This window comes from Globicephala melas, chromosome 10 (assembly GCF_963455315.2).
Source record: "Globicephala melas chromosome 10, mGloMel1.2, whole genome shotgun sequence".
Taxonomy (NCBI): domain Eukaryota; kingdom Metazoa; phylum Chordata; class Mammalia; order Artiodactyla; family Delphinidae; genus Globicephala; species Globicephala melas.
The window spans coordinates 101,659,813-101,729,413 of record NC_083323.1 but is presented as its reverse complement, the minus strand read 5'-3'; the positions used below and the strand labels follow the sequence as shown (position 1 = coordinate 101,729,413).

The 69,601-nt window shown below is 52.6% G+C and overlaps 2 protein-coding genes and 1 long non-coding RNA gene across 5 annotated transcripts in view; 2 read left to right on the top strand and 1 right to left on the bottom strand.

Annotated features, from left to right (window-relative positions):
- The first annotated feature begins 18,940 nt into the window (after positions 1 to 18,940).
- On the top strand, positions 18,941 to 45,494 carry ADA2 (adenosine deaminase 2). Of its 3 annotated transcripts, XM_060306645.2 has the most exons (11): positions 18,972 to 19,014; positions 19,585 to 19,755; positions 21,463 to 21,783; positions 23,525 to 23,750; positions 24,868 to 25,078; positions 37,724 to 37,851; positions 39,221 to 39,311; positions 40,567 to 40,675; positions 42,942 to 43,099; positions 43,604 to 43,806; positions 44,006 to 45,494. In XM_060306645.2, the coding sequence occupies exons 2-11, from the start codon at positions 19,674 to 19,676 to the stop codon at positions 44,103 to 44,105; spliced, it is 1,629 nt and encodes a 542-aa protein (XP_060162628.1). In that variant the 5' UTR covers positions 18,972 to 19,014; positions 19,585 to 19,673; the 3' UTR covers positions 44,106 to 45,494. The 3 variants fall into 3 exon arrangements, with proteins under 3 accessions (XP_030690697.2, XP_060162628.1, XP_030690696.2); XM_030834837.3 differs by lacking the exon at positions 19,585 to 19,755 and having other exon boundaries at positions 18,941 to 19,014; XM_030834836.3 differs by lacking the exons at positions 43,604 to 43,806; positions 44,006 to 45,494 and adding an exon at positions 43,397 to 43,566.
- LOC132597987 (uncharacterized) lies at positions 41,956 to 51,007 on the bottom strand. The gene is made up of 3 exons (XR_009565571.1): positions 50,236 to 51,007; positions 42,401 to 42,490; positions 41,956 to 41,984 (listed from the first exon to the last, which is right to left on the bottom strand). It is a non-coding gene; the product is annotated as an uncharacterized lncRNA (long non-coding RNA).
- Positions 51,008 to 59,824: 8,817 nt separating this feature from the next.
- Positions 59,825 to 69,601, top strand: part of HDHD5 (haloacid dehalogenase like hydrolase domain containing 5) — a 12,616-nt gene continuing 2,839 nt past the window's right edge. Inside the window, exons 1-6 of the mRNA XM_030834833.2 lie at positions 59,825 to 59,941; positions 64,356 to 64,559; positions 65,410 to 65,522; positions 66,807 to 66,900; positions 68,061 to 68,094; positions 69,465 to 69,601. The exon at positions 69,465 to 69,601 is cut by the window's right edge and continues 38 nt beyond it. Coding sequence (XP_030690693.1) covers positions 59,834 to 59,941; positions 64,356 to 64,559; positions 65,410 to 65,522; positions 66,807 to 66,900; positions 68,061 to 68,094; positions 69,465 to 69,601 — 690 coding nt within the window. The 5' untranslated portion in view covers positions 59,825 to 59,833. The remainder of the gene's footprint in view (positions 59,942 to 64,355; positions 64,560 to 65,409; positions 65,523 to 66,806; positions 66,901 to 68,060; positions 68,095 to 69,464) is intronic.

Here is a 69,601-nt window from a genome sequence, read left to right as displayed (position 1 = left end):
CCTTCCCCTCTGCCCACATCCTGTTGCCCGAGGCCAGAGCGGCCAGGAAGGAGCCCCTAAGCGAGCTGGCTTTACCACCGGCTGTCGCGCTCCCGGGGGCTAGGCTGCGGTGGGCAGCAGGGGTGAGCTCAGGGGTGCCTGCAGACTGCGGGGGGAGGTTTCCTTACCCACCCTCGGGGGTGGAACGTGTCAGTTCACACCTGGTGTGTCGGGTAGGGGGCCTTAGGGAGCAGAGCAAACCCCACAGTCGTCTGGAGGTTTTAGAAAGTTGAAACGAAACTCTGAGAGCTTGAGCGTCCGCGTGACTGAGGCTTTCTGACTGGCTTTCACTGTTTCGGACAGAAAGATCTGTAGCAGGAGCAGGGGCTCAAGACCCCTGGGTACTCGAGCCCCAGCCTCGTGGCCCTCCTCCTTCTGAAATCCAGCTGCAATAGAAGCCCCTGCACAGGGCCTGCAGGCTCCTGCTGTCTCGTAGGGCTTTGTCCAGCCCCCCAGCAAGAATTACGAGCTCCCTCAGGCCTGGGGTCCAGGGTGTCTGACCCTCCACCGCCAGGAACCTTTTCCTGCTCAGACCAGCCGCCTCTGCCCTGCTGCGGGGCCCTGGCTTCACCACGTGGAGGGGGGCCCTTTTCTGTTAACAGAGGACAAGACAGCCCTTCCCAAAAGCCTCGGGGGTGCTTCACTCCACACTCGATTGACACACCTCTGCCTTCTCGTCCCAGTCACCTCCTTCAGCTAGTGAAACGGTTTGGTGTTAGAATTCCAGACAGTGTTATAGGCTGAATCGTGTCCCCAGATTCATAGGTTGAAGCTCTAACCTCAGGACCTGAGAATGAGACTGTACTTGGAGACTTTACAGAGGGGATTAAGGGTAAATGAGGCTGTCAGGGTGGGTCCTGATCCAATCTGACTGGTGCCCTTACAAGAAGAGGAAATTTGGACACACAGAGAGACCAGAGGCCATGTGAGGACACAGCAACAAGGCCGTCTCCACGCCAAGGAGGGAGGCCTCAGAAGGAACCAAGCTGCGGACACGTTGATCTTGGACTCTGAGCCTCCAGAACTGGGAGAGAACACATGTGTGTTGTTTAAGCCCCTGTCCGTGGCATCCCTTATGGCAGTGCCAGCAAGCTCGTACAGAGCGAGAAGCTGAGGCCCAGGAGCAAGTGTCTCCTACCACAGATTCAGCGGCCCAGCTTCTGGAAGTGCCCTGTGGGCGTCGTGTGCCCGCCGGTGCAGTGCCCTGAGGGGCTGTAGTCCCGCTGTGCCTTGGGTTTACTCCTTCTCATGCTCCCTGCAGACAGAAAAAGGGTGTGTGTCTCAATCAGGAGCACCCCCCCTCCCCGTCCGGGCCTCCCACGCCCCTCCCACTCCATCATGCTCTGCCCCCAGATCACACCAAAGTGCCACTGAGTGTCACCTCACGTCGTGCGCAGGTGCAAGGCCCACTCTGCACTGTGGCTGAGGGGGCTCCTAGGAACGCCCTCCCAGGGCCCAGGTCTCCGGACAGGTGGACGGCACCAGGCAGCCACCCACGCCGTCTAGCTAAGCTGTCACCACCCTCAGCCAGGCCAGCTGCTGGACACCAGCCAGGAAGCTGTGCCACGGAGATGGGGGGCGGGCCATGGAGATGGGGGGGCGGGCCACGGAGACGGGGGCGGGCCACGGAGACAGGGGGCAGGCCACGGAGACGTGAGTCTGAACAATTCCTGGGGAAAGACAGGGAGACACAACCAGGAGAGACCAAAAGGCAACTAACAACAGAGGCTGGTCAGGCCATTTGGGCAGGCGTCTGTTTGTTTATGAGACCAGCAGAGGCCTGGGCCGTGGGCCCTGGGTGCGCAGGCTCCCCGATTTAACCCCAGAGCGCTGTCCCGTGTGTCTGTGACTGTTCTTCGTTTCCTCCTCCAGGCACCTGGGAAGGCCGTTTGTGCACGTGAGTTCCTACTTCCCAGGGTCAGCTGTGAGTCACACTTGCCCAACTTTGCCCACCCCCATAGGATCTGGACGGAGCACAAAAGTCTGCCCCCATGCCCCGTCCTTCGCACCCAATCCCATGCCATCCTGTCGCTAATCACAGCCACCAGCTTCGCTGGCATGCTCCCAGGGGTGCTTTTTGTAAACAGTCACGAGTATATACTGTTCTTTCTTCTTCCTTTCTTATATTGGGGTGGCCCAGTACATACCTCTGCACCCTGTTTTTTCTTTTAACTTGAATGAAGTTTGCACAGAGAAAGGTCTTCCTGTCTCGGTAAAGCACAGCCTACCATTCACCTGTCTCTGTTGATGACCTGCTGGGTCTTTTCCAATATTCGGCCGCGTGACCATGGCCATCAGTGACCAGCTTCACATGGTGTCACTTCCTGCCTGTGGCCACTGCGTCCTTTCCAGGTGTAACGTCCCTAAGGCTATTGACCAGCGGGCTCAGTGACAGTCTCTTCCAGGAACGGAGGCTTCAGCTGGAATTTGTGAAGCTGAGTCATGGCTGGACCGGGACATGGTCTCAACGTCCCCGAAAGCGTTCTTGGCTTTTCTACAGGACCTCGACCTCCTGCCCAGCCCCTGGCCCGCCAGGCCGTGCACCCTGTGGTGGTGTGAGCCTGGTCCCCAGCCCCAGAAGGAAACCCCAGCTCAGTCGCAGTCCCAACTGTCCCCTGGCCCGGGGATGTCCCTGCTCTCACCGTAAGGGTCACTTCCTCACACTGCTTCTGCCCAGTCCCCCCTCTTCTCGCGCTCCCTCCGGGTTTTCTTCAGCTGTCCGGAGAGGGCGCACACGTGATTCCTCGGCACCTAAAGTGGCCCACTCAGCCCCCAGCAGGGAGCCCACATTGGCCTCTGGTCTAAGGCCCTTCCTGCTCACCCCACCCGGCCCTCGGGCATTGGCCTCATTACACAGAAAGACCCAAGTCCCTTGCAGGCTCCAGGCTCTGCCCCTTCCTCCAGACCCTCTGGTGACACAACTCTACTGTCACCACTGGGGACGCCCAGGGTCGGGGGGCACCGCGCTTCACGCAGAAGGTGTCCTCGGGGAGGCCGAGAGCTGCTCCCAGCTGGTGCGGGGCAGGGACGACGACAGGGCCGGGCCCCCGGGACGAGCAATCCCATCTCAGCTCCACGGACTGAGCGCCTGCGGCCCTAGCGCCTGGGCAGGGCCACGTCCAGTCTCGGGCCACGCTCCCTCTATTCCACCTCCATCCTTCCCTCCCTTCCTCACTCTCCGTCCAGGCCCTCCGCGCGCATCCCCACCTGGGTGGATGCTTCTCCTCCCTCTGCCACGTCTGCCCACCCCCCGAGGTCTCATTTAAAACGTCACTTCCGGGGGCTTCCCTGGTGGCGCAGTGGTGGAGAGTCCGCCTGCCGATACAGGGGACACGGGTTCGTGCCCCGGTCCGGGAAGATCCCACATGCCGCGGAGCAGCTGGGCCCGTGAGCCACGGCCGCTGAGCCTGCGCGTCCGGAGCCTGTGCTCCGCGACGGGAGAGGCCACAACAGTGAGAGACCCGCGTACTGCAAAAAAAAAAAAAAAAAGTCACTTCCGGTAGACACTGCCTTGCTCCCCCGCCCTGGGTTGGGTCTCCCCCCGCCCCCCGACACTGTCCCATCTCTCCAGACCCTAAATGCGTCCACGCCTGTGTCTCCCTACGGATGGCAAACTTCCTGAGGGCAGGACCGCCCCCAGCACAGAGCTGGGCACCGAGCAGATCTTGGTAAGAGTTTGGTGAGTGAACGGATGAGCAGAAGGAAATCAGAGGCAAAGGATCAGTCGTCGCTTTGTCAGCGGGCGCTCAGGCGGCCGGACACTGGGAACCTCAAAACAAATCCCACACATCGAGCACATCCGTTTACCAAGGAGGGGATGTGGGCAGGAGTCTGTGGCGGGGAGGGCGCCCGCGGTGCCCCCGCTTGATTTCAGTTCCCGTACTCGGTCGAGCTAGCAATTCTGGGCCCGTTTCTGTCCCAGAAGACCCCGGGTTTTCTGGTGGAATAAAAGTCCTCCTTGTCACCCTGAGTCACTGACCCCAGGAATCCGGACCTCGGTCAACACCCTGGCTTCCCCCGGGAAATTTTTTTCACCTCTCCTGGGCTCTTGCGTCCCCTTTCGGTCTTTTACTTGTTGTTGTTGTTTTAATAAAACGCTGGCCCACCCAGTCAGTCCCTTCCCTCCAGCCCTCAGCTCATCACCGTGACAATAACTGCACTTAAAGATTCATTATTTTCATTTGCATTTAAAAGGTAATCCTTGTGGCCCCAGGACAATCTGTTTCTGGTATTCCAACCTTAAAAATATTTAAGACCCCTGCATTTGCATTTTAACACAGACCTCGCCAGGTTCCGTGTTGGGGGGTAGAGTCACCCCAAATCTCTCCATTTGCGTTGGGGGAAAAGAAGCGTTGCCCGGGCGCTGGCTCTGGCATACCTATAGAGCGATTCCAGGTGCTAATGCAGCTGCGGCCGGGCGGGGCACGCAGGCCGCACAAGCCCCACGCCCTGATCCGGAGCCCACCTAGTCCCCAGGCTGACCGAGAGGCTGGCCGACATTCCGGGCTCTTTGGTAGGTCTGGGAAGTAAGGCATCCTTGTGGATTTGTCCTAAGCCCTGTTTGCGTTTTGTTCTGAGGCAGAGACAGCCATGTTCCCCTTCTCTGCCCTCCTGCACTTGAACCGGCCTCGAGCAATCTCGTCTCAGCTGGGAACTTCCCCTGTGCCACTGCCCAACAGATGGTTTTCCTGCTGCAGACCTCAGGTTCTGTCTTTGAAGCTTTGGGGCGGAGTCAGGAGTGGGTGTCGGTGTCAGGACAAGAGGCCCCGCACACAGCGTGGGCCAGCCAGGCCTGGCCGATGCCTCCGCTTAGGGGGAGCTGCAGAGGAGCTCCTCTGGGAGCAAAGGAGCCGGCACTGCTCTCTGAGTGCAGGTCCCCTCGGCAGCACCGTGTCCCCAAGGCCGGGGTGAAAGCGCCGGGTCTGGAGATGCGGGGGGAGGATGGAGCGATGGGGGCGGAGGAGGGGGACTCCCATCCTCTCCCCACTGCTGTCACTTCTTTCTGCTTCAACAACCACCAGGCGCCTTTTAAATAGGCCCTGAAGTCAACGTTTCTGCTGGATGGCCTGACTCCCCACTGACCTCCAGCCCGGGACCACCGCCTGGACTTGAAGTCTGGGGCCCAGGGCCCCAGGGCTGCGCAGGCCCCTCCTCTGACGCCCAATCTCACTTCCTTTACGAGGCAGCCGCCAGCTCCCCTCCCTGAGTCCCCAAGAATTTGAGCCTTTTTAATCTGTGCCCATAATGCCATGAGCTACTATTTAACTTTTCCACGTGGACCCATCTTCCGAAATGCAGTGGTTCTCAGCCTTGGCTGTGCTAGAGAACCCCCAGCAAAGCTTAAAAAAAATACCTGCACCCAAGTCCCAAGGCCGGGGGAGCAGATTTAAGTGGTCTGGGGTGGGGCTTAGAGGACCCCACGTGCTGTCAAGGCTCTGAACCGGAAGGCAGGGCTGGCCTCAGCAGGGCTGTCTGAGGTCTGTATGGACGGGAGGGCTGGACACGTCCGGGAAGGAGGAGGTGAGGCCCGGCCGCTCCGTGGAATAATGAGGGAGCCTAAGAGGTGTGTGATGCGCTCGTGGCCTCCTGGTGAGTAGGTAGTCCTTGCCCAGAGCCTCCGCCCCGCTGGTCATCCTTCCGGTGCTTTGCTGTGTCCACACACCTGCGGGCTCCCCAAGGGGCTTCAGCGAAGGGCAGGAGGACGGTACCTCCAGGCTCAGCCGCTTGCTGCGTGACCTGTACAGAGTTTATGAACGTCTCTGAATTCCAGGTTTCTCATCTGTCAAACAGGGTGAAAGGCGGCTCGCCCACCTCCTAAAGCCACCGTGCGGACTACAGAGCGAGGGCTACAGGACACAGTTCGCCTCGCAAGCCGAGCTCACGGTAAAGGCCACCGCAGCTGTTTCCACCTGGTCCCGCCTCTTGGAGGCTGCAGAACGGACCACCTGGGCTGGGTGTGGAGCCCTGAGGCCTCTGTTGCAGCATCTTAGACAACAGGGGCAACAACAGGTCTTGCGCATGTTGGCGGCCTTTGTGGGTAAAGGGCAGCGCGCAGAGGGCTCCCCTGCCCCCTCCTCCCGCCCTAGGTCTCCTCTGTCCGGGCTCAGACTCTCCCCTGACCCTCCTGAAGAGTCAGAGACTGGGAGGCTGTGGACGGAGCTTGGGAATCAAAGAGGAGGTAGGGACAGAGGACGGGGCGAGGAGATGCACTTCAGGGATAGAAGACCTGGTGAAGTCAGCGAAACAAAGCCCGTCAGCGCAGGGCCTGAGTCTCCCGGAAGAGCTGAGGAAACCCCACGCTTCCTTCACCCACTCACCGCTGGACAGGTGTCGACGGGGGTTCAGTGCGAGGGGCACAGGGCTCTGTGGACGGTCTCTGCCCATAAAGGAGATGCATCCTTCTTGCAGACAAAGCCCCGGGACGTTTCAGTGTAGTGAGCGAGCCCTAAAACAGCACCGGAGGGGCCCCTGACCTGGTCTCTGTCCTGGGGCGGGAGTCATGACCTCTGAGAGTAAAAGGCGCCCTCGCTGAGATAAGAAAGTGGGAGTTGGCCTGAAGGGGAGGGGAAACCTCTCAGGCCCAGGGAATGTGCGCCAAGGTCTGAGGTCGGGGCGAGCCTGGCTCGACAGGGGCACAGCCTGGAATTCAGGAAGTCTCTCTGGAGACCGGGGGTGACTGGTAAGGCTGGTGAGGCCCCACGAGGACTTCGGAGGGTTTTTAGAAGAAAAGTGACGGGATCTGCCTTGCTTCATGAAAGTCTCTCCCCCAGAGAGGAGAAAATGCTGGAAGAGCTTCACGGGCCAAAGTGGAATCCTCGGTGAGAGGTGCTCAGCCAGGGAGGCCTCGGCGTCCAGGGAGCTGCCCTTTCCCTCTCCCGCTGCTGGGGGACACCCAGGGGAGCGGCGGATCCCCGACGCCCTGTCGGCAGACGGTGATGGGTCCTCCACCCCCGGGAGGCTCAGGTCCCCACGTCTGCAGAGACCACGCCACCCAAAATGTGCACCGTCTCACCAGAGGCCGCTTCTTGTCTTTGGACTTGGAACCCACACTGAAGGTGGCATGATTGCTGATGAACCCCTGTACCAGCCAGAGCGAGGGACCACAGGGCAGCCTTGCAGGTAGGACAGGTGTAATGAGGGAAAAGCTCCCCCCAGCAAAAAAAATAGGAAAAGAAAAATAAGACTGGAACAAAAACATTACAGAGAGCGTAAAGGTCAAACGTGGGGCTTGCCAAGAGTGAGCCGGCACCTGCGGGCAGGAGGACAGGCCGAGGGACACTCAGTGTTCACGGAAGGTGGATGGGAGCGGGATCCAGCCCCGGTCCTCAGGCTGGTGCCCGCAGGGGCAGGTTGCTGTTCACACCCGCTGCTGTGCAGCTGTCTGTCAAACCGCTGTCGGGATCTTGGGGCTTTGATTTTCTAGGCTGAGGGCATGAGCTGGTTACTGATGTCTGGGAGACAAACAGGGGAAAAGCTCGGAAGACTCAGAGCTCAGCATGCAAAATGTCAACAATGCCCTCACTTGTAGTGGGGAACCCCCATCCTCAACGAGGCCAGAATCCGCTGCCTTCTCCGAAAGCAAACCTGTAGTGCTCTGCGGGACGGAGAGCGAGCGGGAAGGATGTCCATGGCTCTCGATTCTTCGGTTTGTTTTTGTTTTTAAACGGTCCAGCCTGCCCGGCTGCTTTTCTCTGAAAAGCTTGGGATCCTTCCCGCGTTCCTCCTGTCTGGGACCCACCTCCACTCCCGCTCTCAGCAGCGAGGTCGTTAGCCCTCCTCACTGCTGGTTGAAGATTCCACCTTTTTGAGACTTCCAAATTATTAGCACTTGTTCCAAAAATATTTTGCTCTTTTCTCCACTCCTGTTTTCTTCATCCTTGTGGATCTGTGCTTTCAAAAACAAAACACCTCTTCTGCTGTCATTTAATGGGGTTTTGAGGGGAGCTGAGGTTAATTCCTGGGCTCAGTCTGCCTTCGTTACTGGGAATCAGTCCGTGCAGTCAGGAAGGTGCCCAGCTTGGAGGACTCTCCAGGCTCTCGCTGGGGACCCACATGCCTTGTAGTTTTGGTCATCTGGTCCCTCAGTCCACAGCCAACAAGAAGGGACCCTTCAGAGGGGAGAGTTTAGAGAAAAGACCCTCCAGAAGGAGCAGGTGGGAGAGTTACCTGATGGTGGTAGGATTCAGCGTTTTCACTGCTCTGGCCTGGGTTCAGTCCTTGGTCAAGGAACTGAGATTCTGCAAGCCGTGTGACACAGCCAAAAAGAAAAAGAAAAAAGGAGCAGGTTGACTGCATGGGGAGGGACAGAGAGTCATATTGATATAAAGCGTGTGTAGGGACAGAGCCACTGAGAACAGAGCTGAGCGTGGACACACCGCGGTGTGATGGCCCAGCAGCTACCCGAGGATAAAATAAAGGCTCCTGAGCGTGACCCTGACACAGCGTAAAAGGTCAAATTATGTTCGGTACATTCTACAAAGCCAGAAAAAAACATACTTTAGAAAGACTTGTGCAAGGAACATTACTTCCCCTGCATAACTGCATAGTTACTTGACAGTTTTAAAAATATTTCCACCTGTGTCGTTTCACAAACACACAAACTGATTTGGGAAAAGGCTTAGTGGGAGGCACCTGTCACTCCCCCCTCTTTGCAGATAAAGTCGTTAAGGCTGAGGAATGTTCAGATTTTCTTCAATGCCACACAGCAGTTCTGTGGAAGCACTGACTTTTCTGCTTCCTAAGAATACTTTAGTTGTTAAAAACACAAGCTCCTGTATCTGGAAAATTCGTCTTATGCCTGGTCTTTTCTGTCTGATGTCCCACCTGTGCTGGGGAAGCTGCCCTGACGCCTGCAGACCTGCGGCCTTGCTGCCAGGGATGCGACAGGCGACCCTGCCTGGGCCATGTCCGTGTGACTGGGCAGGTTACCCAGCCTCCAGGTGCTCTGTGTGCTCACCCACCTGTCAAGGGGCCTGCAAGGGTTCAGTGAGTGAATATATATAATTCTCAATAAGTTTTACCTATTATTATATCCATTTTCTTAACTCTGGTGGTCAGAGACCTTATTATCATCTATAAAAATGGTATATCCGTCACATTAAAACCTCAACCTATATACTGCTGTGGGTTGAATATAGCAGCAGCATATAACTCACTGTACAGGGAAAAAGAAGGTTTTTTTTAGAGGCATCTTTTTTTAAAACAAATTTTATTTATTTATTTATTTTTGGCTGTGTTGGGTCTTCGTTTCTGTGCGAGGGCTTTCTCTAGTTGCAGCGAGCGGGGGCCACTCTTGATCGCAGTGCGCGGGCCTCTCACTATCACGGCCTCACGTTGCAGAGCACAGGCTCCAGACGCGCAGGCTCAGTAGTTGTGGCGCACGGGCCCAGCCGTTCCGCGGCATGTGGGATCCTCCCGGACCGGGGCTCGAACCCGTGCCCCCTGCATCGGCAGGCGGACTCGCAACCACTGCGCCCCCAGGGGAGCCCCCAGACGCCACCTCTTGCTCTCTTCCACCTCCTGCTGCCCCCTCTTCCCCAGTAAAGGAAAAAAAATCCAAAGTGACTATAGCTCCCTTGAAGGAGAAACCTATTACAGGGAGAAATGAACCATCCTTGGTGCTTACGTGCACACCCTGGACCCGAGCAGAACTCAGAGCCTTGGTTAAGGAATTTCCTGATCCGAGTCAGGATTCATTGGGATTTGCTAGGGAATCTGATTTAACCATCCGGACCTATGAGCCCGGGTTTTCAGATCTATATCAATAAATACAGCTGTTAGTTTCTGAAGGCAAAGCAAGGGAATGGATAAAGAAAGCAGAATGGAAACACCCCTTAATGGATTTTGAACCACAGGCTCTCACTGCATGCAAGGAATTAGCTCAGAAATTACTCGAAATGATCCCATAGCTTTTTCCCAAAAACTGTAGATGTGACAGAGATTCGACAGTGCAAGCAAAGATCGGATGAATCCTTCTGGACTATCATGGAAGGGTTAAAAAAACTTCTGAGCCCTATTCCAGCTTGACGCCGGAATCATTCTCTAACCACGAAAATGATGCTTTGCTTCACTCGGCCTTTTTAGAGGGCTTAGATGAGGACTTGGCTACCCTAGTCAAAAGATGCAACCTAGGCTGGTCCACGTTATATACAAACACCCTCGTTATGTTGACTGACCAACTTTTCAAGACCATAAAAAAGAAAGAGAAGGGGATGTTTACAAAAATTATGAACCTTCAATTGCGCCAGATAAGTACACAATGCTTGTCGAAGTTTAACCAACCCCCATTTAATTCCCTATCAGTAGACAAAGCTAGCTTGAAGAAGAAAAAAAAACCTCTCTTCAGAATTCTGACCCTAAAGGAGTAAGTCCTAGGAGGTGAGCCTGATTTTCTTTCCCTGTGCCTCCCAGAGCTCTCAGGATCACTTATCTAGATCATCTCTAATTCCTGAGACTGAGGGGAAAAAAAGGACGGGGTGGGGGGGGGATTCTTTTTAAATTTAACTTATTCCAACAGTTATTTACAACTAGTGAGTTTTATATTGTGATACCTGATTCATGACTAAATTTAGAAAACGAAGCTGCGAGATCTCTCGCTGTGTCTGTCTATACGTTCATGTGTGCATCATCTTTGTTTTTACCTTTGGGTAAGTGAGCTCTACCTAACTGGATAGAAGGAAATTAAGCACTTATATAAATTCTCAAAAAATACAGAAGGTAACTGGCCAGAATTAATTTCAGATTCACATGAACTGGGAAATATTCAGTACTAAATTAATACCTGGTGTGAATGTTTGTTTGTTGGTCTAATTAATATAGACATGTCTTTAGACTCATCAAGTATAATACTTTTACTGTGCCTAGGTTTAATATAAGTTAGGTAAAATTTTGTTATATCTGTTGCAGATTTGTCAGCAAGGAAAGTAACCTGATGTGAAGAAACTTTTAAGGAAAGAACATGTAAATGAGATAAGAGCTTTTAGATAAACTCTATTAAGAATAATTATGCTTTAGGAATGCTTATCTAAAATAGTGTCTCCAGATTCTGGTAACTTGAAATTCTAGAGTTGCTGCTGGATTAAGTGATGGAAGTTTATCGAATAGCTCGGTCATTCCCAAATAAAACAAGATGCTGGAACGTAATTACTGAACATTGGCTTCCTCCTTCAGAGAAACTAAAGATTCTTAGGGCCGGTAATGAATACGTTCGGTGCCATCCTGAGATGTTCTCTATAAGAAGCAAGTGGTTTCTGAAATCGTCCCTGGTATTTATGCCCACCAGTCTACAGACTGCTAGTGTAAAGGACGGCTCATAATTAATTACTTCTTAGTTTTCACAAGAAATTAAGGTTTTAAGAGCTGAGGGTTCTAATTTAAACATGTAATTAAAGCTACTGGAAATAATAAAGGAAACATTTCAGTCTACAGCAGGAAAGTAGGATGTGTGTTGTCAGTAAAGAAGGTATAAGGAATGGAATTGCATTTTATTAGGAAAAGGAAGGAAGTCTGCTTAAAGAGCTGGTTACTTCTGGATGGAAAAAAATACAGTGATGGATACAGAAAATGATGAAACTTTTGTGGAAAGTAGACCCCGAGAAAAGAAGTTTGTGCAAGGTCAGGACTGACTAAGTTTAGAGTAAGTTTAACTCAGTAAATGAATTTTAAAAGTAAGCTGGTGCAAAACCTGAATTTGGCTTTTCTCTCTGTTAAAAAGACAGGTTTTCTTAGAGTGTTGCACTGTCTTTGGTAACAGGCTTTAAGTTCTCTACCTTTCGCGCGATCTGTTCTTTATTTGTCTGAGATCTTTCATTGTCACTTTGGCGAAGTGAACACCTGTTGTTTCACAGTGACCTATGACCCTATCTGACTGAGTGTTCTAACCCCTGTTGATATTTTTTTTGACAAAACTTCCTAAATCAAATTCTAATGAAGTCCTTTTGACCTCTAGCTAACTTTGGGATGCTTCAAAGGGCCCCTGAAGTATCCCAAAGAGATATTAAACTAATTAGGTTCACTTGGTATGTTAAATTGCATGGGAAGTATTGTCAAATGAGTAATGAATCTTCTTAGGTTATACTGTATGGTAAATGTAATTAATATGGATATTCTAGAAATTATATGGAATTCCTCAAATTCTGATATGTCCTGGTAAAACATTATCAGTCATAATTCCTGTTATTATCTTAAAGTGTTGTGTGTCACAGCAGTAACCGAGTTACTTTGTTAATTGCATTGCATTGTAATCAGATTTTAAGCATGCTTTCTTTTTTTTTTTTTTTTTTTGCGGTACGTGGGCCTCTCACTGCTGTGGCCTCTCCCGTTGCGGAGCACAGGCTGTGGACACGCAGGCTCAGCGGCCATGGCTCACAGACCCAGCCGCTCCGCGGCACGTGGGATCTTCCCGGACCGGGGCACGAACCCGCGTCCCCTGCATCGGCAGGCGGACTCTCAACCACTGCACCACCAGGGAAGCCCCAAGCATGCTTTCTTTTTTAATTTTTTTGTTCTTGTAGTTGTGGCACACAGGCTTAGTTGCTCTGCGGCAGGTGGGATCTTCCCGGACCAGGGCTCAAACTCGTGGCCCCTGCATTGGCAGGCGGATTCTTAACCACTGTGCCACCGGGGGAGTCCCTTAAACAAGCCTTCTTAAGTCTTTTGTCATTATACACAGTTATGGTTTTATTCTGATGCCTTTGCAAAAATGCTTCCTCTTCAAGGAGATTTATAGAAGGGACTTCTGGATGAATACAAGTTTCTGACTTTCAGTTCCTAATGCTGAACTGGGTAAGAAATTAAAGAATTCTAATGAGAAACGTGATGGCTTCACAGACTGTTAACAAAAAGGATTAGTTATACAGGACTGAGTGAAGTGGTGAATATGGTCAGCATTTTTATGGTTTCCAACTGAAAAATTACTGGTTTAAATCTGTGTTTTCCAGGTATAAGGGAAACCTTCCCCTCAAACTCATTATGACTTACAGTAACTTGGTAAATTATACCTTTGTAAGCAGGATTGACACATTTATCTTTTCTCTCTATCTTATTCCTCCAGAGATTGGAAATTCGTAGGTTCCCAGCAGCTTTATCAGATAAATTAGGAATGCTACCTCACTAACAGGTACAGAAATCTCAAGGTATTTTGGTGACCTTGAAAAGGGAGGAATTCACCCAGATCTGTTAGGCAAAATCTGTGATAAGCCCATGGTGTGATTTTCCTAGCCCTGACAGGTCTTTTAAACGTTCAGTCTGAGACTCCTTACAAAAGTTTCAGCAAAGCAAAAAACGTCTATATGATCAATTATAGTTATATAAATCATCAGGCCAAGTTTATTGAGACCAGACTTATTTTGCAACAAATTAGTCTTAATTTGGTTATATTTGGTAGAAGTGAGGGTAATTTTAGAGAAAAAAATATTATGTTTCAATGAATATTAAATCCTAGTTTTGTTAGTGGAGGTCTGTATTTACTAAGACTCACTTCCGGATAGTTCCTTGCTGTTACATTATATTAATGTAAAGTTTAACTGAATTATTAAAAAGACTCTCTAGGGCTTCCCTGGTGGCGCAGTGGTTGGGAGTCCACCTGCCTATGCAGGGGATGCAGGTTCGTGCCCCGGTCTGGGAAGATCCCACATGCCGCCGAGCGAGCGGCTGGGCCCGTGAGCCATGGCCGCTGAGCCTGCGCGTCCGGAGCCTGTGCTCCGCAACGGGAGAGGCCACAACAGTGAGAGGCCCGCGTACCGCAAACAAACAAAACTCTCTAAGTTTGTTCCTGAAGCTTATCCCAGTAATCTATCTTTTGGTGAAGATCAGATGCCCCACGACCTGCAACCAGGAGATTATGCATACTGGAAAAGACATAATTTAAAGGAATATCTCCAACCTAGATGGAAGGACCCTTATCAGGTGCTCTTAACCAGCTCATGCACACTGAAACTGAAAGGAATTGACTCGGATTAATTCCCGCATACAGAGGGCCCCTACGCTGGACTGGCCTATAGAGAGGACGGCTAACCTCAAAATCAGTGCTCAGAGGAGAGCTGCACTCACACCAGGACGAGAAGAAGATGACTTCAGAAGTAGACAGCTCACCCGAGATACCGGACCTGATCCGTAGAGTGTTTTCCCGACTTCTTGGACCTTTGCATATGAATCAAATGTTTTCCTATACGATGCTAGTTTTAAAAATCAATCCAGCTGTTGGGTTTGTGGCCAGTTACCTGTGTCTAGCGCTTCTGGGTTACCTTGGTGGATTTTTCCACTGCAAGGCTCTGATTGGATGGCCCTTAGGAAGTTTATTCTAGAAGAAAGAGATTATAGTCCTGTTCAGGCCACTATTGGTATACTAGGTGGGATCCCCTCACCTAGCCGATTAATAATACCTGCTCCGACCCTGGCCATAGATAGGAATTTTCTTTTAGGGTCACTCAAGCTCCATCAGAACAATAAGGTAAGTCTCCATCAAAACCTTAACCTCCCGTTTACTAGAAGGAAACCTTCCGCAATTATGGGATGGATGTATGTGGTTAACAACGGGTTATACTCATTTAAGTTTAAAAGCTCCTTTATGCTGGGAACAATGAAATCACACTAAGCACGATCAGCCTAGGAACATTAGGACGTTAGGCCGGGTGCCTTGTGAACAAGGCCTACGTATTATTACCCTTAGAGACAGTGATTGGAATGGAACCGACTGGGTCAGACGACCAGAGATTCACTGGGTTGCACCTAACGGAACTCAGTGGATTTGTGGTACTAAGTTATGGCCTTGGCTTCCCCCAGGATGGATAGGAAGACGCACCCTGGGATTCCCTTGGACTCAAGGTCATATACGTCACAATTTAGAGACGACCCCAGCTGATCTACCATTGGTACGAGTCCTATGGGTCCAGAGATCTGTATCCCACTGGTCTGGCCATTTCGCAGCTATTTTTGCACCGTCGATAGGATTGGAGAATGTAATCGGCCATATTGAAGCCTTAGCAAAATTCACTCCACGGGCTTTAAATGACTGTAACGAGGCTATTAGCCTGCTGAATTCTGAGGTCTCTGTGATGAGCAAAGCGGTGCTACAAAACCGCCTGGCCCTTGACATCCTTACAGCATCTCGGGAGGCACCTGCGCCGTAATTCAAACTGAGTGCTGTGTTCTCATACCTGAGGAATCCTCTAATATAACACGTTTAATGAACCATACGAAAAATCAGATTTCTGCCTTAAGTGACCCACTCCCTAGTCTCAACGACCTCTTCAAAAACTGGTTTGGCGTGGAAGCTCTTGGCTTAAATATTTACTTATAACTCTGTTAATGTTATTAGCTATATTATTTGTATTTTACCTGTTTTACAAGATTATTGTTTCTTGTCTTACCAAATGTGTGACTGAGCCGCCAACAAAAATAATGACGACTAGGCGATTTGAATCAGTTGATCAAATATATAGTTCTGTATGCGGTAAATGATTGTAATAGTGTAACTCTAGATATGGGAAGATGCAATAAGAGGGAATTTTTTTTCCTGGACCGTAACAGACTAGTAAGACAGGTGGTCCAGGGACCTTTGGTTACTGTTAATAAGGCCTCCTCCAGTAATAGCACACTGAGAGGCTTATAGCGAAAGCTTCGCCAGGCCTGGGAATGAGCCCTCCTAGCACCATGGGACGAAATGGTCGTGAAATGCCTCCCAAACCATGGTCGCATTTATGACCATGAGGGGCCTCTGCCAACTGCAAATCGGTACTTGCCATTGGCCCTCGCCATCTACCTCTACAAGGATTAAATCATGAGCCGCTGCAGCTTCTGACCTTCAACACCCCCTGATAGGAGTTCAGGGTGGAGAGCTGAAATGAGGCCCTCTGTGCTCTGGGAAAAACTGGCAGAGCAGGTCTTCAGAGAGTTAGAGATTTTCAGGAGAAGATTTTATGAGCCCAATTCTTGCATCTCCTCATATCTAGAAGAGCACTAAAATCCTTCATGGTGACGTCTGCTCCTCGAGACGAGCAGAAACCTTCTGCAAGAATATGTACTGCGTTGTGTGTGCTCCCCTCCCCCTTCACCAAAGTCACATCTGTACTGACCTTCCCGCTGCCTCTTAGGAGCAGTTCCTCAGAGCTCTCCGAGATGCTGTCTCCCAGGCCACAGTCCTCATTTTGCCCCGAATAAAACTTAATTCACAGCTCTCACGTTGTGCTTTTTCTTTTTGAAGTTGGCAGGGGTCATGACCCACCTGTCCCTTCCGGCTTCATTCTGTGCAGGTGTAATTTTGTGGTGCCAGAGGGTGCTTTGGTTCCCTTTTCCGGACATTCTGATTTGGACAGAAGCCCGATTCGGCTTCTGACGGTGGTCGTCAGGAACGTGTGGGACCAGCATCCTACTCCACGTTTTACGGTCCCTGCACTGGCACAGCTGTGGTTGGCATGGCCTCACCGCGCTGCCCCGCTGGAGCTGTCATCAGAGGCCACGGCTTCTCTGCTGGACCGGGCCGCACCTGGAGGCTGAGCGACCTCAGAGGGGACCGTAGCTACAAAAGCCCGAGAGGTTGGCCTGGACAGCCGTCCTGGACCTGCTGCTCTGCACGCCTCTGCTCAGTCTCTGGGCTCTGACCCTGCTGTGCCTCCTTGTTTCTGACTCTGTGTCAGGTATGTGCACCTGGCCGGCCCCTCTGTTTCCGCCTAGCCCACCTGGGTCCCCTGCTCCCCCCGCCCAGGTAGATTCCGCAGCACAGCACCTGGACCCCACCCCGGCCAGTGCAGGCCCCAGAGCCAAGCTTTTGAGACGTGAAAATTAGCTCCTACTTTTAACCGAAGCTTTTAAAAAGACAAGGTTTCTCTTTAACTCTGATCTGGTATTTTTAAAATCTTCAGATGATTTCTGTTCAAGGTCGGTGGTCTGCCCTCTTACCTTCTGCTTTAATCAATGTTGTTATTGTTTATTTATTTATGTATTTATTTATTTTTGGCTGCATTTGTCTTCATTGCTGCGTGCGGGCTTCTCACTGGTGGCTTCTCTTGTGGCGTAGCATGGGCTCCAGGCATGCGGGCTTCAGTAGTTGTGGCTAGCAGGCTCTAGAGCGCAGGCTCAGTAGTTGTGGCACACAGGCTTAGTTGCTCTGTGGCATGTGGGATCTTCCCGGACCAGGGATCAAACCCGTGTCCCTTGAATTGGCAGGTGGATTCTTAACCACTGCGCCACCAGGGAAGCCCAATGTTGTTTTTCTTTACTGCTTGCTTTTTCCTTTTGATTCCTCTTACTTTTTTTTTTTTTTTTTTGGCCATGCCATGCTGCATGTAGGATCTTAGTTCCCTGACCAGGGATCGAACCTGTGCCCCCTGCAGTGGAAGCACGGAGTCCTAACCGCTGGATCGCCAGGGAAGTCCCTGATTCCTCTGACTTTTAAAAACTAATCTTGAGGGCTTCCCTGCTGGCACAGTGGTTAAGAATCTGCCTGCCAATGCAGGGGACACAGGTTCGAGCCCTGGTCCGGGAAGATCCCACATGCTGCGGAGCAACTAAGAAGCCCATGCGCCACAGCTACTGAGCCTGCGCTCTAGAGCCCATGAGCCACAACTACTGAAGACCGCACACCTAGAGCCTGTGCTCTGCAACAAGAGAAGCCACTGCAATGAGAAGCCCGTGCACCTCAACGAAGAGTAGCCCCCGCTCGCCGCAACTAGAGCAAGCCTGCACGCAGCAACGAAGACCCAACACTGCTAAAAATAAATAAAAATTTAAAAAATATATATTAATCTTGAACTCTTGAAGAGGGAGTTCTTAATTCCTATTTATTTTATCTTTAGAATTTCTTCCAGCTTAGTAAGCGATGGCCTTTTTACTTCTTGGAGTGATGACAAGGGGCCCGGAGGTTCCAGCAGATTAGGAGCTGCTAAGTGGCTTTGTGGGTGATTTGGGGCAGAAGGCATTGTAGGAGTGGGGCACGGCTGGGATGGGAGGGGTGCAGTGCAAGCATGTGGACCGTGTGTGTGACACAGGTCACTGGGGCAGCCTGCCATGGTGTCGCCATTAGGTTGGCCTGGGGCTGAGTCACAAGAGTTACTCCAATGACAGTGATGTTCGTATTGCTGGGAACTTGCCGGGCACTGGGCCCTTTGCAGGCCTTCCCCACTGACCCGTGCAGCACCGTGTGCAGCCCTGCTTCTACGAGCTCCACTTTCAGCCCAGGAAACTGAAGTACAGAGCGTTTAAATGACACGGCTTGGGTCACACCGCTGTGCATGGCCAGGCTGGTATGAAGCTCGGCCTGATCAAAGCCTCTGGGCATCAGTGCTGTGTTCACCTGCCTTCCCTCCCGGAGGGGCTACCCTTCCCGCCTCCCTCGGCCTCCCACCCCGGCATCCTCCACTGTCCTTCCCCGACATCCCTGATTCTCCATAAAACATCTGCCTTTTTGTTTCTTTTTAGCCACGCCGTGCGGCTTGCAGGATCTTTGCTCCCTGACCAGGGATTGAACCCGGGCCCTCGGCAGTGCAAGGGCTGAGTCCTAACCACTGGCCCTCCGCGGAAGTCCCAAACATCTACCTTTTATTATACCTGCCTACTTGTTTACCTGCTGTCCAGTGGGCTGGCCCACACCTCACCCTGCGCTCTGAGGAGGGGAACACATCCCAAAGTTCACGAGCGGGTCTGAGTGCCTCACAGTGGTCCGTGTGGTCCAGAATTATGTTCCGGGTCATACAGGCACAGTGCACCGCGACTCACACCCCAGACAAATGAGCACAACCCACCTGCACACAGACTCACGCACACACACAGACACACATGTGCGTATAACCCCCAGAAACGCACACGCACACACGTGGATGCTCACACACACGTAGAAACATGCACACGCGGGCGGCCCTCCCTCCCTGGGCTGCAGGGAAGTGAAACCCCTTGGGGAAGTGAAACGGTCGGGAGCCTGGGCTTCCAACGGGCCACTGGGGGGACAGAGTCCACGGTCACGGTCGCTGAAGCTGCCCCGAGGTAACTGGGGTCTCCTGGGTGGGGTCCGGGGACCAAGGCGTGTAGGTGGCTGGTGGCACTGCTGACTCACCTGGGCGGGGGCCCTGCCCGCGGGGTGAGTCCCGGGAGTGGGGTGGGGGCAGGGCAGCCCGGCTGCACCACCTGCTGCAGCCCAGGGACGTGGCTCAGGCTCACGGCACCGATCCTTTCTTCTGAGCCTGCAAACAAGCTATTTTTGTAGAGCTTTTATGTGCCTTCTTTTTTTTTTTTAGAAATTTATTTAGTTTTTATTTTATTTATTTTTGGCTGTGTAGGGTCTTCGTTGCTGCACACGGGCTTTTCTTTAGTTGCGGCGAGCAGGGGCTACTCTTTGTTGTGGTGCGCGGGCTTCTCATTGCGGTGGCTTCTCTTGTTGCGGAGCACGGGCTCTAGGCACACGGGCTTCAGTAGTTGTGGCGCGCGGGCTCAGTAGTTGTGGCTCACGGGCTCTAGAGTGCAGGCTCAGTAGTTGTGGTGCACGGGCTTAGTTGCTCCGCGGCATGTGGGATCTTCAGGGACCAGGGCTAGAACCCATGTCCCCTGTGTTGGCAGGCGGACCCTTAACTCCTGTGCCACCAGGGAAGCCCCTATGCTCCTTCTTCTAAAAGGGAGGGAGGACATGAAGTGGCCGTGTGGACGGGATGACCCCTCCTCCTGCGCAGCCGGCTGCTCCTGACCTGCGCTGGACACACTTCGGTCTGGCCGGCGGGGAGGAGCCCCCAGGTGCTGGGCACACAGATGCTCTGGGGTCCTTGGAGAGGACCGAGTGGGAGGTTTGGGGGTGGTGGCCCTTGTTAAATGTCATGGGGAGAGGGGACAAGGGGCGGGGCCCTTGGTGGAGGATGTTGGGGGGCTGGATGGCTCCGTGATGGGGATGGCACAAACCTCACTATCCTTCTGCCTGGAGATTTCAGCTTTGGCAAACACTGTCAACCAAGGAGAGATTTTAGGACCTGATGAAGTGGCAGGGATTCTCCGAAAGCCCAGCTCTCGGATTCGGGGTCCAGCCCTGCCACGCTGCCGTCCCAGTGGATGACCATCTGGTTCCTTCTGAAAATCTCCCCCTGCGTTTCCCCCTGCGTCTCCCCTGCGGTCTGGTATAATCATTGAATAAATACCTAGAATAATTGAGAGCCATCCCTGGAAAGGACCTTGGACGATGTGTCTTGACGACGGCCAGGCTCTCCATCTTTGTTGTGTTGCTGTACCTCTATTTACTTACCATTTTTCTTTAAATTAACTGCTTTGAGTTTTTTATTCCACCTGAACAGGGATGACACGTGTGTCACACTTTGAGAACCACTGATGTCATCCAATTCACCCTTTTTTGCAAGTGAGGAAACAGACCCACAGTCATGAAGTGATTTGCCCAGAGTCTCACCAAGACGTGCTAATTTGGGGCTGGGCCTGGGGTCTCCCCATTTACAGTTTTGATTCTTTCTGGTGGAAAGCGTCATACTCTCATGTGTGCAGAAACACTTCCTAAATGTGGTTGCAGTAGTCAGCCCAGGCCAGGGTTCCTCCGCAGACCCAACTGGGGCAGTTCCTTCCTTCTTCCCTCAAATCCCCGCTCACTGGAGACCTGGGTCAGCTGCTCTCTGGAAGCTCCTGGAATCTTTGATGCTAATATTCTGAAATGTCAGGAACACATGTCGCTGTTGAGTGACTGTGCTGGGTGCCTGCTGGGTGTCTTGCCAACCCGGGGTGGTGGGGGGCAGGTCTTCAGTTCTGGGACAATTTCTTAGAGTATTTATTTCCTTTTTTTCTCCCACCTATTTTTTCTTTTTCCTTCTGAAATGTCTGTTATTTGGGTGTTGGGTTTCCTGAACCAATATTCTTCTCTCCTATTTTTGTTCTACTTTCTAAAAGCTTCTCTTCAGTTCCATCTTTTATATTGCTCGTCAATGTTTTAAATTTCAGCATTCATGTTTTTAATTTCTGAAAGCTCATTTTGTTTATTTTTTACACCGCCCTGTTCCTGTTTTGGGGACACATAACGTTTCTCATCTCTGTAGAGATATTAACTATGGTTCTTCTGGGCTTTCTTTCGTTTCCTGTGCTAGTTCCTTCTCTGTGTTATTTTTTAAGTTCCTTTGTTATGCTGGAGCCTTTCTTCATAAGCCTCGTGATCCTCTGCTCTCCGGCTGTATTTAAAAGTGAAACACTAAAAATCGATTTCAGTGTTTCCCTGTGCATGTCAGCAGGGCTCGCGGGGAGGTCTGGGAGGCCTCGTGATGAACTTTTATGTGGGGACCCCCCCTTGTCTGTACCCAGAGGTCTCTTCTCTAGGATCTCAGAGAAGAAGCGTCGTGTGCATGCTGCCTCCTGGTCATCCGAGTGTAGGATGGGAGGAGGGCGGTCCAGCTTCAACACTAAACTCTTCAGCCTCCCCCCTTCCCAAGTCTCCAGCAGAGCGATTTCCTCTTCCAGGCGTCCCAATGTCCGTGTCAGGGCGGCCAGCCCTGCCCGCGCTGCTGCTGGCCGTGGCCATGTCTTCTTTCTGCTCGGCCGCATCCGGAGACGAAGCACGAAACCGGCTGTTGATGAGAGAGAAGATGATGCGTATTGGGGGGCAGCTGGTGCTGAAGCAGGAGGAGGAGCTGGCCAACCAGAGGCTCGGGGCGCTCAAGGAGGCTGAGATGCAGGAGGCCCTGAGGGCAGGGAGCATCCCGGCCAGCATGCACTTCTTCCAAGCCAAGAGCCTCATTGAGGAAAGTGAAGTGTTCAACATCCTGAAGAAGATGCCGAAAGGTAGGGGTCAGAGGGGACGGTTCTGGGGTCCTGGGGACATAGGAGGGACTAAATTGGAGCCGGTGGGTCTTGTGTTGAGTGGAGCCCAGACTCCACTGGGGCCCTGAGTCCTAGTCCTTGCTGGTGGACTCGGGGCGGGGGCTCCACGTGGCTGCCATCCACCCTGAAACCAAAACCCTGGCTCCGAGGGGACTCGGCCTCAGACAGGCTCCGAGGGGACCGGGCATCCCTGGCGGGGCTGGAAGTTTTCCCCTGTAAGAACCCGATCCCTCCCTGCATACGTTCTTCTAGCCTTTCCGGGGGCTAAGTTACTGAAGGGGATGCGTCCTGGGTAAACAACACATTTCTAGTACTTCACTGCTACTGTCCACTGGAAAAAAATGCACAGCGTGAGAGCTGGGAGTTCAGTTTTATTTGGGGCAAGATGAGGACTATAGCCCGGGAGACAGCATTTCAGATAGCTCTGAGAAACTGCTCCAGAGAGGTAGGGGGAAGGTCAGTACCTACGTGATTTTGGTGAAGGGAGAGTACATGCAATGAAGCACATGTTGTTTTTGGGTTTTTTGGTTGGTTTTTTTTTTGCAGTACCTCTCACTGCTGTGGCCTCTCCCGTTGCGGAGCACAGGCTCCGGACGCGCAGGCTCAGCGGCCACGGCTCACGGGCCCAGCCGCTCCGCGGCATGTGGGATCTTCCCGGACCGGGACACGAACCCATGTCCCCTGCATCGGCAGGCGGACTCCCAACCACTGCGCCACCAGGGAAGCCCGAAGCACATGTTTTTTGCAGGCGGTTTCTGCTAGTCACCAAGAGCAGACGTCACCAAGAAGGATCTTAGTGTTTTTGTAAATATGAAGAGTTAGTTTTTCCCAGAGCACAGAGGGCCTCATTTCTGATCTCCACCCTGAACTCCTTTCAGGGGGTTGAAGGTCAGCAGCTGCAGCGGCTCATGATTTAATCCTCGTAGAGGTAGATGGCGAGGGCCAATCTGTAGGTGACGCTACTGTATAGACGCATCGCCGTGAACAGTAGAACAATCATGGTCCTGAGCACATAGCTTGCAGCTGCAAGCTTTCTATACTTTTTTTTTAGTATCACAGAGATTAAAAAATGTAAAGACTGTGAGGTTGGTAAAGCAGCCTCCCTGTTTAGAGAGGGGACACGCCAGAGCTCGCACAGCGGGACACCCGCCAAGGGGCCAGTGTCCAGGCCAGGTGCTCAGACGCAGCCGGAGGGCAGAGGGGGTGAACCCTGAGCCTCGAGTCGGTGCAAGGTCTGAAGGAGGCCAGAAGCCGCAGGGCTCGGCGGGAAGCAGGAGGTGGGCAGGCCGCATGTGGGGTGACGCGGAACAGGATGGGGGACTCAGGGACCCTGGGCCAACAGGCTGGCGTGGGCGGGCGGGGGCAGTCTTCTCACGCCCCTCACGCTGCGCTGGGCCCGGAGGACTCATCTGGGGGTCAGGCTCCCCGTGGGAGCTGGAAGCCAATAGATGGAGGCCAGCCTTCTGATTGCAAACCCGCCTGCGGCCTCCTGGATGAGAGCCCCCAGGGCTCCTGCTGGTGGGGGACGCGGTCAAGGAGCCAGGAGGCCGGGCCACCCCGGGATGAGGCTGCCACAGACGGAAAGGGCCTCGTGTCCCCAGGAACGTGGCCCCGTAGAAAGCCGCGCCCCTCTCATCCGCCTCTGCTGGGCTCTCGGCCCCCCGCTGCCCTCGCCTCACCCCACCCGCCCCTCTCCCTGCAGGGGCTGCCTTACACGTCCACGACTTCAGCATCGTCAGCGTGGACTGGCTGGTGAGAAACGTCACCTACAGGCCCCACTGCTATTTCTGCCTCACCCCGAGGGGGACCCCGCAGTTCAGATTTGCTCGCTCGACTCCCCCCACCCTGAACACAACAGAATGTCCCGCGTGGGTTTTGCTGGAGAAGTTTCGAAAGGGGCTGCCGAACGTCACCGAGTTTGACCACAGGTGGGTGGTGGTTCGGGAAGAACCCGTCTCGCCTCTGCGCAGGTGGGCTTGGCGTGTGCGCTGTCCCCGTGGGACAGACCCTTCTAGAAACAGCTGGCGTTAAAGAAGTCCGGAGGCTTTTTCTCTTAACTTTACGGGATCCTTTGCTTCACCAAGCATTCAACACCTTCCCCACCCGCAGCAAGTTCCTGGTACATTTAAAACCCGATTTGACCAGTGACACTGCTGCCGCGCCGAACAGGATTTGTCTGGACCCTCAGGAAGGCCGGAGACAAGGGGATTCCCAGCTCCTGGAGCCAAGAGGCCCAGGATGGATGAAACAGCCTGAACACACGATGGCCAGCTTCCTAACAGACTTGTATACAAACATTATAATAACTATTCTAATCGTAGAACCATCTACAGAGGGCTTTCTTGAGGTATTTCCTTGATGAGTGAGAAAATGCAGCCCAGCCTGCATTTTAAGGAGGTTGCCCAAGGCCACACAGCTGGTAAACGGCTAATCAGGGAAGTAACCTGGGTCCTGTGCCGCCAAGTCCACAACTATTTCCATCGGACCTCGGGCTTGAGTTTGCTGGGGCTGCCACAATGGAATACCACAGGCGGGGTGGCTTAAAGAATACCAGTGTACCTTCTCACAGTTCTGGAAGCTGGAAGTCCAAGATCAAGGTGTGGGCCGGTTTCTCCAAGGCCTCTCTCCTGGGCTGGCAGACGGCCGCCTTCTCACTGTGCGTGCCTCCCTGGGGTCTCGGACACCAGCCCTACTGGGTCAGGGCTCCACCCTTACGACCTCATTTAACCTTAGTTACCTTCTGAAAGTCCTCATCGCACATTAGGAATTAGGGTTTCAGCATCTGAATTTTGGGGACACGATTCAGTGCATCGCACCCTCCAAGGACAGCTTGGTCTGAGATGTCCGTTCAGTGGGGTCAGCCTGGCTAAGAGGCCAAGGGGGACAGCAGAGCCTGGCTGGTGGGAGCATCCTGCCAGGTGTCTCCTGGGGAGCACTTGGAGGTTCCAGGGCAGGAGGCCTCCATCAGGGAGCCTGGGCAGGAGTCCTACAGGCTGGGGTTGATGGCCTGCCGCAAGCCCCTGCCTACCCTTTGTATCCTGACAGCCTGCTGAGGAATTTCACTCTGGTGACCGAGAACCCCCAGGCGACTTATGCAAACCAAGACGCGGTCTGGGCCAAGTTCGAGACCATCTTCTTCGCGATCGCGGGCCTCGTGAGCTACGCCCCGGTATTCCGAGACTACATCTCCCAGGGCCTGGAGGAGTTCTACCAGGACAATGTGCTGTACCTGGAGCTCAGAGCCATGCTGTACCCGGTGAGTCCGTCTCTGCTCAGGCTGGACTCTCTGCTCTCACCCTGCAGGGCTTCACGGGCTCCCCACCCTGGTGCTGCATAGGACCGAGGGCCGGCTTCACCCCCAAGGGGCCTGGTGCCTTTCCGGGGGCCATGTGAGCAAGAAGCCCTGGGCGGGCCCTGCAAAACTGGACACGTGCCCCTCACTGCCCGTCACCTCCCTTCCCTCGTGATCCCCCTGGCCCAGCTCCCCCGAGACGCACGGGGCGTGCTGATGCCTGGGCACCTGCCCTGGACTCTGGGCAGTGCCTAGTGCCCAGACCATCCTTGACCGTCTCCTTTCCTATCCAAATGCGCTACTGTGAGTCCCATAGGATGATGCCCTTGGTGCAAGGCCCGCTGAGCCTTTCATCTGGTAAATGGGTCTAGTTGCAGGTAGAGTGAGGTCTGGTGAGTTCCTGGGGGCCCTCTCTGTGGAGCACGGGGACTTCTATGGGCAACAGAGACATTTGATTTGACTTTGAGGAAGAAAGGTCAAAGAGAAAAAAAAGGAAAAGATTGAGAAGAGTCCAGAAGTATCCCAAAGTGTCAAAATATTAACAAATCGCTCAGAGGACCTTGCATGTTGGCCAGAAGCAAAGGGTGATGGGGTCTCAGTTACCTTGACGGACCGACCTCGGCTTTGCAGACCTGAGCTCGGGGAGGCAGCGGGGTGGCTGGGGCTCCAGGCTGGGGAGGCGTCCCACAAGGAGCCCGGGCGGGTCAAGTGCTGCGAGCGAGGACCTTTCTGGTGGATATGGAAGAGGACTTTCCTGAGGACTTTTGCGGGGAGGTGGGGATTGGGGGTTGAGGGAGTAGCCGAGGTACTGGAAGGCTCTTCCAGTACCTTCAGGGGGCTCACAAGAGTGTGTGCATTGCGCTGTAGGGGAGCACACTCGCCCCCAAAAGTGTCACTTTGGCATGTGGATTATTTCGAGCTGAAACAATCAGGCCCAGAAGACTCAGGAAGAGCCTTTGACCTTCCCCCCAAGTGACTAAAAGACCTAAAGGGCCTGCTCTCAGCATAGAGCCGCACCAGAGTCTCTGCAGAGAATACGGCCAGGTGTGGTCGGGGGACCCCTCAGGGCCTGGACACCAGAGTCCATTCTGTCCCACTGTCCCTGCTGGCCCAGCAAACATGTGTTTACCAAACACTTGCTTTTTATCACCCTGTGAATTGCCTTCCTCGCCTTTGAAGTCCCAAACCCCTACCCCCAACATCCTCTTTTGTCTTGAGCTGAAGATGGTATTTAAGGTGAGGGCTTCAGCCATTTGGGTGAGCGGCTCAGTCTTCCTGGGTCTCTCCTACGTAGAGCTGTTATTAAACTTTTGCTAGATTTTCTCCTGTTAATCTGTCTCATGTCAGTTTAATTCTCAGACCAGCCAGAACCTCTAAGGGTAGATGGAAATGTCTCCCCCTACACCCCGACAGTTGGCCAGCTGGCCTAGGCAGCTGGATTCAACTTTACTGGCTGGACACCCCTGGCCCCAGGCTCCTGCATCTCCGAGATCCTGGCAGAAGGTGAGAATCCTTATCCTGTCAGTTTGCTGGATCTCCGCCTGCAGGGGCTTTTGGAAACAGGAGTGGAAAGAGTCCTTTTTCTCTTTTCTAAAATCAGATTAGCAGGAGAAAATATTTGTGGAGCTAGTTCTCGGGCCTTAGGGCCTCTGGGTCAGTGAATTTGGAAGAGAGCTCTGGGCTTGTGAATCCTTTTCCTCCCAGAGATGGTCGCTGTTTTTCTGTGTTTCTGTCTTTTGTGTCACAAGGAGGAAAACCATTGGTCTGATTGGTTTTACTTTTTTCTTGTTCTATGTCTTGAGAGTTTGGCCTCAGCACCAGTGAGAAAACTTGGCTGGTCCTGCCGTCTGGAAGGCGCAGGCACCAGGGCATTTGGTGGCCAGCCGGATGGACTGGGATTCCTAGCTGTCACCTCTGGTCGGAAGCACAGGCCACACCTGGGCTTGCAACCAGCGTCCTTGTCCAACTGTGCCAGCTCCTGGGGTTTGTCACAGGGGTCTCCGTCCACAAGGGGCCTCTGTCATCTCAACCTTCACGGCCGCCTTTGCTTCCTTAGACCATCCTTGGGGGTGAACTTTCTGGAGCTTGTGAGGCTGTGTCCTTTGCACTCTCCTGGGACACCTCTTTTGTTCATGGTTAAGCCACGGAAAGCCTTATGGTGTGAGTTGGTATTACGATCTTACTGTCAATGGCCAGAGGATGGATACTTTGAACTGGAAAAACTTCTAAATTGGTAAATTTTTTAGAGACCTCTCCTTGTAAACACCTGTTTTATTGGTACCAATGTTAAGACCAAAAGGTTACCTTAACTCAAATGAACAAAATGGTTTGGGAAGCCGTATGGAATTCAGTGTCCTAGCTTCGCCTCATGGGTCTTACAGATGCTAATGAAAACGGTCCATTAATTAACAAGGGAGTGAGAAGAAGGGTGAAGTCGGGACTCTTTCCAACAAGGTAGACATTTGTAAAGGGTTGTTAAGGGGAGAGTCACAGGACTGGTCCCAGCAGTGTGGGAATCTATAGATGGTTATGAAGAAATGGGATGAAGGGCTTCCCTGGTGGCGCAGTGGTTGAGAGTCCGCCTGCCGACGCAGGGGACGCGGGTTCGTGCCCCGGTCCGGGAAGATCCCACATGCCGCAGAGCGGCTGGGCCCGTGAGCCATGGCCGCTGGGCCTGCGCGTCCGGAGCCTGTGCTCCACAAAAAAAAAAACAAATGGGATGAATACAATGGACATTGATGGGATTAAAACAAAGGTTTTGATAACAGCACTACCTAAGGCTGGGTGGGCCAAAGGGACCCCCCGCCAGCACCCCCCAACATGAAAGGGCCCCAAACAAGTCCTCTCTCTTTCCCCCAGTTTGGAGAAGTTTAAAGGCCAGGACGCAAAGCTGACACCTAATAAGCCGACCTGAATCCCGAGGGCAACAGTCAGGCTGATTAACCAAGTTAAAGATTGACAGGAGGGCCTGGGTCCCTGGGGTGGACTCCGCACTGGGGACCCAAGGCCTTTGACAAAGGAGGGTGGAGGGAACTTCCCCTGACCCCTCGAAGCGGGAGCCCCAGGAGCTGTGGCACCAAAACCGCTTGTGGAGCCGAGTTGTGGTGTGAGGGTGGACGAGGTTTATAAAGCTTGGAATGTTTGTGGAGTGTTTGATGGGAAGAGATGTGATGTCCAGCTGAGAACTCTTCCCCGACAGTATCCAAACTGGTCTGTCCATTCATCCAAATTATTGAGTGTGCCAAGGCCTTGCCACACTCAGTAATTTGAACTGACTTCAAGGGTGGCACTATTTTGGTTTTCTTACCATATTCCATGGTCTTTATTGGCTCAGAAATTTTACTGTTTGTACACCCAGAAGCAAAAGGGCTCCAGAGGACTGACACACATTGACCAAAGTCATAAGAGACAGATGTATACACAAGAAAGTCAGAATGCAGTTTTCAGAGAAAATTGTCAATCAGACCAGTCACGTATGCTTTCCCATCAGTAAATTCTCTCTTGAAGACAAATTTTTTTTAATTGAAATATAATTGATTTACAATGTTGTGCCAGTCTCTGCTGTACAGCAAAGTGACTCCGTTTTACACATATATACATTCTTTTTTTTTTTTTTTGAGTATAACTGCTTTGCAATGTTGTGTTAGTTTCTGCCGCACAGTGAAGTACATCAGCCGTACACATACACGCATCCCCTCCCTCTTGGACCTCCCCACTACCCCCCCACCTGACTAGGCCATCACAGAGCACCAAGCTGAGCTCCCCGTGCTAAGCAAGTTCCCTTTAGCTATCTATTTTACACATGGTAGTGTACTTATGTACATTCTTTTTTTAATACTCTTTTCCATTATGGTTTATCCCAGGAGACTGGATATAGTTCCCTGTGCTATACAGTAGGACCTTGTTGTCTATCCATTCTAAATGTAATAGTTTGCATCTCCCAGCGCAACCCCAAACTTCCCGTCCATCCCTCTGCCCCACCCCACCATGGCAAGCACAAGTCTGTTCTCTACGTCTGTGAGTCTGTTTCTGTTCTGTAGATAAATTCATTTGTCATATTTTAGATTCCACATATAAGTGATATCATATGGTATTTGTCTTTCTCTTTCTGACTTACTTCACTTAGTGTGATCATCTCTAGTTGCATCCATGTTGCTTCAAATGGCATTATTTCGTTCTTTTTATGACTCATATTCCACTGTATATATGCACCACATCTTCATCCATTCATCTGTTGATGGACATTTAGGTTGTTTCCATGTTTTGGCTATTGTGAATAGTGCTGCTATGACCGTAGGGGTGCATGCATCTTTTTGAATTATAGTTTTGTCCGGGTATATGCCCAGGAGTGGGATTGCTGGATCATATGGTAGCTCTATTTTTAGTTTTCTGAGGAACCTCCATACTGTTCTCCATAGTGGCTGCACCAACATACATTCCCACCAACAGTGGAGGAGGTCCCCTTTTCTCCACACCCTCTGCAGCATTTGTTATTTGTAGACTTTTTAATATTACCATTCTGACTGGTGTGAGGTGGTACCTCACGGTAGTTTTGATTTGCATTTCTCTAATAATTAGTGATGTTGAGCATCTCTTCATGTGCCTACTGGCCATCTGTATGTCTTCTTTGGAGAAATGTCTATGAAAATCTTCTGCCCATTTTTCGATTGGGTTGTTTGTTTTTTTGTTGTTGAACTGTATGAGCTGTTGGTATACTTCGGAGATTAAGCCTTTGTCAGTTGCATCATTTGCAAATATTTTCTCCTGTTCCGTAGGTTGTCTTTTTGGTTTTTTTATGGTTTCCTTGGCTGTGCAAAAGCTTATTAAGTTTGATTAGGTCCCATTTGTTTATTTTTGTTTTTATTTCTATTGCCTTGGGGTGAAGGCAAATCTTAACTTCTCCTGAAGCCAAACTATCTGATATTTTTGCATTCGGAGGCTAATTTTTAAATCCTGGGTGGGATCCCTAAACTGACTCTATTGCCCTAGTTTGACTTGAAGGGTTCGGGGACCCTGTCGTGGAGGCTGCGCCAGCCCTGAGAACCCGTCCTTCCCGTCCTGAGTCAGTGCCCCCTCTCCCCCACTTCCAGGTCTCTACTCTCCTGTGTATCCTGGATGACCCCCTTTTCCTGGGATATGTTCACACCTCCTTGAGGTCGGCCCAGGTGAGGGTGTGCATCTCCACCAGGATCCGGTGATTGTTTGCCGGTTTCACTCTGAGCACAGACCTGCAGACCTATTTCTGATTCTTGGGAAGTGGGAGTGGGCCTGACCTCGGCCCCCAGGAGAGTCTTGTCAGCCTTGTGAGTAGTCAATAAGTCCTGGGTACAAACGATCCTTTCAAAAGAAAAGAGAGGGTCCAGTCCCCCTTCTACTAAGAGAAGAATTTCGGAAAGAGATGAGCTGGCCCTGGACTAGCCCGTGTAGGGCGGAGGACAGTGCACCTCCCAGAGCCATTAGTCCCCTGTTTGGCCTGAAATCCCTTCCTTCGCCCAGCCTGGGCCCCGCCCCTAAGCCCATCCTCCTCCGGAGTCTGGTTTAAGCCCTGCCTCCACCACACACCCCCACCTTCCTGGGACTGGCTTCCTCTCCTGGAATCCCCGTGTGTATGTCAGCCCCGGTTTCCCAGAGAGGGAAATGACTGTGAGTCATTTCAGACCCGGCAGAGTCCTCCAGAGGCTCCAGGGGTGATAATCACGCTTAGGGGGGGTAGGTGTGCATGGGACTGAGTTGGAGGTGCTCTTTGGACCCTGACCTCCCAGGGTCCCAGACCTTGGGTCTCGGGTTGGGCTAGGGAGCTGCCGAGTTAACTAGCCAAACGCCCGCCCCCCGCGCCCCTTGGTTCCCATGCAGATGGTCTGACCCAGACCGCACTTCAAGACCTTCTGAAAGCACTTTATCTGCATGGTCTCCTCTGATCCTCACCACCTGCACTTTGCAGATGTGGAAACAGGCTCAGAAGGGTGCAAGAGCCTGACCCAGGCCATGTGGGCAGTGAGTAGGGATGGGCCAGGGGCCGGGGTGCTGGGCTTTGAGAAACCCTGTGGGGCTACACGCATCTCAAAAGGAGCTCCCCGAGGGGCTTCCGGCCTGGGGGTGTCGCTTCCTGTGGGCACATCCTGGCAGCTTTCGCAGAGTGGGGAGTGGGAGGGAGGCCTGCCCTTGGGGAGGGGACTTGGGCTCCGTAGGGGGAAGGGGAGAGGAGGGAGAGAGGTGCCGAGCGAGGGTCTGAGCCCCTGGGGAGGTATTTGGGGAAGCTGCAAGGAATTGGGCCTTGCTTCCAACCCCCCGCCCCCCTCCCCACGCCCCTTGGGGACACGTGGCTCTGGGGTCTGCCCTGGGGACCTGCCCAGCCAGCCTCTCTCCCCACCTCCTCCGGCACCCAGCCAGGGCTCCCTGAAGGTGGAGGGCGGCTGGGATGTGGGCTGGGGCGAAGACTGAGGGGGATGGGATTTGCTGTTTGCTCTGGTCTGACCCTGGAACAAAGGGCCTTTGCAGTCCGGAGTCTTTGCCTAACGCCCCCTTAGCCAGAGTAGGGGAGCCATCAACACATTAACAACTAAAAACGTCTGCCCTGGAATTCTTTTCTGAGCCCCCTGCCTCCCCCTCCTTGCCTGTGGGGCTAATTCAGGGCCTGGGATGCTGTTGATGGACTATGCCACTGCCCAGCCTCCTATTGTGTCACTAATGCTCCATCACAAAGGCCACTCACCCGTAGCAACAGTTGCTAGGCGGGTCTGAGCTCCTGGGCCCCATCCCCGCCCCCTCGGCCGGAATCGGAGACTCAGACTGGGTCGGGCCAGCCTTCCGAGAGGAGCTCCCAGGGGATTATGCACAGGAGCTAGCCCAGCTGGCATTTACCCGTGGGCGGTCTCGGGGTGGGGGGGGACACGTCGGGGGCGAGGGAGCTCAGGATGGTCGTTCGCGGACGGCTTCCTGGATGCTGTCACTTGTGTAACCAGCGGTCCCACTGCTCCCCCTACCCACTCCCAGGGTTTTGTCCTGGGTTCTTAGCAGAATCCTTCATTAGAAACTCCACCTGGCTTTTTGCTCTAGTGACCCGTGTTTCACGCCATTGGTGCTGCTCTGCGGAATCCCGATGGCCGCGCTTCCCTACCACGTTGCGCTGTGATCGCGCTCTAAACAAGGCTGTGAAATCGACGAACACGGTAGCTCTCCAGCCTAGAGGTACATTAGTACATGAGAATCACCTGGGCGAGTTTAAAAAACCAGGTTCTACCCCCAGAATTTAACTAATCCGGGGTGGGATCCAGGCATTTTCTCCTCACTAGGTGGTTGGAGACTTTGAGACAGCGCCCCTCCACCGCGATGCCGCCGACCCCCAGCCCCCCGCTCCAGCCAGGGAGCCTCAAAATTCTCATCTGTAAAATAAGACCTACCTAACAGTGCAGTTTTTAGGATTAAATGAGATTGATGGAAAGCTCTCGGCATATGCCTGGCACGTAGCAGAAGCTCAGTTCACGCTTTTTAAGTGAATCCGGCTCTAGAAGTGGAAGCTGGTTGCATTCGGAACTAGAGCTTCTGAGTCCTAGTTTCTGGTCTGACACAAGCTAATTGTGTGACCTTAAGCAACGCTGCCCCCACATTTCCTTTCTGTTCCTTCAGCTTCAAATTCTTTAATTCCATAATATCATAGACAACGGGAATTTGTAATCTTGTACTAGTTTAGGAAAGTAGCAGGTAGTTTGAATAACTTCCCCACAAATATGCACCGCCTCAAGTAAACTGCAGGATTTGAGATCATCTAAATTGGGTCCAGTGTGTTTTTAATCCAAGGGGGCTTATTATAGAGACATAGCCGCTTCTGTACCCCTGAGCCTTAGATGAACGACAGACCCCTTCTTGTACTTACAGGTTGTCACATTCTTAGATGGTAACTCATCTTCCTATAGGACAACTGCAGATTTGAGTTGTTTTTCTGCATCTGGCCATAGGTTGCTGATAACAACACGGTATTACTAGTTATCATTTCTTTTTTAAAAATTTTATTAGGGTAGAGTGGCTTTACAACGTTGTGTTACTTTCTGCTGTATAATGGAGTGAATCAGCTATAGGTATACACATATCCCCTCCCCCTTGGACCTCCCTCCCGCGCCCCCATCCCACCCATCTAGGTCCCCACAGAGCACCGAGCTGAGCTCTCTGTGCTATACAGCAGGTTCCCACTAGCTATCTTTTTGACAGGTGGTGGTGTATTTATGTCAAACCTAATCTCCCAGTTCATCCCACACCCCTTCCCCCGCTTTGTTCACATGTCCATTCTCTACGTCTCCGTTTCTATTCCCGTCCTGCAGATAGGTTCATCTGTACCATTTTTCTAGATTCCACATATATGTGTTAATATACGATATTAGTTTTTCTCCTTCTGACTTAACTTCACTCTGTATGACAGACTCTAGGTCCATCCATGTCTCTACAAATGACCCAATCTTGTTCCTTTTCATGGCTGAGTAATATTCCATTGTATATTTGTACCACATCTTCTTTATCCATTCATCTGTCAACGGCCATTTAGGTTGCTTCCATGTCCTGGCTATTGTAAATAGAGCTGCAGTGAACACTGGTGTGCATGTATCTTTTCGAATTGTGGTTTTCTCAGGGTATATGCCCAGTTGTGGGAGTGCTGTGTTATTATGGAGAACAATATGGAGGTTCTTTTAAAAACTAAAAATAGGGACTTCCCTGGGGGTGCAGTGGTTAAGAATCCGCCTGCCTGTGCAGGGGACACAGGTTCAAGCCCTGGTCTGGGAAGATCCCATATGCTGTGGAGCAGCTAAGCCTGTGAGCCACAACTACTGAGCCCGAGTGCCACAACTACTGAAGCCCACGCACCTAGAGACTGTGCTCTGCAACAAGAGAAGCCACTGCAATGAGAAGCCCACACACCGCAACTAAGAGTAGCCTCCGCTCACTGCAACTAGAGAAAGCCCGCACACGGCAACGAAGACCCAACGCAGCCAAAAAGAAATAAGTAAATTTATTTTTAAAACCCCCTAAAAATAGAACTGCCATATGACCTAGTTATCGTTTCTGAGTGCTTTACAAATATTAACTGATTTGATCCTTGCCACAAGCCTCTGAGGTGTGATTGGTTTGGAATATATTGTAGCTCACTGGAGCCAGAAGGCGGACCACAACCTCAAACCAGCTGAGAACTTTCCTCTGAGGCTTGGCTTCAGAGCCTGTTCTAACTGCACCAGTGCGGCTGCGAGGGGCTGCAGGTCTCACCCTCGAAAGGGTCTCCACTCCTGCAAGTGGGGGGCCCTTGCGCTTTCAGATTCCTATCAAGGCTGCAGTTTCTTGGGCAGAGGCTGGAGGCCAGAGGGGCATGAGCTCGGGGCCTGGGCGGCCCCAGGGGAGACTTACTGGGGTGCCAGCAGACCAGGAAATGCTCTGGATGCGGCTTCAGTGTCTGCCCTTGTGGCTCTCCGTGCCACGGGAACTAGCAGTGGGACCGCTGACAGAATCCATGAGTGCGAACCACCCTGAGCGCATCAGCCCTCCGTGGCACCTTTTGTGTAGCCATGCAGACTCGACTAACCTGCCAGGGATCTTCCTTTAGGCAGAATATCATGTGTTGATCTATATATTTAAGTTTCTTTCTTTTGTCTCCTATGCCCCCCCAACATCCATCTATCCACCCATCCCCTAAAACGTGCTGCGTGGGGCTTACTTCTTTTTTTTTTTTGGCCGCAGTGTGCAGCAGGCAGGATTAGTTCCCCAACCAGGGATGGAGCCCACGCCCCCTGCAGTGGAAGCGCGGCGTCCTAACCACTGGACCGCGAGGAAAGACACGGCACTTTTTTTTTTAATTGAACTATAGTTGGTTTACAATGTTGTATTAGTTTCAGATGCACAGCAAAGTGATTCAGTTACACACATGTATATGTATCTATTCTTTTTCAGATTCTTTTCCATTATAGGTTATTACAGGGTATTGAGTATAGCTCCCTGTGCCGTACAGTAAGCCCTGTCTTAGTATTTTTAAAGCTGCAAGTAGGGATTTCCCTGGTGGTCCAGTCGCGCTTCCACTACAGGGGGTGCAATTTCGATCCCGGGTTGGGGAACTAAAAAAAAAAGAAAGAAAAAGGTGCAAGTAGACAGCACTCTTCTTAGGTTAAAGCTCGTTTCTGGAGCTCCTCCTCTGGTCCTAGGAGAGCAGGTGGGAAGGTCAAGCGACAGGGACCCCGTTCTCAGGGATCTCCGACCTAGCTGGGGTGTCTGGACAGGTGACTTGTAATGACGGAGCAGTCAAGGCACGGGGCAGAATTCCATCCTTCCCTTCTGCAAATCAGGTGGGTAATGCCAAGATGACGTCAGCTAATAATTTTGGGTTGAGTTAATACAATGGTTCTCAGACTTTTACTCACAAAATCTTTGAGGATCCTAAAGGGCTTTTGTTTATGTGGATTATATCTACTATATCCTGTATAATATAACCAGTATTAGAAACTAAAATTGAGAAATTTTCAAAGCACAAGCCTGCACAATTACACCATCTATTTTGTGTCAGAGCAATATTGCCATATGTGATGCAGCTTCTGGAAAATTCTGTACACTCAGAGAATTAGAGTGAAAAAGAAAACATCTCAACATTTTTATGAAGACAGTTTTGAATTTGTAGACTTTGCAAAAGTCTAGGGGACCCTCAGCGGCTCCCTGACTATCCTTTGAGAACTGCTGGAGTACAGCATCAAAGATTTGAAGATTCTAACAGAATGCCTTGATCAGTAACAGGAAAAGCATTCTTTTAAAAAATCCTTTGGGGACTTCCCTGGTGGTGCAGTGGTTAAGAATCCACCTGCCAATGCAGGGGACATGGGTTCGAGCCGTGGTCCGGGAAGATCCCACATGCCGTGGAGCAACTAAGCCCCTGCACCACAACTACTGAGCCTGCCCTCTAGAGCCGGCGAACCACAGCTACTGAGCCTGCGTGCCACAACTAATGAAGCCCACGCACCTAGAGCCCGTGCTCCGCAACAAGAGAAGCCACCGCAATGAGAAGCCCACGCACCGCAACGAAGAGTAGCCCTCGCTCGCCACAACTAGAGAAAGCTCGCGCGCAGCAACGAAGACCCAACGCAGCCAAAAAAACCCCCACAAAACTTTGTAAGTAGGAAAGGAAGAAAGTAAGTTTCCTTTACCTTCTTACGTTCTGTTCTTGGGATGTGCAAATTAAACTGACAAAAGCAGGGCTTCCCTAGTGGCACAGTGGTTAAGAATCCGCCTGCCAATGCAGAGGACACGGGTTCGAGCCCTGGTCCAGGAAGATCACACATACCGCGGAGCAACTAAGCCTGTGCACCACAACTACCGAGCCTGCGCTCTAGAGCCCGTGAGCCACAACTACTGGGCCCGTGTGCCACAACTACTGAAGCCCGCGTGCCTAGAGCCCATGCTCCACAACAAGAGAAGCCACCGCAATGAGAAGCCCGCGCACCACAACGAAGAGTAGCCCCCGCTCGCTGCAACTAAAGAAAGCTGGTGCGCAGCAACGAAGACCCAACACAGCCAAAATAAATAAATAAATTTATTTAAAAAATAAAAAATAAAGAAAACTGACAAAAGCCACATTAACAGGAGAAAAGCCATAGAAATTTTATTTGATGTCAACGTTTAATTTTTACGTGCATGGAGACCTTCATAGAACAGAAGTGAAGACCCAAAGAAGTGGGTAGACCAGGTTCTTATATGCTACAGTATGTTAACAAATGGTGAGAAATTGTGGAAAAGCAATAAGACAAAGGAAAAGAGGTTTGGGCTTCCAGGTGCAGTAAATTGTGGGGAGGTAAGTGTATGGGGGAACTAATAGAAGACGGGTTATTTTAGTCAGGTTCGTCTGTTCATATCCAGCTCGGAGCCCAGTTTCTGTATGCAGTGATAAGGGCTGTTCTCCCGGAATGGGAGCTGGAAGGCGGCGCCTTCACGGACAGAAATGTATGTCCTGCTCTGAGGCAGAAAGGAGGGCACAGAGCTCTGTCTGCTTCTGTGCTTCTTAATTGCCTTTAGCTCAGAATAATCCTTATGTAAAAGTGGGATCTTTGGGGGCAGCACATCTGATACCCCTCAGGACCCCCAGAGATGCACAAGCAAAAAGCCTGCTCTTCCCCACTGCATGTTTTCTTCTGTCTCACCTACTGTGCACCCCTGGTCTTCCCACTCTGCCCCTGACCATTTCGCTCTTGGTGTCCCTAGTGGCTTGGCCACCTCAGGGGTCCCCTGCCTCAGGGTGGGAGAGTGGGGAGATGAAGTGGGTCCTTGGAACACCCTTTCTGGCTTGTGTCCTGTCGTCAGCTGGCCTGTTCCTCATTCGCTGCACAAACGCTTACTGAGCACCGACCATGTGCCAAGCACTGTTCTAGGTGCCAGGACCCAGCCTTGAACAAGAGGCAGACATCCCAGCCTCGTGGCACCAAAGAGCATTATCCCATTCGGGGCTGGGACTTCTGATCAACCTCAGAGGCCGTCACAGGCACTGAACAAGGAAATCACAGAGTCCAACCTAGTTTTGGAGACTGTTGGCAGCTGGGACTGGAGATCTGCTCTGCTCACCTCTGACATCTGGTCGGGACCATGCTTCCCTCGCAGGTGTATGAACTGAACGGGACGGTCTACAGCCCAGAGTGGTCGGTGAGGTTGTACGAAGAAGTGGCTCGTAATTTTGCAAAAGAGCATCCTGGGTTTATCGGAATCAAACTCATTTATTCGGATCACAGGTGAGAGCGAGCACGGCTGAAGCTGAAGGACTAGGAGGAGACGGGGGTGGGGCGGGGGGAGGGGCTGGGAGGCTGGGGCCAGAGACCCCGGGGGACTCCATGTGCAGTAGCGGGAGTGCAGAATCCACTCTGAAATCCTGACCAGGCTGGAATGAAGAACTGTGGCAACTTTCCAGATCATTGCAGGCTGTGACCCACACCGGCCTGGGTCATCAGTTACGGGTTTAGTGTTTTTGCCTGAATGTTTTTTGCTTCAATCTGCGGCCGGGTTCTGCCTCACGGCAGCCACGTCTGTGTGGAGGCCTCTGGGAGCTGCAAAGAAACCCTCACCCTTGCCCCAAGCAAGAGGAGGAGGCCTCCGCGGAATTCGGATTTCACCGAGGAAGGGTCTCGAGAAGGAGGCCTCCGCGGAACTCGGATTTTACCGAGGAAGGGTCTCCCTTTTGTCGGAAAGCAGCCGGTCTGGACAGTCGGCGCCGTGTCCAGCCGGAGGGTTTGGGGAGGGCAGACCCCGCCTGCTCAGCCCCCCGCCGGGGGAGGCGGAAGGGCAGTCAGGCCTCCCTGGAGCCCCCTCCCGTCCTGGTGAGACTTGGGGCCGCCGGCGCTGGTGGGCCGGGGTGGAGCTGGCGGTGGTGGATGGCGGAAGCTCCCGGGCGCCGGTGTCAGGAGCGCGGCCGCACGGCGTCCCCTTGGCGCTGGGGACGGAGGCAGCTGCTCCCGGTGCAGAGGAGGGACGGGCAGGTGTGGGGCTCACAGAGCCGGGGATGGAACAAGCGGGGCGATGCCTCGGCCCCACATGGACTTGCGCCTTTTCTCTTTGTGCTTCCGTGGTGTCGCTCCCGCCTTTTCCCTGCCCTGGGCTGGAAGGGAGAGACGTGCAGGGCAGAAGAGACACTTTGGTCGTGTGGTTTCTGCAGTGCCCGGGCCTTGCTGACGGAACCAGGGCCCAGGCCCAGCTGCCCTGGCAGGGACTGGGTGGCCTGTGGTGTTTCACAGGTGCCCAGGGAGCAGTGGGCTGGGCACCTCCAGGACCATCCTCTCAGGGATGCGGGGCAAGTTTCGGGCATGGCCGCTTTGCTTCAGTCAAATGCAGACCAATAAAACTGCACTATTTGTTTTGACCCCGTGGGTCCCCATCCCCACTGGCTTTCCAGAGCCTACGCTCTCTGTGGGCCCCGCCGGAGTCCTTGAAAAGATGGATTTGGGCAGAATTTCTCCGTGATGGGGCACAACAGCCTGGACGGGGCGGGGTCGTGTGGGCAGGGCGGCTGGGTGCCCTGGACGAGGCCAGACTGGTCGTGAGGGGCGCTCACTACACCCACTGGCCCCCAGGAGCCTGCGCCCGTGCTTCTCTCCATCTCTCCCACAGGTCCAAAGATGCGTCCACCATCACGAAATCCATCCAGACAGCCATGGAGCTTCGAGCCAAGTTCCCCGGGATGGTGGCGGGGTTTGACCTGGTAATGGGCCCAGCCCAAAGCCCTCCGGGAAGAGCTGGGTGGCCGGCACCACTGAGACCCTCCCTCGGGGCCTGGGGGGGGGGGAAGGGAGAGCAGAAAAGTTCAGAAAAAGGCTAGAAAGGGAAGCTCCAGAACAAGGAAGGGCCAGGATGAGGGGCTGCCCCCCACTCCCCGGCCTCTGCCCTGCTCTGGCCTCAGTGCCCACGACACATCGCTCTTCAAGCTGCAGCCCAGGGCTGGGGTGTCTGGAAGGAGACATGGGCCTGGGCCTGAGCGTACCGTCCAGGATCCAAAAGCGGCCCCGCCCCCTTCATCCCAGCTGTTTCCAAAGCCCCCTCACCCCCCACCCCAAATAACAGCCAGGCCACACTTCCAGGTGACAACTCCGTAATCTCACTCAGAAGCTACGTTAATCTAACTGGCCAAAGGCACCCCGACCCCTCTTCCAGAATGTGCACATTCCACTCGAGACTGCGCTGAAGCCCTTACTTTCAGACCCGCCAGGGCCCCGGGAGCGGATCTCAAGGAATTGTTTTCTTTGGACCAGGGTGTCCTCCTGGGGTCCTCGGGGGCTGCTCAGGGGATCCGGCCTCTCCAACCCCTTTTCCCCTCTGTCTGCGGCGCCTCCCGACCGGTCCCTACAGGACTCAGGTGCACCAGTCCTCGAGGGAAGCCGGGCTGGTGTTGTTCAAAGGGTCGGCTGGGGTCTGCACTCCGTCCTGCTGCGCTGAGCGCCCAGCTTGTGTTATCACGAGGGTGTCAGCGCCCCTCCCCGCCTTCTCTCCCAAGGCTCTCTCACTCCCGGCCCTGGGGGTGGGGCCCCCTTTGAAGAGCCAGACTTTGGTGCAATTGCGGTCGGGCTAATTACGGCTGAGGGACTCTGCTGGGAGCTGCCAGGCCCGGGGAGCCCAGGGGTCGAAGGCCACAATCCTCCCGACCCTGGTCTAGGGCTCAGGCTCTCCCGCCCTCTCTGTCTCTGTCTCTGTGCTCTCTGAGTCTCTCTCTCCCCCAACAAGGAGCTCGGGCTGGAGCGCAGGGCTGGGAAGGCCGTGTGCAGGACACCACGCAAAGGCTGGGAGGGTCGAGGTACAGCCTCTGAATAAGGGGGGAGTTCTTTCGGGGCAACACGCTCTCTTTTTCTTTCCCAGTCCTGCTACTGGTCCCTCTCAAAAGGCTGTGTGCCTGAGGCCTCAGCATTGCTGGCAGGTACAGGGCTGCAGGGCACACCAGCAAGGCCCCCCACTCTGTCCTGCAGGTGGGGCGAGAGGACACGGGCCACTCCCTGTATGACTACAAGGAGGTTTTGATGATTCCAGCCTCGCGGGGCATTAAGCTGCCTTACTTCTTCCACGCCGGAGAGACAGGTGAGCCTATGACCCCGTCGGGGACAGAGGGGGTGATGGGCAGGGGCCCTGGCCATCTCCGAGGGCACGGACGGGACACCGGGAAGTGGACTGACAGCCCCAAGGCGTCTGGCGGCACCTGTCCCTTTCACGTACATTATCACATCTGTCCTGAGAGCAACACCCGGAGAAGGAGGGACAGGGATACTGGGGCAGCTGCCCTTCACATGCGTTATTCACAGCTCTCAGCCGGTCCTGCCAGGAGGGCGCTTTTGCCCCCATTTACAGGTGAGGAGCCCAGGGCTCCAGCCAAGCACAGTAACCGGTCCCCGGTGAGGAGCTGGGACCTTTCTGATGATCTCCTTTTCATAAGGCGTGAACTGTGCTTTCGAGGTCGACTCCCCTGCAAAGGGGCGCCCCGGGAGGTGGTGGGAGAGGGACCCCCAGACCAGCGCCACGGCTGGGAGGTACTGTCCACACCCACCAGGCTGAAGGGGGGACCCCACCACACTCAGGCAGCCTGGCTGCCCTTGTTTCTGAAATGCCATCCGCCCAGCCATGTCTCTGCTCCTCAAAGCTCAGTCCACGGGCTCACTGGTCATTGCTCAGCCTCCAGACATTCCAGACCTTAAATAAAACACGTCGACCCTCAGCAGAAGCAGCACCAGGTCACAGCTGCGACATCAGATCCCAGGGAAGATCTGGGGGGCTTAGACCTGCTGCATCCCGACTGGCACCCCTCAGAGCACCTTGGGCTCCTGCCACCCAAGAAGCCCTAGGAGCCAAGGGCAGAGCCGTGGGAGCTGGGTTTTCATAGCCGGGCTTAAACCCTTGTGTCTCGTCATCTCTCAGAGGAAGGCTCCTGGGCACTGATCTCTCAGTTATGTATTATTTAGGCTGCCCCGGGTCGTAGATGTGGCACGCGAGCTCTTAGTTGCGACACGCGAGCTCTCAGTTGCGACACGCGAGCTCTTACTTGCGACACGCGGACTCTTAGTTTTGCCGTGCGGCACGCGGGATCTAGCTCCCTGACCAGGGATCGTGGAGTCTTAACCGCTGGACCACTAGGGAAGTCCCGCCAGGGAAATCCCGCGTTAATCTCTTTTTCCTGACATTATTTTCAAGTCCATTTAGATCCAAGCTGTTCTAGGAGATTTAAAGAATTGTTTGTGGGGGTGGGGAAGTGGAGATGGTGTGTGTAGGGGGGGGTGTTAGCCTTGAAGACCACGTGGTTTGGTTGGGAAAATCATACTCACCTCTGTGAAATCATCTCAATTCCAAGACGCATGGTCCTAGGAGAGGATTTTGCCAGGACTTGGGTATTTAACACCTTTAGTTAAAAAGAAAAAAATCTTTGAAAAGAAGTAGTAGTTAGGAAACTAGTGAAAATCTACCTGAAGCACATGCCCTCACCAGCAATGGGAACACGTGGGTTTCATTCCCAACAGAAAAGTGGAGTTTTCACCTTTCCCATGTGAATCAGTCAGGATGCTTTTCCAGGCATGGGGCCCTCACTCCTGGGTCTCACAATTAGGTCTTCTGTGATCTCCCACAATAAGCAACCTCTGCTTGCTTTCTGGGTCCGGGATTTCACCCCACTTGGCCACAGATATGAAGTCACAACCAGGCGTGACCAGAGAGGAGCTGTTTCCTCCAGGGCACCTCCTTGTACTGGGGGGAAGCTGCAGGAGTCCTCACCCGCACCCTCCCTCCCCAGGCTGGCAGAGTCCGAACTGCCATTCTCACCTCCAGCGAGGCCCTGCCAGTGGGAAGCCGCCTCGGGGTGGCTGGTTCCTGCCGGCTGCTGCCGTCCTGCCACGGGTTGTCCCAAGAGCTCTGTTACAGACAGAAATTAAAGTTCGTACAAATCATTAGAGTGACCGAGTCTGCAGCACATTGCTGTAGAGGATCCTACACATAAAATTCCCAGAAAACAGCTCTGGAAACAAACATAAAATGGAAAGAAAGAATATGGACGGTGGGTCAGGTAGACCAAGGCTTGAAACCCAGTTTTGCTGCTTCCTGCCTGAGGACCTTGCTTGAGTTTATAAAGCCTGTGTGGGTTTCAACTTCCTCAACTGTTACATACGCACATACACACGTACGTACCTATAGGCAGGCCGTACCTCTCTTCAGCATCGTCATAAGGAAAACGTGTGCGCGTGTGCGCTTTTGTGTTAATGGTCATTTCTCTTCCTTTTCCTGCTTGGGGAGTCTGGGCCTTTCACCTGCAGATTGTCTGTGGGTCCCATCCATCCTGCTGAAGACCCACCCCCTTTATTCCTAGACTGGCAGGGTACCTCTGCAGACAGAAACGTTCTGGATGCCCTGATACTGAACGCGACCAGGATTGGCCATGGGTTTGCTTTGAGCAAACACCCGGCCGTCTGGGCTGAGGCTTGGAAGAAGGACATCCCGGTCGAAGTCTGTCCCATCTCCAACCAGGTACGCAGGCTCCCTGGGGCCAGTGGAGGGCACTCTCCTCCCCCAGCCATGGCCAACCTTTCTCCTGCATAATCTCTCCGTTAACTCCCTTGGTTTCTCTGTCCCTCCACTCTCTCACTCCCGGTCGTGAAGTTATGTAGGAATGGACTTTGCCTAAACCATTCATAGTGATGAGGGGCCCCAGTGGGGCGGGACTGCGGGTGAAGCTATGGACGAAGCTAAAGGGGCCCGGGACGGACACGCAGGGGGTAGCGTGGGGTCCCACTGCCGGGCAGCTGCCTGGGGCTTTGTGCTTAGGGCAGCCGCTGCGAGCAGGACCAGGAGAGACCAGATGTTTGTGGAGAAGACGAGGACTCGCGGGAGGACCGGCTCTTCCTGCGTCAGGACCGCCCAGAGCCCCGATGCTCGGAACAGTGACGGGGACGGCAAGGCCCGGTTATACTCGCGGCCTCACCTTCCTCGTGACGGCTCTTCATGGATGCCCGGTTGTCTCTGCCTGGGCAGGTTCTGAAGCTGGTGTCTGACCTAAGAAACCACCCTGCAGCTGTGCTGATGGCCACCGGGTACCCCATGGTCATCAGCTCTGACGACCCCGCTACGTTTGGAGCCAAAGGCTTGTCCTATGATTTCTACGAGGCCTTCATGGGCATCGGGGGGATGACAGCCGACCTGAGGACCCTCAAACAGCTGGCCGTGAACTCCATCAGGTGAGCGTACCTGTTCTCCTCGGTCACCGCCTGTGTTGACCGCTCCGGGGTTTGGGCTGAGGCCCGGAGGTTTCCGTGCTCTTCTCCGCATCGTCTCCTATCCTGTGACTGCTCTCGGGCTGGGGACACGGTGCCCTGCCAGCATCCGAGGTCCCCTCCCGCCCCTCCCTAGGCTGACCCGGGCGCCCCGCCCCCGCAGGTACAGCGCCCTGTCGGAGCCGGAGAAGCAGTTTGCCATGGCAACCTGGGAGGAGAGGTGGCAGAAGTTTGTGGCCCAGCTGGCAAGGGGCCCCGAGTGAGGAGACGGCCGTCTGTCACCCGCTGCCTCTGCTTCCCTCCGCCCCGGCCTCGCCTTCTCTCCGCCGGTCTGGAACCCAAGGAAGTCACCTCCGTCTCTTTACCAGAACCGACCTGCGAAGGCCACCCTCAGCCTCCACCTTGCCCGAACTCTCAGAGCCCTCATCAGTGGACCCCACACACCTCGTGGAATGTCCTCCCTCGGCCTCGGTGACACAGCCCCTCCGGGTTCCTGCTTCCCTCCGGCCGCAGCTCCCGGGGGGGCCCCGTCCCCGAGCTCCTCTCGGCTGGTCTCGGGTGGGCATCCCTCAGCTCAGCCCTGCACTTTGGTCTCCGCTGCTTCCCTCCCCTTTTCTCTCTTCACTCCACACTCTTCTCCTGGGTGGTCTCGTCCACTCCTTCCCTTTAGAAACCGCCTACTTGATGATGATTCCCAAACCTGTGGGTGATTCCCAGTCAATACACTCGATGGCCCACAGGAGCCTCGGAGACCAGCTCCGAGCAACGCTCCCCTCCCAGGCGCCTCCGCGACTGGCATGTCCGTCCAGGCGGCGCGGAGGTCGTCAGAGGAGTTCTTGCTGCTCCTGTTCACCCAACCTCCCCACACCGCTGCTGCCTGCCCTGCGGCGGCTGTATGCGCTCTGGCCTGACTCGCAGCAGTCCCTAGCTGCTCTCTCTCTTCTCTTTGCCCTTTCCAGCTCGTTCTCCGGGAGCAATGGCTGTTTAAAGTTAAATTAGGGGCTTCCCTGGTGGCGCAGTTGCTAAGAATCCGCCTGCCAATGCAGGGGACACGGATTCGAGCCCTGGTCCGGGGAGATTCCACGTGCCGCGGAGCAACTAAACCCGTGCGCCACAACTACTGAGCCTGCGCTTTAGGCCCTGTGAGTCACAACTACTGAGCCCGTGAGCCACAACTACTGAAGCCCGCACGCCTAGAGCCCGTGCTCCACAGCAAGAGAAGCCACTGCAATGAGAAGCCCGCGCACCGCAACAAAGAGTAACCTCTGCTCGCCGCAACTAGAGAAAGCCCGTGCACAGCAACGAAGACCCAACACAGCCAAAAATAAATAAAATAAATAAACAAATTTATTTTTAAAAAAAGTTAAATTAAACCAGGGTCCTCCACTGTGACAAGTCTGTGCACTTAGGAAACTCCTGTCCCCACTGGGCACGTAGCACCCTGTGAGCCGGGGTCCCTCCCACTCCATCCCGCCCCGCACGGGACTCCAGCCTCGGTGTCCCGAGCTCTGCCAGCCCCAGGGCCCCCCTGGGTCTCTCTGCCGGGAATGCTGCTTCTCCCGCTTGTGTCTGACTCTTGTCACCCTCGGGCTTCATGTCCTTGTTTCAGAAAGGCTTCCCCCTCGGGGCTCCTTGCTCTTCCCTCCCACTCCACCGTGATGTGTAATGACCATGTATCTAGTTCTGCGGGGCCGCCCTCCCCCACGCCGTCGTCTCCCCGTGGACAGGCACGAATGACCGGTTCACGTCCACCGCGAGCCCGGAGCCCAGCCCGTGCCCAGTCAGCCCCCAGTAAACAGTGTGTTGCAAGAACGGACGTGCCGTGTTCGTGCTGAGCTGAGGTCGGGTCCCGGCTCCCAGCCTGGTCTCTGGGAGAAGGTAGGCGAGGAGCTGGCCCTGGCCTCACGTGGGCCCAGGCTGCGAAGGAGAACCGAAGAAGTCATTACAAGTGCCCTGTGGCTGCGGTGAAGCCCACCCTCTCCCTGGCTCCTGGCTCCTGGTGCTGGGACAGCCTTGCTGACTAGGGTGCTCAACCACAGGCTGGTGTCCAGAGGGAACCAGAGGCCCTTGAAGACCTTTTGATTCATGGCCTTAACCAATCCTAGCAGGGGGCACACGGGTCCCAACTGAGCTGACTTCCATTCAATGAATGGTGACAACGGAACTTAGCAGAACGGGCTTCGGTAGCCAGCTGCCACGGTCATGGGGGTCTCCCAGGGGTGTGGGGTCTCTGATTTGGGAAAACTAACCGGCTGTGGTGCCTTCGTGCCGGTTCAACAGGCAGAGTCCCCGCAGAGAAACAGAAACACCAGCAGAGCCAGACCGGGACTCGCCAGGAGGGAGGAGCCGTGGCCCCCGGTTCTGCGGCGGGCAGAGAACGTAGAACCTGTTTCACTCACTCCTCCTGTGACTTCCCAGAGGGGCCCTGACATACAGGTCTTCGGGGAAAACTTGTGTTAGTTGAATTCTTGTAAGCAAAACCTTGCTGCACCCGGGGGCGCGCTGTTTCTTTCAAGGAAATCGGTAGCAAAACCTGTTCACAAAACACCTTTTGTGATTTGAACCCCTGGAGTCTGTATCTATTTGTTTAGAGTGAGGTCTCCTTTGTCAGATGAAGGGTCTGGGCTGGAAAACCAGAGTCCCCATCGTCTGGCCCGCGATGGGTGCCCTGGCCTGGCCTCCCGGTCCTGGAGTTTTGCTTCCGTCCAGGACAGCTTGGGGTGGGGGGCGGTTCTGGAAGATCCAACTGAGGGAGTGCCGTTGGAGATGTGAATCATCCCCTTTCCCAGCAGTTTAGAAGTTGGGATCCAACCTCAGGGAAAACCGTGGAACATTTAATCTTATAATCTTGAAATAATGTGAAACTTCAGAAAAGTAGCAAGAATAGTACAAAGAACTCTAAACATAAATAAATAAACCATGTTTATCAGTTTCTTGTGTTTCTTTGTGCAAAATAAACAAATGCACATGTAAACTCTGTTTCCTCTTTCTGCGATGAAAGGCATGCGTTGCCCACCGTCCTGAGCAACTGAAAACATAAATGAGAAAGGTGATAATCAGAAGATCCTAGAATAACAGGAAGGAGAAACGACACTGACCTCTGATGAGAAACTAGCTTTAGGCAAGAGAGAATGTACATCCACTGAGGGTTAGTGTCTGAATCGAGACGATTACTCCCCTCGTGGCTGTTTTAGTTACCTAGTGCTGCACAGTAAATTATCCCAAAGTTTAGTGGCTTAAGAAAGCAATAAGACGTATTGTCTCTCACGGTTTCTGTGGGTCCGGGATTTGGGGTGGGCCCAGCTGGGCAGTTCTGTTTGCGGCAGTTCCGTCTCTCTCGTGAGTTGGAGGGGTGGGAGCGGCTGGGGGCTGGCCGGGACCTCCTTGTCTCCACACAGCCTCCCGCCTCAGCCAGGGGTCTCTGCACAGGCCCGGGTGGGCTTCCGCACAGCATGGCGGCCGAAGGCTTCAAGAGTACGTGTTCAGGGAACAAAGCAGAAGTTCTATTGCCTTTTCTGATATAACCTTGGAAGTCCCCTGGCATCACATCTGCCATACTCTTGGGCCATATCTCTCTAGGCTAAACCCTCCCGGTTTCAAGAGGAGGGGGAGAGCCCTTGCCTTCTGATGGAAGATGGTCAAGGTCACATAATAGGAAGGGCATGTAAGATGCCGTAGAAAATATCTGGAAGAGACAACCACCAAATGGTGGTTTTTCTGGTTCTGCCATTTCTTCCATATGTATGAGCTGCCATTCTGCCGTAAGAAGAACTTTCTCTGATCGATCGATTGGTTATCAGGTGCTGCCCGGAACTTCCTCAGGACGACCTGACTGTTTAATTTTTAAAGTTCACCAGAACAGGATTCTGCGACCCATCTCGGCCACCTTGTCCAGATCCCCAAATGTCCCTTTCCCCAGGTCAGGAGTTTGAAGCACTGATGTGAGCCGTGCCTCTTGCAAGACTGGACTCGTTGAGGTCTGGCTACGTGTAGATGCATCTATCGGCCGAAATTAAGTCAGCTTGCTAGATTATAAATACCACTTTCACATACATAATATATGCTACTTTAATTAGCAGTCATCCTAAAATAATGTAACCTTCTTTGTTCTTTCTTCTGCGTCCCGAAGCGTGGACGTCAGAGGTGTGGGATCTGGGATCACGGTGGGGACAGGCAGCGATGTCAGACGGGTTTTGCCCTGAGAAGCATCTGTAGTTCCCGATTCTCCCCGCCGACGGTGCGGCTGGGGCAGAGACGCTGGGTTCCACGGGGTCCAGGCTTTTCAGCCAATAGCCTCTTCCTCTTCCTCCTTCAGGGTGGCCAGGATCCAACCTCCCAAAGGGCCTTTCCTTGGGGACTGTCCGGAGACCGTATGTTAGGAGATGAGGTCTGCCCAGTCCAGCCAGACCTCCCAGAGGGGAAGAGGTGGGAGGACTGGAAGTTTTAGATTCACAGACTATCAGAGCGGGGAGAGGCCTAAAGATCATTTTATCTACCCTCTCTGAGGGACAGAGGGCTCAACTGGGGCCCAGAGAGGGTCAGTAACTCTCCCAGGTCACACAGCAGGTGATAGCAGTTTCCTGAGTCTTGCCTCAGTGGTCACCCTACAATACGGGGCTGTTTTCTCTCCTGTCAGGGGCCCATCACCCTGGTGGGCCTGGGTCAGTTCTCTGAGGGTGGGGTTCGCACTGCTCAACCCCTAACCCACACACGACAGCCGTTTCACCCCTGTTCTGGCTCCATGAGGCCGGGACGCATCAGCCCTCGGGGGACAGGCTGACCGCTCTCATGACCCCTGGCTTCCCTTGGCCTCGGCTTCCTGTGGCCCCGAACGAACGGATTCTTGCCCAGAGCCTTTGTCCAGGGTCCTCCGCCCCCGCCCCCGGGGACCTCCGTTTGGTGGGAAGTGCCCGGAGGAAGGAGTCTGAAAGCAAAGGCGATGCTTGCGGCCCGCACCTTCGGCACCTGCGGCACCTGTGGCGGCGGCAACTGCGGCGGGCGGCGCGCTGCTGACCCCTGGTGGCCACACACGGCAGCGCAGGTGCCGCCGCTCGCTCCCGGCGCCCTTTCCGCCTCAGACCCACAGGGGCAGGTGCGCTCGCTTTGAAAACACATCGGCCGGAATTCCACTTGCTCCTTCCCACGGTGACCAGACCTGGGGTCCGTTCCCCTGGCTCCGGCCGTCTCACTTGCACTACCTGCCTCCCCTGCTTTGCTTTTGCTCCCCATCTCCTCCGGGAGAAAGGCCCGCTCCTGCCATGGGCGTCCTGCCCTCTGGCCACATTTAGAGCTCGTAGAGGGACGGGAGGGCAGGGCCATCGACGTGTTTACATTTTGTTATAGTAAAATAAGAAGTTCGAATAGGTATGGAATCACATTTCAAAAATCAAAAAAACATGAAAAGGGAAATGTTGAAAGATTTATACCCACCTCTACTCCCCACGCCTCTTTCCCACCCCACCTATGTTTCCCACCATGTTTATCAGTTTCTTGTGTTTCTTTGTGCTAAATAAACAAATGCACATGTAAACTCTGTTTCCTCTTTCTGTGATGAAAGGCACGCGTTGTCCACCGTCCTGAGCTTTGCTTTTAGCTGAGGGTCTTTCCCCACCCTCTGTCTCACGGTTTCTCAGTGGGGACACACCAGAGCTTAATAAACAAGGCCCAGATAGCTGACACCTGGATTGTTTTCAAATATCTGTTATTATAAACTCTTGGGAATTCCCTGGTGCTCCGAGGGGTTAGGACTCCACGCTTCCACTGCAGGGGGCACAGATTCGATCCCTGGTTGGGGAACTAAGATCCTGCATACCTCATGGTGTGGCCAAAAAAACCCTAAAGCCAAAAACCAAACAAAGAAACCATACACAAACCCCCCCCCCCAAAAAAACCCACAAAAACTCTTGCAACGTAATAAGTACCTAATATATGCAATGACTGAATAGATGGCCAGGTGACAGAAGCCCTGAGGGCGCCTCCCTGGGTTTATACACACGCCCCTTCCTCCAAGGCACCAGCTCCAGGGAAGGCTCTAGGACGTTTGAAACAGTCATCTATGCAGCAGGGGGAAGCAGGTCTTGCTTTATAGGTCAAACACCCGGTCCAGGCAGATTAGAAGTAGAAATGAAAAAAGGAAAATATATGAACAACATTTTGAAGGAAAAAATAAGAAACCGGACATAATTTTCTGTAGATGAGGGACACCTGCAGTTCTGTCTGCTCAGAAGGGGGTTGGAGGCCGAGGGGTCAGCGCCTCAGTCTGCGACCTCCGGGAATGCCCTCTCTCTGACCCCCTCAGTCCTCCTTGCCCCAAACATCCTCTGACGCTGGGAGCCGTATCTGGGGCCCCAGACCTCTTCCAGAAAAGCCCACACTTCAACCCCAGTAACTCACCCAAGGCCAAATGCAACAAAGCCGCCAGGAGAAGAGGTGAATGGGTCAGAGCCTGGGAGGAGCGTGGCAGGGCCGTGAGCTCTGGTTCCACGTGGATTCCCGCCCCACAGACTGGGAGGCCCGTGGGAGGTGAGGGGTCAGATGGGGGTGCATCTGGGGAGGTCAGCACGGGAAAGAGAGAAGAATGCTGGTCCCTGAGGTCTGAGCGCCAGCCAGAGGTCTCTGCCACCGTGTGCAGCGCTCCGACCCTCGTCCACGGCTCACAGGGCTTCTGGGCTGATGGCCTCATTTTATCACAGGAGGTGCTGGGCCCGGTGTGCTCTTAGAGCCCTTTCTGGCTCTGACGGTCAGTTCTGTGCTCTGAAGGAGGTGTTACCACTGCAGGGAGAAAACTTGGTCCACGGGGAGGCGGTAGCGCCAATGGCTAGAGGGGAAGGAGGTACCAGCCTCTGAGTGAAAACCAGCCCTGAGTTCATCTCGGCAGGAAAGCCTCTGGTGAGGACCGGGGTGCAGCCGGGGCCTGAGACGAGAGGCCGGCCAGCTTCCCCAGGAGGAGAGCAGGCATTACCGCGCGCCATTTCAGCAGCACCTCTGCAGGCTCCGTCACTGCTCTTTTTTCTTTTCTTCTGTTTCTTCCAAGCCGTTTGTCCTGTAGAGCGCCCCCGTCCGGAGCTGAGGGCATCCCCTCGATGCCCCTGACCCGTCCCTCTGCCCTTTATTTCCTGTCAATTGGTGGTTGGACCTAAAGTCCTGGTGAGATGTCACTGATCCTCTCGCAGGCAGGACTAGGTCACGAGACATAACAACGCGCACCAGCGCGCAGCAGCCAGGCTCAGGCTCAGGATGTGCCCCGCCCAGGGCTGGAGTCGCGGGGCAGCCCCTCCATTTGCTCCACGCAGCACCTGTGGGAGGACAGTCAGACTCCCCAGGAGCCTCCTCTCCCCCCGTCCCCCGAATGCCCTCCCCTCCGTGTGAGGCCCAGGGCCGCAGCCCTGCGTTCATCTGTTCACGGAAGGCGTTCTATAGGACTTCTAGGAGGGGCCAAGGTGTCAGAAGTCCCCCTTCCGCCCTCTCTGCAGTCGGGGCGGGAGGGCAGAGGTGGCGGGCGGGGCTCGATGACACAGTGCTTTACCTCAGCAGGTTTTAAAGATTTTCTGTAAATGTTACCTGGCTGCAAATCAGGGCCAGGTAATCCATCTGACACTGTCCCACCTGGTGGACCAGGGCTCCCACCCGGACCCACTGCAGCACGAGGTCATCCAGGAAGCAAACCTTGTCACCCAGGATTAACACAGCCATGTCCCCTGCCTGCCTTTCCCGAGCAGGGGGCACAGGTGGGCCTGGAAGCACGGAGCAGCACAGTGACCTTGTGTTGGGGATCTGGTGGGAGCTGAGCTCCGAGCCCTCGGGGCCTGTGGGCCTTTGCTCTGCCCACTGCCACCCTGTGGTGCCGCGACGTCCCCCCCGCCCACTCACACAGCCCGCATTCAGGGTGGGAGCATCAGCCATTTATACCATGGAGTGAATTATCTCAACTGTCTGTGTCCCCGTTTGCCCCGTCTTCAGTCAACGTTCTATGCAAGGTGCAGAAGGTGATTCCTTGGGGGTTTGGGGGGAGGGGTCCGGGAGCTGGCCTGGGCACTGGGGGACCTCCCAGCCACACTGGAGGCCACTTATTCCACTAATCGGCAGGGCATGTGAAGGCAGCGGGAGGAGGCTGTCAGGGTTTGGGGGCTAAATCATAACCGACGACCTTGCTTTCCTGCTTACATCTAACTCGGTTGGAAAACAGATGTGGGGCAGATGGAAATAAAGGTCAGATGTATTCCTGCTGAAAGCTTGTTGGAGAGCATGGCTTATTTGGGAGACGAATGGACTTGCTGACACTCTACCCTTGAATTACACTTATCCAGCCATCCCTGGCACAGCTGAAACCCCAGCCCCTCATTACTGGACTGAACACCGGGGCCCCTGATGGGGCAGCTCCCAGAGGGAAGAGAGGCCGAGCCGCGGCCACTCATTCTTCCTTCCAAGCTCACCCATCAGGAGAGTCCCGTGTCCTCGGCCTGGGTGGAGGAGGCCAAGTGCTATGGACCGATGTTCCTCTTCAGGGAAACACGGGGAGGGGATCAGCCTTCCTCCCAACAGAGGCGAACACACCCTCCTCTTGGGATTCTCCTGCAGCACCACCCAGGGGGCCTGGGAAAGTAGTTGTGAGATAAGCCCCCCTCTGTCCCCTCACTGACCACCCACCATGCCCACCCGCCTCCCTGCTGCCCATCCTCCACTCTCCTTCAAGCCACAGCATCCCTGCCTTTCCTCTACTGGGAACTCACAAGCTCTCTGACTTGTTTCTTTTGTCTGCTTCCTCCTGGTGTGAGGAATAAAATGCCAACCCCCCACCACATATCCTTTATTCCCTTCTTATGTGGAAAAGGAACCCCTGATTTTTAGCCAGGCATAAAGCTACATTTCCCAACTTCTTTGCTGCTAGATGTGGCCACGTGCTTAAGTTTTGGCCAGTGAGGTGTAAGCAGAACGGGTGTATAAGACCTCTTGGAATTGTACCTGTAGGGAGATGGCATCCCCTTTTTTGTCTCTTCTTTCCTGATGGCTGGAATGCGAACACGATGGCTGGATCTTGAGCAGCTATCTTGGACCATGAAGTGGAAGCTGTGCAGCGAAGATGGCAAAGGAGAAAAATAGGAGCCTGGGTGCCTGACAAGTTTGTGGAGCCACAATACCAAGCTTGTACTCTTCTCTCCCAGCCTTGTTCACATGAGAGAAACAAATCGCTTTCTTATTTAAGCCACTGGTCTTTGGAGGTTTCTGTTAACGGCAGCCAAACTTAATCCTAACTAATACAAAGTATGTGCATGGGTGTGAGCTGGCTTATACACACGTGTGTGCATGCAAACACGTACAAGCAATCCTAACTAATACAAAGTCTGTGCACGGGTGTGAGCAGGCTTACACTCGCGTGTGTGCACGCAAACACGCATAAGCGAGTTTATGGGGAAGTAGCAGTGTGGATAGTCATCCACTTGCCTGTTAATTTTTTTTGGGGGGGGCGGGTAGGAGTTTATTTATTTTTGCTGTGTTGGGTCTTCGTTTCTGTGCGAGGGCTTTCTCTAGTTGTGCCAAGCGGGGGCCACTCTTCATCGCGGTTCGCGGGCCTCTCACTGTCGTGGCCTCTCTTGTTGCGGAGCACAGGCTCCAGACGTGCAGGCTCAGTAGTTGTGGCTCACAGGCCTAGTTGCTCCGCAGCGTGTGGGATCCTCCCAGACCAGGGCTCGAACCCGTGTCCCCTGCATTAGCAGGCAGATTCTCAACCACTGCGTCACCAGGGAAGCCCGCCTGTTAACATTAATTGTACATCTGTCATGTGCACCTCACCCTGACAGGCCTTATGAGAGAGACAAAGATGAACAGAGAGGGACCCTGCCCCCAAGGATTTTTGTTGTTGTTGTTGTTGTTAGAGGATGGTTCTTAACCTCTTCTTCCTGAAGAACCCTAGAGGATCTAAGGAAAGCTTATCGATATTTGAACACACAGGCACACAGAGTTTGGATTACAATGATCAGGTTGGAACCTCCCAGAATGCACCTTCTGTTCTGTCATCATTTCTGAAAAACACCAGCCCATTTCTGATCCCTGCCAGAGATGGAGCTGAGTTCACAGCCAAGGAAGACTGAAAGCAGGGCAGACCCAAACAGGGACAAACCTGACCCAAACTGAGAACCCTGGAGATGAAAGAGCAGTGATTACAATACAGTTTTGGTCACCACGTTGCATAACAAATTTCCCCAAAACTTGATGACTTAAAGCAACGCACATTTATTATCTCCTAGTTTCTGAGGGTTAGGACTTCAGGAGTGACATAGATGAATAGCTCCATCTTGGGGTCGTTCATGAGGTTTTGGCCAATATGTCTGCCACGGCTGAAGGGTCTGCCTCCAAGATGGTTCTCTCACTCAACTGTGGGCAGGAGACTTCGGGTCCTCATCTGTGGGCCTCTCCAGAGTTGCTAGAGTGTCTTTATGACATGGCATTTGACTTCCTTAGAATGAGTGATGCAAACAAAGGCAATGTGGAAGCCACAATATCTTTTATGACCTATTAGCCTTGGAAATCACATACCATCACGTCTGCCCCATTTTACTTATTCAAAGTGAGTCGTTAAGTGCAGCCTACACTCAACGGAAGGGGAATTAGATTCCACCTCTTGAGAAAAGTATTGTCAAATAAACCGTGGACATATTTAAAAACCACTACACCAAGAAATGCTCTAATTACTGAAGTAGTTTGATAGCAGGAAGAAATTGAGAACATTCTAATCCTGGAAAGCTATGTCCCCTGGCAGGGTTTATGTGTTGGGCTATTGTAGGTTTGAGTAATGTGAGTCAGTCTTCCAGATCCTGCTTAACTGTGGGTAAGCTGACATTATTAAGAACTTGGTATGATTTCAATCTTTTGAAATTTGTTTTGTTTTATGGCCTAACATATGATCTATCCTGGAGAATGTTCCATTTGCACATGAGAAGAATGTGTATTCTGCTTCTGTTGGATGGAATGTTCTGCAAATATCAGACCATCTGGTCTGTCGTGTCACTTAAGTCCAATGTTTCCTTACTGATTTTCTGTCTTGGTAGGCTATCAATTGATGTAACAGGGGTATTCAAGTCCCTTTCTATAATTGTATTGATCTCTATTTCTTAACAAATATCTTTTGTAACAAGTGTTAACAAATTTAAGAAGACTGAAATCATATCAAGCATATTTTATGACCACAATGGTATGAAACTAGAAATCAATTACATGAAAAAACTGGGAAATTCACAGATATGTGGAGAATAAAAACCATGTTACTGAATAACCAATGGGTTATTAATTAATCCATTAATATTAAAAGAAAAAAATTTAAATGCCTGGAGACAAATGAAAATACAACATACCAAAACTTATAGGATGCAGCAAAAGCAGTTCTAAGAGGGAAGTTCATAGCAATAAATGTCTAGCTTAAAAAACAAGAAAAATTTCAAATAAACAACCAAACTTTATACCTCAAGGAGCTAGAAAAAGAAGAACAAACAAAGACCAAAGTTAGCAGAAGGAAGGATATAACAAAGGTCAGAGCAGAAATAAATGAAATAGAGACTAAAAAGACAATAGAAAATATCAATAAAACCAAAAGCTGATTCTTTGAAAAGATAAACAGAACTGACACACCTTTAGCTAGACTCACCAAGGAAAAAAAGAGAGAGGACTCAAATAAATGTCAGAAATGAAAGAGGAGATGTTGCAGTGGATACTACACAAATACGAAGGATTATAACAGACTACTATGAACAGTTATATGCCATGAAATTGGGCAACCTAGAAGAAATGGATAAATACCTTGAAACATACAACCTTTACAGGCTGAATCATGACAAAATAGAAAATATGAACAGACTGATAACTAGTAAGGAGACTGAATGAGTAATAAAAAAAAAAACCAACCTTCCAACAGGGACTTCCCTGGTGGTCCAGTGGTTAAGACTCCATGCTTCCATTGCAGGGGGCACAGGTTCAATTCCTGGTCAGGGAACTAAGATCCCACATGCCACATGATGTGGCCAAAACAAACAAACAAACCCTCCAACAAACAAAAGTCCAGGACCAGATGGTGAATTCTACCAAATATTCAAATAATTAATACCAATCCTTCTCAAACTTCGAAAAAAATAGAAGAGGAGGGAACACTTCCAAACTCATTTTTCAAGACCAGCATTACCCTGATACTCAAACCAGACATGGACACCACAAGAAAAGAAAATTACAGGCCAATATCCCTAAAGAATGTAGAGGTAAAAATACTGAACAACAACATATTAGCAAGCCAAATTCAACAGTACATTAAAAGGATCATACACCATGATCAAGTGGGATTTATTCCAGGGATGCAAGGACAGCTTGTCATCCACAAATCAATCAATGTGATACACCACATTAACAAAATGAAGAATAAAAATCATATGGTCATCTGAATAGATGCAGAAAAAGCTTTTGAAAAAATTCAACATTCATTTATGATAAAAACGCTCAAAAAAAAAAAACTCTCAATAAAGTGGGCATAATAAAGACCATATATGACAAACCTACAGCTAACATCATACTCAATGGTGAAAAGCTGAAAGCATTTCCTCCAAGATCAGGAACAAGACAAGGATGCCCACCCTTGCCACTTTTATTCAACATAGTATTGGAGGTCCTAGTCAGAGCAATCAGACAAGAAAAAGAAATAAAAGGCATTCAAATCAGAAAGGAAGAAGTAAAAGTTTCATTATCTGTAGATGACATGATACTATACATAGAACTCTAAAGACTTCGCACACACACACACACACACACACACCCCTCCTGTTAGAACTACTAAATTAATTCAGTAAAGTTGCAAGATACAAAATCAATATACAGAAATCTATTGCATTTCTATATACTAATAACAGAATATCAGAAAGAGAAATTAAGAAAACAATCCTATTTACCACTGCATTGAAAGGAATAAAATAGGGACTTCCCTGTTGCTGCAGTGGTTAAGAATCCTCCTGCCAATGCAGGGGACATGGGTTTGAGCCCTGGTCCAGAAAGATCCCACATGCCTCAGAGCAACTAAGCCTGTGCGCCGCAACTACTGAAGTCTGTGTGCCCTAGAGCCCATGCACTGCAACTACTGAAGCCCGTGCACTCTAGGGCCCACGTGCCACAACCACTGAGCCTGCATGCTGCAACTACTGAAGCCCGCGCGCCTAGAGCCTGTGCTCTGCAACAAGAGAAGCCACTGCAATGAGAAGCCCGTGCACCGCAACGAAGAGTAGCCCCTGCTCGCTGCAACTAGAGAAAGCCCACACAGAGCAACAAAGACCCAACGCAGCCCAAACTAAATAATTTTTTTTAAAAAAAGAATAAAATACCTAGGAATAAATTATACCAAGGAAGTGAAAAACCTGTACACTAAAAAACTATAAGACATTGACAAAAGAAATTGAATACACAAATAAATGGAAAGATATTCCATGCTTATGGATTGGAAGAATTAATATTGTTAAAATGTCCATACTACCTAAAGCAATCTACAGGGGCTTCCATGGTGGCACAGTGGTTAAGAATCTGCCTGCCAATGCATGGGGCACGGGTTCGAGCCCTGGTCCGGGAAGATCCCACATGCCGTGGAGCAACTAAGCCCATGCGCCACAGCTACTGAGCCTGTGCTCTAGAGCCCATGAGCCACGACTACTGATCCCACGTGCTGCAACTACTGAAGCTCACGCGCCTAGAACTTGTGCTCCACAACAAGAGAAGCCACAGCAATGAGAAGCCCGTGCACTGCAATGAAGAGTAACCCCCGCTCGCTGCAACTAAGGAAAGCCCACGTGCAGCAATGCAGATCCAATGCAGCCAAAAATAAATAAATTAATTTAAAAAATAATAAAGCAATCTACAGATTCAATGCAATCCCTATCAAAATTCCAATAGCATTTTTCACAGAAATAGAACAAACGATCCTAAAATTTGTATGGAACCTGAAAAGACCCGGAGTAGCCAAAGCAACCTTGAGAAAGAATAACAAGCTGGAAGCATCATGCTCCCTGATTTCAAACTGTATTACAGAGCTGTAGTAATCAAAACAGTATAGTATTGATATAAAAACACATAGATAAGTGAAACAGAATAGACAGCCCAGAAATAAACCCACATACATATGGTCATTTTATTTTTGACAAAGGATCGAAGAACATACAAACGGGAAAGGACAGGGTCTTCAATAAATGGTGTTGGGAAAATTGGACAGTCGCATGCAAGAGATGGAAACTGGACTACAGTCTTACACCATACACAAAAATTAACTCAACATAAAGACGTGAATGTAAGACTTGAAACCATAAAACTAGAAAACATAGGCCGTAATGTCCTTGACATAGGTCTAGGTGATGATTTTTTTGAATCGATACCAAAAGCAAAGGCAACAAAAGCAAAAACAAACAAGTGGGACTACATCAAACTAAAAAGCTTCTGCACAGCAAAGGAAACCATTAACGAAGTGAGAAGGCAACCTATGGAATGGGAGAAGATATCTGTAATTCATATGCCTTATAAGGGGCTAGTATCCAAAATATATAAAGAAGTCATTCTACTCAATAGCAAAAAAGCAAACAATCCAGTTTAGAAATGGGCAGGAGATCTGAACAGACATTTTTCCAAAGAAGACACACAGACGGCCAAACACAAATGAAAAAATGCTCAACATCAGTAATCATCAGGGAAATGCACATCTAAACCACGAGATAACACCTCACCCCTGTTATAATGGCCATCATCAAAGACAAGAGGTGACAAGAGGTGACAAGTGTTGGTGAGGATGTGGAGAAAAGGGAACCTTCATGCACTGTTGGTTGGGATGTAAACTGGTGCAGCCACTGTGGAAACCAGTATGGCGGTTCCTCAAAAAGTTAAAAATAGAACTACCATATGATTCAGCAATTCTGCTTTTGAGTATTTACCCAAAGAAAACGAAAACGCTAACTTGAAAAGATATATGCACCTCTATGTTCATTGCTGCATTATTCACAATAGCCAAGATATAGAAGCCACCTAAGTGCCCCTCAGTGGTTGAATGGACAAAGAAGATGTGATATATATACACATAATATATAATATATAGTATTCAGTCACAAGATAATATTATAAAAATTATAAGTTTAAAATTATAAAATATTATATATCATTATAAATATATTATATATATAAAAAACAATATTATTCAGCCACAAAAAGGAAATGCTGCCCTTTGCAGCAATGAGGATGGACCTTGAGCGTATTACACTTAGAGAAATAAGCCAGAGAAAAACAAATACTGTATAAGTTCACTTGCATTTGGAATCTAAGAAACAAACTAGCCAAGCTCATAGATCCAGAGAACAAAATTGGTGGTTGCCAGAGGTGGGGGGTGAGGTTGGCGAAGTGCGTGAAGGGGTCAAAAAGTACAAACTGGGCTTCCCTGGTGGCTCAGTGATTGAGAATCCACCTGCCAACGCAGGGCACACGGGTTCGATCCCTGGTCCAGGAAGATCCCACATGCCACGGAGCAATTAAGCCCGTGCGCCACAACTACTGAGCCTGTGCTCTAGAGCCCGTAGGCCACAACTACTGAGCCTGCGTGCCGCAAGTACTGAAGCCCACGTGCCTAGAGCCCGTGCTCCGCACCAAGAGAAGCCACGGCAATGAGAAGCCCGCGCACCGCAACGAAGAGTATTCCCCGCTCACAGCAACTATAGAAAGCCCACGTGCAGCAACGAAGAACCAATGTAGCCAAAAATAAATAAATAAAAAATAAATAAATTAAAAAAAAAAAGAAGTACAAACTTTCAGTTATCGGATAAAACCCAAAGACGGAGGCGGAACAAAACGGAGTTTGTTTTGCTCCCGAGATGCCCCACGCCCCACCCCACCCCAGACACGGAGGCGGGACTACAGCTCCCGAGGTGCCCCGGGCGCCACCGGTCCGTGATTGGCTGAGCGGCGGTCAGGCGTGCGCGGTGCGCGCAGGAGGCGGCCCATGGCTGCCCTCGGCGAGGCGGCGGCGCGGTGGGCACCCGGAGTGTGGCGGCGGGCGGCGCGCTCGGCCACTGGGTTCGGGGGCCGCCGTTTCGCGAGCGGCTCGCAGGTGAGGGCGGAGGGTGCGGGGCGGCGGCGGGAGGCCGTGAGGCCTCGCGGGCCGGGCTCGGAGCAGGGTGTCCGGCCTCCGGACGTCACTCCCCCGCGTGTGGTGACATCACGTCCCCTGGGGCCCCGCCGTGCGGGTCCCTGGCTCCCCGGGGCTCTGTCCACAGAGCCCGGGGGCGAGGCGTGACCCCGTCGCTCGCGGGGGCGACCGGGGGGCGGGGACGCGGGACCCCGTGACTCGCCCGCCGGGATGTGATCCAGGAGGACTCTGCGGCCCCCGCCCCGCGGGTCCTGACTTTCCGGACTTTCCCGGTGGAGAGAGTAGGAGGAGGGAAGAAAGGATGCGGCACCGGCTAAGGGATCAGTCCTGCCCGGGCCGCTTACTGCCTGTTTGACTTAAGGCAAAGTGCCGCTGCCCCTCAGTGTCCGCAGGGGACCCCTAAACCCGCGGGTGCTCGAGTCCCACAGCCGACCCTGCATCCGCGGACTCGGCATCCGCGGAACCGGCACCCGGGGATCCACCAACCGCCATGGTGTGTGAGGTTTGCGATCAGCAGTTGGTTGAAACCACACGTGAGGAGCCCGGAGTTACCGAGGGCCGACTGTATCTTTATTGGAAAATATCCGCCTGTGAGTGGATCTGCACAGATTAAACCTGTGTTGTTCTAGGGTCCACAGTACTTAGCTTTCTAAGCCTGGCTTTCCCCGTGTGTGTACCAGGGTTAGTCCTTACCTTGCAGTGCTTTTGCTAGAGGGTGCTTGGGGTACTTTGTGTGATGTAGGTGCAGTGCTTTGCACAGTCACCGCATGTAGTAAATTCTTACAAACATGGAGCTGGTTGGAGTGGACAGTGTGCTGGACGGTAATTGTGATGCTGTTGTTGGAAGCACACCAGCCAGTTCCAGATAAGAAGCAAAAACACAAGGAACATCTTAGTGGTCCCTTCATTTAAAACTAATCTGAAGACCACACTTCTTTTTTTTTTGTTTTTTGTGGTACGCGGGCCTCTCACTATTGTGGCCTCTCCCGTTGCGGAGCACAGGCTCCGGACGCGCAGGCTCAGTGGCCATGGCTCACGGGCCCAGCCGCTCCGCGGCATATGGGATCTTCCCGGACCGGGGCACGAACCCGTGTCTCCTGCATCGGCAGGCGGACTTTCAACCACTGCACCACCAGGGAAGCCCCCACACTTCTTTTTTTTTTTTTTTTTTTTTTTTGCGGTACACGGGCCCCTCACTGCTGTGGCCTCTCCCGCTGTGGAGCACAGGCTCCGGACGCGCAGGCCCAGCGGCCATGGCTCATGGGCTTAGCCGCTCCGCGGCATGTGGGATCCCCCCGGACTGGGGCACGAACCCATGTCCCCTGCATCGGCAGGTGGACTCTCAACCACTGCGCCACCAGGGAAGCCCAACACTTCTTTTTTTTAAATTTTTTAATTTAAATTTTTTTTTGGCCACGCCATGCGTCTTGTGGGATCTTAGTTCCCCAATCCGCGATTGAACCCAGGCCCTCGGCAGTGAAAGCACGGAGTTCTAATTCACTGGACCACCAGGGAATTCCTAAGGCTGCACTTTTAAAAATTCATGTATAGTTGATTTACAGTGTTGTGTTAGTTTCAGGTATACAGCACAGTGATTCAGTTATACATATATATTCTTTTTCAGATTCTTTTCCATTATAGGTTATTACAAGACATTGAGTATAGTTCCCTGTGCTATACAGTAGGTCCTTTTTGTTTATTTTATATTTAGTAAAAATCCACACATTTTATCACGGCCACAAATATGAACTTTAATTAGAAGATCTGCATAAATCCCAGGACTAGTTTAAAAAAACATGAAGTGAGAAAGAAGAAAAATCAAAATACAGATACAGAAGAGAATGAAAAGAAAAAAAAAAGAATGAAAAGAAAAAAACCTAACCCTATGTCCTTTTCTCGAGGTGCCTTCACTCAAAAAAATATTTAATAGATGTTATTCTTTTAGAGCAGTTTTAGGTTTTCAGGAAGGCTCAGCAGAAAGTGTAGAGAAGCCCCACATACCACCCCTCCCCCTGTTTCCCCTCTTGCTAACATCTCACACGAATGTGGCATGTTTGTTAACAATTACTGGGGGCCTTTCATTTCTAGGTGGCTGGGTGCCTGGTTCTCTGTGTGCACTCACCTGAGGGGTTGGGGGTTGTGGTTACACACTGCACAGAACAGATGACGGAGCGTCGGGGATATTGCTAAATTGTCCAACAGATGAGGGAGCATCAGGGATATTGCTAAATTGTCCAACAGATGAGGGAGCATCAGGGATATTGCTAAATTGTCCAACAGATGAGGGAGCGTCGGGGATATTGCTAAATTGTCCAACAGATGAGGGAGCGTCGGGGGTATTGCTAAATTGTCCAACAGATGAGGGAGCGTCGGGGGTATTGCTAAATTGTCCTGAGACTTCCTTGTTCTAAGTAGCAGGGTCTGTGTGCTCTTATGTCTAAGGGAGCAAATCTTGTGACTATTTAGGATATGGTCACTAAGACCAGTAAAACTGTACGGTTAACTTTGGCAGCCATCAGCACAAACAAGCTGTTTTATTTTTTTAACTATGTAATTGTCAAAAATCTAAGAACGATATTATGAACTCTAAAACCCATCTTCCAGATTCAGCAGTTATTAACATTTTGCCGCACTTGCTTTGCTTATCTCCCCACCACACTTTTTTTTTGTGTGGCTCTAAGATTTTAAAACAAATCCCTGATTTCTTGTCCTTTGAACCCTAAATTCTTCTGTGTGTACCTTTAGGAAAATAAGGGTATTTTGAACATAAGTACAATGTGTGTGCGATGAAAGTGGCTTGACTTAGCTGGCGCCAACAAAAGGAAAATGACAAACAGGTTAGGTTGGATTTTTCTGACAACTGAAAAACATCGTGTATGTTAACGGTTCATAAAATAAGAAATGGGATGAATTTTTAAAAAGGATAGCGTTCAACTTTGTAAATCCAAGAAATGCAGATTGAGAGGAGATAATCACTTCTTTAAACTTTGAAATTAACAAGATGTTTGATACTTAAACTCTTTGATACTGTGAAAATCATCCTTGGCAAGGGTACCAGGGTCCATGTGAGTTGATACTGTTTTGGAAAACAGCTTGTCAGTAGGTGTTATGTCATTGTAATGTTTGCACTTTTTTGGCTTATTACTCTTGCTTTTAAGAATCTAGTTTAAAAGGGCTTCCCTGGTGGCGCAGTGGTTAACAATCCACCTGCCAGTGCAGGGGACACGGGTTCGAGCCCTGGTCCTGGAAGGTCCCACATGCCGCGGAGCAGCTAAGCCCGTGCGCCACAACTACTGAGCCTGCGCTCTAGAGCTCGCGAACCACAACTACTGAGCCCACGTGCCTAGAGCCCGTGCTCCGCAACAAGAGAAGCCACTGCAATGAGAAGTCTGCACACCACAATGAAGAGTAGCCCCCGCTCGCCACAACTAGAGAGAGCCCACGTGCAGCAATAAAGACCCAATGCAGCCAAAAATAAATAAATTAAAAAAAAAAGAATCTAGCTTAAGGAAAAGTCCATAATATGGAAAAATCAGTAAGCATGAAGAGTTCCTTATAGCATAATTTGTAGTCGCAGAAATGTGGAAAAACCTAAATGTCTGAAACAGGGGAAACCTAATGTTAGCGGAGTATTCACTCGGGATATTATGTAGCCAGAAACGTGTAGGTGGTAGGTCTGCGTGTATCGATGTGGAAAGATAACCAAGGGATACCAACGAGAAAAAGCAAGACGGAAAAGAAAGCACAGCACAGTACCATTTGTGTGTTAGCTAAAAGGTAAGAAAGTAGAACCATCCATGAAAAGTTTCTGGAAAATACACAAGAAGGGATGGTACTGGGCAGAAGTGGAAGCAAGAAACTTAAAAATTCTTTTTCTGTATCGTCTGTAGCAATTGAGTGTTTTTTTAAAAAAACTCTGTGTGTGTTGTTACGATAAAACAAAATTCTAAAAGATGGTTATGAAGGCTGTTGTAACAGATAAAAATGCTTCATGTCAAGCAAAAAAAAAACAAGATGCAAAATTGTACGTATAAGGTGCAGTCATAGCCGCGTGACAAACGTAAGAATAGAGAAAGGAGATGAAAGGAAATGCTGGTCGGTTGCTTTAAAGTGCTCGGCTTGTTTCTGAATTTCTCTATTTGCCAATTAAAAACATTCCTTTTTATTAATTATGCAAAAATAACTTGAACAAAATAGTTACATGCTTAAAAATACCTGAAAAGGCTTAATTCTTTGTTGCAGATGGATTTGCCCTGTCGGCAACCCCAAGTCCTCACCTTGCGTTCGAGGCCCGCGCCGGCCCGGGGGTGGGGATGAGGCTCCCCCGTCCCCTCTGCCTCGACTCAGGGGCCGTTCTCGTCTCCCCTCCGTGCAGAGCCCTCCCACCTTCGGGTTCCTGTTGGACATCGATGGGGTGCTGGTTCGGGGCCACCAGGTCATCCCCGCTGCGAGGGAGGCCTTCCGCAGGCTCGTGGACCCCCAGGGGCAGCTGCGGGTGCCCGTGGTCTTTGTCACGAACGCGGGGAACATCTTACAGTGCAGCAAAGCCCAGGAGCTGTCAGCCCTGCTGGGCTTCCAGGTAAGGAGCGGCTGGAGACAGGAGGCTGAGGACCTGGTTCCCATGGAGCCCCCTCTCCAGCCCTGTGTCGCCTGCCCTGTGGGGGGACAATATGGATGAGCCCGGTACACATCTTCCTGCTGGAAAAATAACCTGAAGTTCAAGGCCAAACTCAGAGGGTAGCGCCTCATCATCAGGGTCATTTTTTATGAAACTGTACACGTTGAGCACAGAAATCCCACCTGTGGACTTGGCCGTTTCCATCTTTCCTCCTGGCCTCAGGGACGTGTGTTTCTAAATCCCCGTGCACCAGGTGGGACTCTGCAGTACAGCCCTTGTTCCTCATAAGTAAGATGACAGCTCAACGAGCTCTGTCCCTCGTCACCCCCTGCGGCTCCCACCGTCCCCACATTGACACGTTCTTTGTTGGCAGTGGCTTTGGTTCTTGGAAGGAGCCCTTTGGAACCGAGAGAGTAGATCCCATGCCGATCGGCTGGGAGACACTGCTCGGGGAGGAGACCGGTTCCTACCCTGGTGTCTGGACAGTGGGGCTGCGCAGTTGCCATTAGCATAAATGCTGAAAAGCCAGGTCTTCACGTAGAACTGAAAATAGTCAGAGGTGGAGGCGGGTCTGAGCTCATGCACGAACCCTGTGGTTCCCGTCGGGCTGAGAGCTGGGCCGGTGGGGCCCATGGTGGCCACATCTCCTGTGGGCTCTGGTGTCCGGGTCCCCTCATACCTGTTGGGGTAGTTCTGGAAGGGTTGGGCCCCCCTTCTGGGCAGGTTTCTCCTTCCTGGGCCAGGGAGCCAGCTCCCTGCTGCTGCCCTCACATGCGTGTCCTCTGCTCTCCATCTCTCGGCGGCCCTGCAGGTGGAGCCCGACCAGGTGATACTGTCCCACAGCCCCATGAAGCTGTTCTCGCAGCATCACGACAAGCGGATGCTGGTGTCTGGGCAGGGGCCCCTGGTGGAAAATGCCCGAGCGTATCCTTTTGCTGCTTCCTGCTCTGCTGTCCTTGCCCGGCTGAAAGGACCGGGGTCAGGAGCTCTGGGCGCCCGTGGGAGGGAGGGAGGGAGGGCACCTCCCAGGGTGGCCAGCCCTGGTTCCCCGGGGGTTCCTGGAAGCCAGCCTCGGGGCCTGCTGGGCAGCTCACAGAGCAGATTCCTGCCCGTTCCCTGCAGAGCCTGACTCACGGGGTCTGAGAACCCAGGCGGTTCTGTGGTTCGGTTTGGGACCCACGGCTCCCTGAGCGTGTCTGCAGGGAGCTCAGCCCCGGACGTGTGCTCAGTGAGAACGTGTCGCTGCTCTGAAGCGGCTCGTTCCTCTGCTGCTTCCGCAAACCAAGGGGGCTGAGCACCGCCTGTGCGTGGCCGCGTGCTCGGGGCCAGAGCAGCACACGGCTGGTGCTTCACCAGGGCTCCCGCTTGAGGTGGCAGAGTGACACACCAGGAGCCGTGCAGGCGTGCTTAGGACGGCGTGTGGCCAGAGGCTGGGAAGAGCAGAGTGGGTCCGAGTGTCACAGATGCGGGGGGGTCCACCCTGGGGCGGGGGTCCCCTGTGGCTTCATGGGGGCTGGCTGTGCTGCAGGAGGGGGCGTAGCTGGGGAGCCTGCCGAGAGGAGGCTGGGAGGATGCCCGGAGCAGGAGGCCGGGATGGGGTCGGGTCGGGAGGGGGGCCAGAAGGACAGCGCTGGGCTCGGGAGCCTCAGACGTGAACGCTGAGGAGCACGGGTCTGTGCGGTCGTATTGCTGACGGAAGCATCATTCTGGGGAGATGTGTTTTGAGGTGATCTGAACCTGCGTCCAGTTAAGACTGCCAGTGGGGTCTGAGGACAGGAACACGGCGGCAGATGTTGGAGGGTAAGGCTGCAGCGGGCGTGCTCCCCACGGCCTCCCTTCTGGCTGAATTGGGTCCATCGTCCAGATTTAGCTCCAGTCTGGCTTCTCCAGACCCTGCTCAGCTTCCTCCCCGCCAAGGAGTCTCCTCTGAACTGTCCTCAGAGCCCTGGTTCTCGTGGCCCTGGGCCAGCGTGAGCTTGAGGATGGGGCTTCCTGTGAGTCTTTGCGCGGGCGGTGCCCAGAGTCGGCCAAGCCCCCGGGTGTCCCCACCGCCTGTGCCCACGCCTGCCTGCAGCGCTCCTGGTCGGCGCTGGCCTCACGGGGCTCTGTCTGGGGTCCGGGCGGGTGGGGTTGATGTGGGCTGCGGTGGGTCCCTCACTTTAAAGGCGTCTCCCCGGCACTGGGCAGCTTTGCTTCCTGACCTTCCAGACTGGGCTTCAAGCACGTGGTCACAGTGGACGAGCTGCGGGCGGCCTTCCCTGTGCTGGACATGGTGGATCTGCAGCGGCGGCCCAAGACCACGGTAATGGGACACGCTCGGGCCTCCCCGCTGACCCTGCAGCCCTTCCCTCTCCGAGCTGCCTTCTCGGAGGGCAGGGCACATCTGGCCGAGGCCTTTGTTCCCGGACACACACACGTTGTCGGGGGTGGTGAGCAGGGCTGTCCCCTCCCTCCAGAGCCCTCGTGTCCCCTCCAGGTGGTAGTTTTGTGATTTACCAGCTTTCCTAGTTGCTTGGAGAACCGCTGGTATTAAGTTAATCGCTGCTCTGCTGTCCTGGAGCTCCTTACAGAGGGCTGGCCTGGTGGCAAGTGGCTTCCTGTGAAAGCACTGGCGGCTTGAGCGTCTGCTCGGGGTCCTTTGGGTTTGGCTCGCATTTGAACCTTATCTTTTCCGACCAGCCGTCACGGGGCCTCTCGTTGACCCTCTAGGGTGACCGCCCGTCTCCTGATGCCCCTTCGCCCCCTTCTTCCCTGCATGAACTCTGTGTCTATCACAGAGTGTCTGTCACCGCCTGTTCGAAGTCAGTGCATGTCAAAGTTTGATGAACTGCAGTTATAAACAGACAGGCCTGCTTTTGTTTGTCTGTGTAACTCTAGTCCCCCCCCCACCGAGCTTTCCGAGGGCTCCCCCACCTTTGAGCTGCGCACGTTATGTGCAGAACCAGGTGCCAGAGTTGGCATGGCTCTCAGAGCAGCGCAGAGACAGCCCCGCCCCCTGCCCAGGAGCCCCCTGCCGCGGCTCGCCCCAGGTCTCCGCTGGTTACTGGCAGAGCCGAGGGCAGGGGAGCTGTTCCTAGAAGGAATGGGCCCCCAGGCCGTGGTCCAGTGATGGCCCTGCCTCCTGAGTGATGTCAAGCTCCCGTCCCTTCCTGGGCTCACCTCGTCCTCTGCCACCTGATTCCAGACTCTCACCTCCTGTCCTTGCTGGAGGAGGACAGCTGAGCAGCCGTCCCCTGGCTGACCTACATGCTTGGTGCCCGCCGGCCTGGGGTGTGGCCGGCCGGAGCGCGCTCTCCTCCTGTCCCCGAGGACCTCTGCCCTCGGTCCTGTCCCTTTCTCCTCGGCCTGGGCTAGACCGAAGGGTCTTCCGTCTGTCAGGCACGTGTCTCTCCTCCCACCCCTTGGAAACCGGGTGTGGAAGGTGACTGTGGCATCGACAGGCTTGCTCTTTGTCTCTCGCAGCCCCTCCCAAGGAACGACTTCCCTGCGATCGAAGGTAATGAGGTCCCTGCGTGATGTGGGCGGGCTGTCCCCGCAGGCTCTGCAGCCGGGTGGTGTGGCTGGGACGTTGGGCGCTGGGTCTCCTGGGCTCTGGTCTCGGGTCTGCCGGTCACTGCCTCTGAGACATTAGCTGCTAAGCTTTCCTTCCCCGCGTCACTTGCCCTGTTGTTCCAGGAAAACCTAAGTGTGGAAAAAAGCTACCTAAGGAAGCCTGGTGCGGTGTTTCTCAGCCCTATTAAGTCCAGTTCTCCCTGGGTAACAAAAATATTGTAATGTCCCCTTTACTACCCTAAATGAATGCTTTCCTATACGCAAATATTAAAAATTAATTAATTCATGGTAAAGCCCTAATTGTAATAGGGAGAAGTAAAAGGAAACGTTTTTTAGTAAGGTCATCTGCATTTCAATATGTAGTAATTATCCAGGAAGGCATAATTAAGTAGTGAAATGATTATACCAAAAGTAGAATCCCCATGAACGTTACAGCTACCAATGCAGTGTGTTTACAGGTGTGTTTCATTGGTGACTCAGAAATTAGGAGCAGTGTTGTCACTGGTGATGCGGTTTTCCAAAATGGGGAATAGCTCTTGGCAAAGTTGTGAAAAAATAAAGTACGTCTTCTCTTGACTAACATGATAGTTGTATTTTTGGAAAAATCAGTGCTTATGAAAAGTCTAGCAAAAAATACTTTGTGTGGAATAGAATTAGGGTTTCGGCTCAGTTAATTACAAGCAAGTTGTTCTCCTGTGTGAGTGTCAGCTATTAATAGACGTGGGGAAGGTTTTGACTCTGCAGAATGTCCTGAGCCTCTTGCATCCCAGTCTTCTCCCGGGCCTCCCCAGTAGTGTCAGTCCTTGTGACAGGCGAAACATGTCCCGGGGTGGCCTGCGCACTGGGACCACGGTCTGGCCCAGCTCCCCAGTCTTGCAGCTGGCCTTGCTGACGCGTGTGCAGCATGGCTTCCATGCTCTGTCAGGTCTCATTGTATCCTCCTCCCAGCGTGGGTGTTGTCCTCATGTAGCTGAGGAAGCTTAGACATGGTGAGAACTGGCCCACAGTCCCAGAGGGACGTGGACAGCGTCAGGCCTGTGACCCCGTCTCCCCGCCATGTGGCCGAGTGACCCCTGGGGCTTGGGGGACGTGGCCGGGCGGGTGGGGTGCTGTGCAGGGCGTCGGTCAGCAGGGGCTGCTGCTTCTCTGCCTCTAACCCTCAGGACGTCCTGGTGGACACACTGAGGAGCCCTCGGGAGCTCCTCCTGGGCTCGGCTTCGTCCACCTCCTGGGACCCACGCCCCCAGCGGGGCCGTGCACCCCAGGCCTCCCGAGGCCCTTCCACGCCCGGCTCACCCCACCCCCACTCTGCAGGGGTGCTTCTCCTTGGGGAGCCCGTGCGCTGGGAGACGAGCCTGCAGCTGATCATGGACATCCTCCTCAGCGATGGGAACCCCGGCACCGGTCTGGCGACGGCCCCCTATCCCCACCTCCCTGTCCTGGCCAGCAAC

Excerpts from the sequence above, each read along its gene's own strand:
- ADA2 (XM_060306645.2), top strand. The coding sequence starts at position 19,674 with ATGACCCCTCCTCCTGCGCAGCCGGCTGCTCCTGACCTGCGCTGGACA. Across the intron at positions 23,751-24,867 it reads GTCACCGAGTTTGACCACAG|CCTGCTGAGGAATTTCACTC; the intron begins GTGGGTGGTGGT and ends GTATCCTGACAG. Across the intron at positions 43,100-43,603 it reads TCTGTCCCATCTCCAACCAG|GTTCTGAAGCTGGTGTCTGA; the intron begins GTACGCAGGCTC and ends CTGCCTGGGCAG.